Source organism: Phaseolus vulgaris, chromosome 10 (genome assembly GCF_051622355.1).
Source record: "Phaseolus vulgaris cultivar YP4 chromosome 10, ASM5162235v1, whole genome shotgun sequence".
NCBI lineage: Eukaryota > Viridiplantae > Streptophyta > Magnoliopsida > Fabales > Fabaceae > Phaseolus > Phaseolus vulgaris.
In genome coordinates, this window is record NC_143507.1 from 14771476 (window position 1) to 14843564 (window position 72089).

At 43.9% G+C, this 72089-nt stretch overlaps 2 protein-coding genes across 4 annotated transcripts; both read right to left on the reverse strand.

The window, feature by feature from the left end:
• Positions 1-31501: 31501 nt before the first annotated feature.
• On the reverse strand, positions 31502-32281 carry LOC137814863 (uncharacterized). The gene has a single exon (XM_068617792.1). It carries the CDS (start codon positions 32279-32281, stop codon positions 31502-31504), a length of 780 nt encoding a protein of 259 aa, XP_068473893.1.
• A 2007-nt stretch (positions 32282-34288) lies between these two features.
• On the reverse strand, positions 34289-39932 carry LOC137819615 (protein trichome birefringence-like 34). 3 transcript variants are annotated; one of them, XM_068623515.2, is made up of 5 exons: positions 39489-39932; positions 38628-38805; positions 38009-38205; positions 37140-37298; positions 34289-34796 (listed from the first exon to the last, which is right to left on the reverse strand). In XM_068623515.2, the coding sequence occupies exons 1-5, from the start codon at positions 39821-39823 to the stop codon at positions 34436-34438; spliced, it is 1230 nt and encodes a 409-aa protein (XP_068479616.1). In that variant the 5' UTR covers positions 39824-39932; the 3' UTR covers positions 34289-34435. The 3 variants fall into 3 exon arrangements, with proteins under 3 accessions (XP_068479616.1, XP_090152963.1, XP_090152964.1); XM_090296837.1 differs by having other exon boundaries at positions 38628-38791; positions 39489-39623; XM_090296838.1 differs by lacking the exon at positions 39489-39932 and adding an exon at positions 38980-39060 and having other exon boundaries at positions 38628-38791.
• Positions 39933-72089: the final 32157 nt, after the last annotated feature.

Below are 72089 nucleotides of genomic sequence, written 5' to 3' on the forward strand. Positions count from 1 at the left end.
AGGATATCCCAGCGATCATAACCAGGGCTGTGGAAGGCTCAACCAGGAGGCTCCAAGATGACCTCTTCAACCTTAAAACCGAAATCAGCACTATGAAGATCGAGGTGGAGAAGTTGTCCTTCAGCCTGACGCTCGCAGAAATCGAACACTCCCGAGTGGAGGATGCAATGAATACCGAGCTCAGGCTGGCGCGCAAGGAGGCTACTGACCTTCGCCGCAAAGTTCACGATCTTGCCCAAGAGAAAGTCGAGCTAGAAAGCAAAATTGTGCCCCTTCGTGCCAAGGCGGTCGACCTGGAGGCTCTCATGAAAGCTGACGCCGCTAAGGTGCAAAAACTGGAGCAAAGGTCGATCGACCGAGAGAAACTACTTGGGCAAGTAGAAAAAGCGAGGGACGACGCCATGGCTGATCTCGCCGAGGCCAACAAAGAGAAGGGAAAGATGGCTGCTGAGTTGGCCCAAGCACAATCGGAATCCAAGAAGGTTACTGAAGACCTTCTCCAGGCTCAAGAGACCAACGAACAACTTAAAAAACAGGTTGAAGAGCTGGAACAGCAGAACAAAGAGCTGAAAGGGCAAACCGAAGACCTCAAGAAACGGATTGAGGAACTTCAGGGGCAAATCGAAGCACTCAAGCTAAATTCTGCTCAGATTCTGGCTGCTGGATTCGAAGCTACGCGGGAACAATTCGCTTGCCTATTCCCCGATCTCGATCTCAGCCTGGTGTCGCTGAACAACGAAGTAGTAGATGGAAAGGTCGTTCCTGCTGAAGACTAATCAACTCCACTTCATCTGCTACTTTATGATTTCCCCTGTATTATTCTGTAAAAACTCATGTATGTATGCCTTTAACAAATACTTATCTCAATGACAAAGTTTGGGTACTCATTCTCCTGACTTCTTTAAGCGCTTTAACCTTCTTTGCATGTTTAACTTTGTCGGATTTAACTTAACGATTTTGCGAACACGACTTTTGACTTAACTGCTTCGAACCACTTCAAACTCAAGTAATAATCACTTTAACCAACTTGTACTCTTAAGGCAACTAACCTTATCACAAGAATACCCTTCAAGCAACGAACTGTAACTCAATTATTGGCTCAAACAACGTCCCACTCGACCTGCTTTATCAAACAAGTCTTTTCACCTTCTCGCCGCTGTTTGAACTTTCCCCGATCTTCAAGAACTCTTGCTACCATTAGCTTTTCCTAGCCTCATGCTTTGGCAATCGTTTCTTTGCATGGGGCAGAGACGCCTTTAGGGATCTCTCTTTACCCTCCTGGTCTTCAGAACAAAGACCGGCTGACTAGGCGTTCTCTTCGAACCTACCTTAGCCACCTTCCATACTTCTTCCACCCTCTGCGCCATACCTGAACTCGTTCGAGACGAGAAGGATTTTATCTTGCCTAAGCTCGCATGTAAGCGAGAAGGTCTTTAACTCACCTGAACTCGCTCATCGGCGAGAAGGTCTTTATCTGGTGCCTCAACTTGCCCAGGGTGTACATCTCCTCCCCCCTGGATGCACTGAGGACCTTTCTCTTTCTCGCCTGCACTCGCTCGACGGCGAGGAGGTCTTTAACTGGCCTTAGCTCGCACAACGGCGAGAAGGACTTTATCTGGTGCCTCAACTTGCCCGGGGTGTACATCTCCTCCCCCCTGGATGCACTGAGGACCTTTCTCTTTCTCGCCTGCACTCGCTCGACGGCGAGGAGGTCTTTAACTGGCCTTAGCTCGCACAACGGCGAGAAGGACTTTATCTGGTGCCTCAACTTGCCCGGGGTGTACATCTCCTCCCCCCTGGATGCACTGAGGACCTTTCTCTTTCTCGCCTGCACTCGCTCGACGGCGAGGAGGTCTTTAACTGGCCTTAGCTCGCACAACGGCGAGAAGGACTTTATCTTGCCTCAAAACGCGCGAGGGCGTCGAGGTCTTTCATCTAGTGCCTCCGATCGCCAAAAGACGATGAGGACTTTAAAACTTTAACTGGTGCCTCCAATCGCCGAAAAACGATGAGGACTTAAAACTTTTAACTGGTGCCTCCAATCGCCGAAAAACGATGAGGACTTGAAACTTTTAGCTAGTGCCTCCAATCGCCGAAAAACGATGAGGACTTAAAACTTTTAACTGGTGCCTCCAATCGCCGAAAAACGATGAGGACTTAAAACTTTTAACTGAAAGCATGCGATATGTCTTTTCTTGCCTTAAATCACTTACAAGTGACAAGGGCTTTCTTCAAAACTTTCGGAAAACAGCAAACATGCAAACTGAAAACGCCTTTTACTTCGGAAACTCTTCTTTTATTGGGTGGCCTCATTAAAAACCCTCCTTAGGGAAAAAAGAGTGCCCCCTTGAAACTGTTTTAACAGAGACATTGTAATATAACATTGTGTTTGTCTTTACTTACAAAGCTCTTAACTATAGTACAACTTCAGGTGTGTGGCGTTCCAGGTGCGAGGGATCGCCCCTCCTTCCAGCGTCTCTAAGCGGTAGGCTCCGTTCCCGAGCGCCTCGGTTATTCTGAACGGTCCAGTCCACTTGGGTGACAGTTTATTCTCCATCTCGTACTGGTGGGCCTTCCTCATCACCAAGTCGCCCTCTCTAAACTGCCTTGGCATCACCTTCGAGTTGTATCTTCGTTCAACCCTTCTCTTCACGGCCTCAGCCTTCAACCTCGCCTCTTCCCTGACCTCATCCAGCAGATCCAGGTTCAGCCTTCTCTCTTCATTCGAGTCTTCCTCCACGAAGTTCTGGAATCTCGGCGAGCTCTCCTGGATCTCTACTGGAATCATGGCATCACACCCATAGACCAAGCTGAACGGGGTCTCATGGGTTCCTGACTGCTCGGTGGTGTGGTACGCCCAGACTATACGGGGTACCTCCTCAGCCCAACTTCCCTTGGCTTTCTCAAGCCTTCTTTTCAAACCTCTCAACAACACCCTATTAGCTGACTCCACCTGGCCATTTGTCTGAGGGTGCTCGACGGATGCAAACACTTGTTGAATTCCCACCCCTTCACAAAGCTTCTTCAACAGGTGGCTTGCAAACTGCGTCCCATTATCTGACACCAGGCGTTTAGGCACTCCAAACCGGCACACAATGTTCTTCCATACAAAACCTTCGATCTTGTGTGCGGTGATCTGGGCCACTGGTTCTGCTTCAATCCACTTGGTGAAATACTCAATCGCTACCACCAAGTACTTCATCTGCCTGATCGCCAGCGGGAAAGGTCCCAGGATGTCGATTCCCCAAGTGTGAAACGGCCAAGGGCTATAGATCGACTTCAGCTCCTCGGGAGGTGCCTTGTGCCAATCGGCGTGCTGCTGGCATTGTTTGCAGCACTGGGCATACTTCTTGCAATCTTCTCTCATAGATGGCCAGTAGTAGCCTGCACGGAGAGTCCTCGCGGCCAGAGCTCGACCCCCGACGTGGCTTCCACATATACCTTCGTGGAGCTCTGCCATAATTCTCGTGCACTTCTCGCCGTGTATGCATTCCAGGAGTGGGTGAGTGAACCCAAACCTGTACAGATCGCCATCAATCAATGTGTACTTGCTGGAATTTTTCTTTACCTTCCTAGCTTCTGTCGGATCCAGCGGGAGGAGGTCATCTGCCAAGCACCGCTTGTACTGTGTTATCCAAGTGTCTGGCTCGTGGGTGGCGCAGACCTGCATCACATTCACCTTCTCTCCTTGACATGCTCTAATTCTCGGCGATCTCAGAGTTTCTTGCGTCAAGGACTTATGGCTTCTCGCTGCTCTTTCCGTCGACTTGCTTATCTGAAGGACCAGGTGATCTGCGACAAATGCCCTTGGCGTCTTCAGAGTTTCTTGAATCACCGTCCTCTGCCTACCCCCCTTGCCTGAGCTGGCGAGCTTAGCAAGCAAGTCAGCTCGGGCATTCTGCTCTCTGGGCACATGTACTACTTCAAAAGAGGCAAAGGAACTCTTCAACTCCTGCACATACGCCAAGTAAGCCGCCATTTGTGGATCTTTAGCCTGGAACTCGCCTGTTACTTGCCCCGTGACGAGCAGCGAGTCACTCTTAGCCATCAGCACCCTAGCTCCCATCTCCTTGGCCAGCAGAATCCCGGCGATCAGCGCCTCATACTCTGCTTGATTGTTGCTGGCTTTGAAGGCGAATCTCAACGATTGTTCGATCAGCACGCCGTTGGGTCCTTCCAATATGACTCCAGCACCGCTGCCCTGCTGGTTCGACGATCCATCCACCGAAAGTACCCAACGGAAATCGTCTCCTTCAACCCGCGCCGCCTCTGATGAGAGCTCGACCACGAAATCTGCAAAGATTTGCCCCTTGATCGGGCCTCGAGGCTCATATTTAATATCAAACTCTGACAACTCCACTGCCCACTTCACCATCCTTCCCGCAACGTCGGGTTTCTTCAAGACCTTCTGGATGGGCAGGTCGGTCATCACCAGTATAGTGAAGCTATGGAAGTAGTGGCGCAACCTCCTCGCCGAAAACACCACAGCCAGCGCAGCCTTCTCCAGGGCCTGATATCTCGTTTCTGGGCCCTGCAACACCTTGCTCACAAAATAAATAGGCTTCTGAGCCTGATCTTGATCCTGGGCGAGCACCACACTCACCGCCCTCTCAGTTACAGCAAAATACAACCTGAGAGGGATTCCCGCCAGTGGTTTGCACAGAACCGGCGGGCTCGCCAGGTACTCTTTCAGTTTGACGAAAGCTTCCTCGCACTCTTTCGTCCAAACGAACTTGTTATTGCGCCGCAGACATTGAAAATAGGGATGCCCCTTTTCTCCGCTAGCTGACACGAAGCGAGATAGGGCTGCCATCCGACCTGTTAGCTGCTGGACTTCTTTCACCGTAGCCGGGCTTCTCATCGCCAAGATGGCGGCACACTTGTCTGGGTTAGCTTCTATTCCCCTTTCAGTCAAGAGAAAACCCAAAAATTTCCCAGCCTCCACGCCGAAAATGCATTTCTCCGGGTTGAGCTTTAACTTGAACTTGGCGATCGTCGTGAACAATTCTTCCAAGTCTGCAACGTGCTTGCTCTTTTCCTGCGAGGTCACGACCATGTCATCGACGTAAGCTTGCACGTTCCTTCCCAGCATTGGTGCAAGTACTCGATCCATCAGCCTTTGGTACGTGGCCCCCGCGTTCTTCAGCCCAAACGGCATCACCTTATAGCAGTAGCACGATCTCTCCGTCATGAAGGCTGTTTTTTCTTCATCCATGGGATGCATCTTGATCTGATTATAGCCCGAGAAGGCATCCAAGAAACTCAGCAACTTGCACCCTGCAGCACTATCAACCAGGGCATCAATGCTCGGTAAAGGATACGAATCCTTTGGGCAAGCTTTGTTCAGATCGGTGAAATCGACGCACATGCGCCATTTCCCGTTACTCTTTTCCACCAGCACGACATTTGCCAACCATTTAGGGTACTGGACTTCCCTGATGTGGCCTGCAGCGAGGAGTTTCTGTGTTTCGTCCCTGATCGCCTGCCTCCTCTCCTCGTTGAATTTTCTTCTCCTTTGTCGCACCGGTCTCACCATGTTGTCCATCGCCAGATGATGGCACAAGAAGTCGGGATCAATCCCGGGCATGTCCGAAGCGGACCATGCAAACGCATCCAGATGCCCGCTCAATCACCTTGGCGATCTGGTCCTGGAGATCAACCTCCAGAGATCTTCCCAGCTTGAAGACTTTTCCTCCGATCTCCTTTTCGAGCCACTGCTCGACAGGTTTAGGCCTGGATTCTCTGGCGATCACCGCCCTGGTGATTCCCTGTTCCCTTGCTTCTTCGGGGCGATTCCGCGCCTCTTCCTCCTCCAGGCCAGCGTTCCTCTCCCCCAGCTCAGCATCCACCATTTCCACGTCTCTTCCGGCGGCCTCCTCCGTTACCGTCGATCTGGGCTTCACACCGGGAGGTGGGGTGGTTGTTACATAACTCACTGATCTTTTGTTTTTCAGGCTATTCTCATAGCACCTTTTCGCTTCTTTCTGATCAGACTTGATCGTGATCACCACCCCTTCCATGGACGACAACTTCACCTTCATGTGCCGAGTCGACGGAATGGCACCTATCCTATTAAGAGTGGGCCTTCCCAACAGGATGTTATATGCTGAAGGAGCGTTTACGATGAGGTACTTGATTTTCTCCGTCCTCGACCCCGCCTCATCTGTAAACGTGGTTCTCAGCTCAATGTACCCCCTGACCTCCACCTGGTCGCCAGCGAACCCATATAGGCACCCTCCATAGGACCTTAGCTGGTCAAGGGGCAATTCCAGCTGCGTGAAAGTCGGCCAGAACATCACGTCTGCCGAGCTTCCTTGGTCCACCAGAACTCTGTGGACCTTCCTTCCTGCTGTAACCAACGAAATAACTATGGGATCGTTGTCATGAGGCATAACGTCCCGAAGATCCTGCTTGGTAAACGTAATGTCCACTTCCGGCGAGTGATCTTCAAACATGTCCACTGTCATCACCGATCGCGCATACTTTTTCCTCTGCGATGCGGCGCTTCCACCACCTGAGAAACCCCCTGCAATGGTGTGGATCTCCCCGTGGATAGGCATCTCGTGTTGCTGGGCTTCTCCACCTGCTGGCTGGGAGCTCGACGCTCCCCCCGTCCTCCTATCCAGCAGATAGTCATTTAGGAACCCGCTCTTAACCAGATCGTCGAGCTGATATCCCAAAGACAAACACGAGTCCAAGGTGTGGCCAAAACATTGGTGGAACTCGCACCAGGCGTCCGGCTTTGACCCCAGCACCTTGTCGCCCACCTTCTCAGGCGCCTTCAACCTAGCAGATATGTTAGGGATATCAAACAGATCATAAGACACCCTGGGCGGTGCCTTATTCACAATGTACTGCTCGACAAAGATTTTCGACAACTGTTGAAAATTGGTTATGTGGCCGTTAGGCAGGCTCACAAACCACTCCATCGCCGTTCCCTGGAGCGTGCTCACGAACATCTTGCAGTAGACGGCGTCTGACCCTCCCGACAGCATCATCTGCGTGTGGAACGTGGTCAGATGAGCTTCTGGATCCTCCACGCCGGTAAAGACAGCCTTAACCGGAACCACGCTCGTGGGAATAGGCGTGTCGGTAATCGCCTGAACAAAAGGCATTGGGAAAACACGAGGTGGCGTCGACGGCGCCACCTCTTCAGTAGAAGAACGCCCTTGTTGCTCCTGAAGAGCTCGACGCAGCTCCTCAGCCACCTTGCTGAGCTCCTCGTTCCTGGCGCGAGAGGCGACCAGGTCCTCATGTATCCTCGCCTGCTCTACGCGCGAGGCTTCCACAGTTGCCTGTAACGAGCGCATCATCTCTGCCATCTGCGCCATGGTCATGGCGGTGTCGCCTTCAGCAGCGACAGGCGCCACGGGACTGGAACGATTGCTTCTCATTTTTCTCATTAACTTCAGCGAATCACAGGAATGCAGCGAACAACACTTCAGCCACGATCGAATCAGCGATCAATCGGAGAAAATAGCGCGAAACTTGCGCAAGAAAACTCAAGAACACCGTAAGCCTTCAACGAAAACCGCAACTTCACCAGAAACCAACGTTTACCCGCGAACAACCAAACAAACGAAAGAACTCGAACTTCCACCAAACAGATTACGCGTAAGCAGCAGAAAACCTTACTCCACCGATCGAAAAGCCAAACGAACGGTTCAAAACGCAAATTCACCGAACGAAACTCACAGAGACCGCGAACGACACGCAACCGTGCAGAAAACTTCGAAAACCTCCAAACTCACGCTGTGGATGGGAGCAAGTTTTACACGGCCCCACGGTGGGCGCCTGATGATCCTGCCTGTTGACCGGAACGCTGGAAACTGCCTCGTCAAAGGATCGACGTGCGCACCGCTTCTCACCTCCGTTCCTCGTCGGGATCTACCTCAAGAACCTGCAAAGAAACAGTACGGCGCCGCTGCGGCCGATCGCACTCCAACGCTCAAGTCAGTGACGGTATCACCAAAAACTAAGAGAACTAGAACCGTGCAAATCCTCTCTCACAGTCAGCTCTAACTCGCAAGCGTAAAGTGTATGAACTGAACGTGCGTACCTCAGAAAGTTTGTTAAGAACTCTTATATACCTGGTAGCTTTCTCTCTCCTGGCAGTTACAGACTTGGACACGTGGCCCGCATCCAACTGTACACGTGCCATCATCTGGAGGCTCCCTGACTTGGCGCTGCTTCTACTCTCATTTTGGCTAAGTTACTTATGCATGGTACTGCCCAGTGCATAGCTAACTTAGGAGTGCGATCTCTACTGGAACTGGCGAGTTAGGGGCCTTCATACACCTTCCCTGTGGTCTCGCTGGCCGCCTTCATAATCTGCTTCTTCTTCATCTTCGGCGATGTGCTCGCTCTGGCGATCTCCAATTCTGGTAAGCTGGAAATCGGAACACGCCAATATAACAACTGGCGACTACACGAACCCCCCGACTTCCTTCCCTTCTGCCAACCTGGCGCCTTGTCAACACGCCTACACTGTAGCAGGATGCCACGTCATCACACCCGACCACCAGGGCGGTACACAAATACACCTAAATTTTTTTGAAATTCATTAGCCAAGATGGCCAAAAATAATTCATGGTACACATAATCAATTGTTACAAGAGATTTGATGAACTCAAAAACAACACTGAATAAGCAACTGACACAATTAACAATCTAAAACAGTTACCACATCAAACACTTGTTATGCAGTTGCTATTATATCATCTTCTTCCACTTCAAGAACATTAGATGCAACCTTAGAAGAACTTTCATCTTCCACTTTTTGATAATTATAATCTTTTCCGCATACATTTGAACAATGATAATGAAAAAATGAATTTACCCTTAGAAAATCCATGCTTCCAAAAGTAATACAATAACAATAGGATTGGTTAAAATAATGAAATTACCCTCAGAAAATTCATGCTTCCAACTAGAAGTACAAATAATTGCTTCCACATTTTCAGGAAAAAGAGAATTCCTATACTTGTTAAGAATTCGAGAACCAATGCTAAATACAAATTCTAATGCAACTGTGGCCATTAAAGCAAGATCCAAAAAAACGTTGAATATTATTTTTCCACCACTCTAACACATCCATATGATCCAAAAAATCAAAATCCAAAGTTAGCTCATTCAAATAAGTGTAAAGGTGTGCTCTTCCACTTTGATTGGCTACTTGAAGCTTGTGCATTCAAGTTAGTAACATGGGGCAAGTACAACAAAAACTGATAAATTAACTGAAGTACATTCAAGTAAACAAATCACATAAAAAAGACTTGGTTTAGAAGTAGATGAGGATGAAGATTGTCCTTGCTTAAGCTTTAGAGTATTTAATGATGTTGTCAAACATTTGCTAGAATATTCGGCAAAAAGTTTGAATAATTTTTGCTTGATATTTTCCAATTTCAACTCCCAAGTTAGTGAATCAATTTTTTCAAAGCAAAAAATCAATGTTTCCAACTTCATCCTTGGGTCTAAAATTGCACCAAATGCAAGTACAACACTATATTCATCCCATTATTTTTCAAATTTGACTATCATCAATTCAACCATATTCTTAATTAGTCCATCTTCATCTTTCACATTTTCCATCAACAAGCATTGAATTTTCCAAACTTGTAAAAAATACAAGTTGGAAGTTGGATAACTTGTAGTAGAAATCAAGGTAATGATATCATAAAAGGGTAACAAGAACTTACAAATTTTTTCTGCTTTCTCCCAATCTTCCTCTAAAGGTCAATATTTATAAGATTCATCAACCAAGTGCAAGCTTCCAAAAACACGTTGATGTTTAAGAGCACTTTTAAGCATCAAGTAAGTTGAGTTCCACCTTATAGGGACATCAAGACACAACCCATATGATGCATCAATATCACTAAACTTTTCAAGGCATTGTTTGAATTTCACCATTCTACTCTCTGAACTCCTTACATATTTGATGTTATTTATAATTTGGTTCAAAGCCTCACCAAGCACCTTTAATCCTTCTTGAACAATTAAATTTAATATATGTGCACAACAACGAACATGAAAGAATTTACCACCACATATCAAACAATTTTGTAAAAGAATTTGGCTTCTTAAAGTATTTTGGAGAACATCATTAGTGAAAGCATTATCCAAAGTGATAGAAAATATTTTTTTCTCTAATCCCCAATCTTGTAAAAATTCATAAATTTTCTTAAACAACTCAAAACCTGTATGAAGGGGAGGCATATGACAAAAGTTGAGTACCTTGCTATTTAACTTCCAATTTAGGTCAACAAAATTGGCAGTTAATGATATGAAACCCTTAGTATTAATAGATGTTCATAAATTAGAAGTTAAACATATCCTACTACAAATAGAACAAGCAATTCCTTAAGCATTCTCTTTTCTTTGATATACATTCTCCCGATATAAGTCTTAACAGTGTTTCTAGAAATCATAATTGCATCAGAACACAAGTAGTTTATCCAAGTCGATATATATAAATTTTCTTCTTTATCTTAGTTAGACATTTTTATAATATAGTTAATATAATTTCTTATATGAAATTGAATTTTAATGGATTAAATTAATTTCAACTAATTAATATGATAATTTTAGAATACTTCTAATTTAATTCAAATATATATATATATATATATATAGTTTATAAATATGATTAAAGATAATTTCAATTTTATTTTAAAAATTTAAATAAACTTAAATATCGTTAATAAAATGTAAAATTATATATTTTACTTATATTTTGAAGTTGGAAGAACCAAAAGCAAAAAGAAAAATATTATGCTACGTCTTTGGAGTTGCTTTTGTGCAATTCTGACAATGATTTTTTCTACAAGTTTTTTTCACTGTTCCTGCCAGTTGACTCGCTTAGCCGGTTGACTCTAAGACAGTCTTTGGCCCTTCTATCTCCGCCTGAGAATTGTACTTCGAAATCTCTCACATACAAAGACAAGGGGTGCCTTGACAGGCGTTTGCACTCTGACACTCAAGTCGGTATAAGGGCAAAGAAACACGAAGTGTATCAAGTAGTTTCAGTCTTAGAAACTGGGTACCTTGCTAGGGTTCTTGGCATCCTTTATATAGGTTGAAACTAGGGTTTACCTTTGTGTTGTTACCCTTGTCTATGGTTCCTTGGGGAACGTCCTTGCGCCGCTATTTACATAATCTTAGCGTATCTGACACATAGGACTTCCCTTAACTGGAGTGCAACAAATAACAAGGTGGCCGCCTGAGTACCAACTTGTGCACCTAATCTCTGGCGCCATTTGTTTCTACGGGTGCCCTCAGTATCCACGTGTCATGCATGCAGCTTCCCTTGGAAACCCTAACCCTAATGGTTCTTACCGCCTCCAAGGATTATTCTCACGTGCCGCGCTTATATGCGATATACACACCACATGCATGGATCCCTCGTGACTTAGGCTTCCCTCATATCTGATATTTTAACTGATGATTTAGGATAATTCAGGGACCCACCTCTCAGGGCCCATCGTAACATTTAGACCGTCGATGTCCAATCTCTCCTCCTGTCGGCGAGGGCCGATGTCGATCTCCAACATCGGGGTCTATGGTACCGATGTCCGAAGACTGACCAATCCTCTGATAGGTGCGTCTGGGGCCCACCTTACGAGGCCCCCTTCCACTATCAGGCACCAGTGTGCGATGTCTGAGGTCAGTCACTGGGATCGATGACCTAGGACTGGTCGGGACACAAACGCCCCAGTCTCGAGCTGTAACTTGTTTCAGTGAAGAGACTAAGTGGTCGTGTTGGGCGACCTACATGGCACTGGGTAACGGTCGTGAACAGTACACCGAAGTGACGTCTCACCATACTTTTTATATCAGCGTACACGTGGCAAGATCAACAGCTGGGACTTGTTAGCGCTCAAACTTCTTCGTGCACTGTTCAAACCCTTAAACTCTTACGCTCTCTTCACTGTTTCATCACATTTACTTAAGCAAATATTTCTCTCGAGCATTTCTGTGAAAACGCTATCTTTTATCTCTTCTGAAACCTCAAACCTTCGAACCTCAACATTCAAAGGTATGATTTTTCTTCGACGAATGTTCTTGCTTTATGATTTCGCTTTCCATAACATGCTATAACTGCTTGGGACTGTTTATGTTTTCTGCATTTTAGGTTTTTTGCACATTCATTTCCCTGTTGTACACTTCGATTCTCTATTTTTCCGGCTTTTTCTGGTTTTGTCGAGTCACACCATCTTCTTCCTCTAAAGTTTCATTTTTTCTTCTCTTTTTTAGCTCCCTTATTTAAGATGACCCAACAAGAACCTCCTCCAGCTCTTCCTTCAGATTCTAGCTCAGTTTCATCTTCATCCCCTGTTCCATCTACAACACCAAACCCTCTTCCTTCCGCCTCCGTCTATAAGTCCTTATACCACTGGGCACCCACTGCTCTTCTAAAAGAGACCTCCAGCTTTACCTCTCTTGAGAGTATAGCTTCTTATAGGAAGAAGCAAACTTGCCATAAATCACGTGTCTTTGGTAAAGACCACGACAAGTTCGTGAGGATGGTGGCTTGCCGGGAAGGAGAGCCGGTGTGTGTTGACAAGTCTTTAGACCCCGAAGGTCCCTTTTGTTTTATCTAGTCCACTGTTTTTCAAAAACTTGGACTTACCACCTTCGAGCGAGCACTCCTAACTGAGGTGAACGTTGCTCCCGCCCAACTGCACCCCAACAGCTGGGCGTTCGTGAGGGCCTTTGCGATCCTCTACCACTGTTTTGGCCATACGCCATCGGTGGACGTGTTTCTCTTCTTCTTCGAAGCAAAAAGTCCAGTTAAGAAGTTGTGGGTCAGCTTTAACGACGTTGCTAGGAGGGTGCTTCTGACGCTCTTCCAGCAATCGTACAAGGGGTTCAAGAAGCACTTCTTCAAGGTGCGAATCAATCAGAGGGACCCCACCCTTTTAGATGGGTTTCCTCTCTACTGGGCGGAGAAACCAAACCTCCAGAAGCCCAGGTGTCTCGAGGACCTTCTTCCTCAGAAGCGAGAAGTATGTAAGCTCCTCTCTGGACTCCATACCCCATTTAGCACATTGGAGTTGCTCAAACTTGAGTTTAGCCCCAATGCCCTTAAGAAATAAATCGGTACCTTTCTCATTCCTGTCTTAGCTTTGCCAGCATTTTACTTGCTTTATTGTCGACGTGTCCAAACTTGTTGTCTTCATGCAGACATGGGCTTTAACAAAGACAAGAAGAAGAAGTTGATCGAACTGCTTGCCAAGCGCAGAGCAGCCGCTGCTGGCGTGGGTACTTCAACGCCCAGATCTCCTCCAAACTCTGCCACTTCTGCCCCTAACACCACTAAGCCAGCCCCCGTTGATGGGCAGAAAGGGGTGGTGGCGGTGGTTGTTAATTCCGAGGATGAGGCTACCTGTACCGGCCTTGTCTTCAAGAGGCCAAGGGTGGGCGAAGCCGCGACACCCTCCCATTCTGCATCTGGCGGACTCATCCCTGCCTTCAGGGATAATCCACCGAGTGTTTCCTCCCCACACGATCTCGTGGTACACGAAGGTGGGGAGGAGACCGCCCCTGAAGACTACCCAATGCCCCCTACTCCCGAGCTCTCTGTGCTCCTTCAACAAGCCCTCAAGCGCTTCCAAGACAAGGAGATATAGGAGAGCTTGAGCGGCAACCTCCTCCAAGACCGCGTGGCCTACAGCCTTGGAGACTTTCTCGTCGCATCCAGCATCGCGCTAAGTAAAGCTCAAGAGACACAAGAACTCCAGGCTAGGATGGTGAAAATGGAGGAGGAACTGGCCCTCAAGACCAAGGTCTTTTCCAACCGCGAAACTGCCATGTACCAGGAGTTGGCAAGTCTTCGCCAATCCAAGAAGGACGCCAAGAATCTTCTTTTTGACAAGACCCAAGAGGTCGTCAATCTGGAGGGGAAGATCTTGCCCATTTGCAACAAGGTGATTAACCTGGAGGAGAAGGTCGAGGGGATGCAGGCCCAAATGGCCAAGTTGGAGGAGAGTGCTACCCAGCGCGAGGTCCAACTGGGGCAGGTAGAAGTGGAGCTGGCCGAGAAAGTTGAATTCTTCAAGAAGACAAAAGAGGAGCTCAACAATGATGTTACTGATGCTTACGGCGAGGGGTTCTAAGATGCCATGGCTCAGTTTGCCTGTGTGCATCCTGAGGTGGATCTTCCCCCCTTTAGTAAGTCCAAATGCGTTGTTGATGGGCAACTCGTGCTTAGAGAGTAACCGCCCTGTAATTCTGTCTTCTTTGATGAACAATTTGCTCCTTGTATATATATATATATATATATATATATCTTTATAATCATTTGTCTTTCCTTTAACTGTTTGTCTTAGCTGCTTTAACTTGCATTTTCCTGCCTTTACTTGCATCGACTTCAACTAACAGCGCCTTCAACATAGGTTCGCCCTTTAGGTAGCGCGCTTTCACTTCGTACGTTTTACCTCGCGTGTGCAGATCCCTTATCTGGCTCAACCTTTGTTCGAGGATAAACTCCTCTTGTTGTTTTTACTCTTCTTCTTACAAAGTAAGGCTTCCTACAGCTCTTGTCCCTACCCCTCTAAGATCGAAGGGAGTATTTGGCGAATCACACCGTTCTCAACCTTGGCTTACTAACAAAGGGAGAGGTGAGTCCTACCGATCTCGACCCTGCATTACAAAGGTAAGGGTGAACTTAACCAATGAGCCATGTTGTTCGACCCTAGAGTTTATACACAAGAGGGGGGGCTCCCTAAGGAACTATACTGCCCTCATCTTGGTGTTTCTAACTCGGGTGAACGGCTCTTACCGACCTCATCCTTGTTGTACAAAGTCAAGGGACAGGTCTGACTGCGACCTTGCTATAAGAAGTCAAGGGGCAGGCCTTTAACATTCGAACCATACTGTTCTCAGCCTTGGTAAACTTGCGTAAGAGGGAGGTTCATTATGGAACCATATTATTCCCGATCTTGGCGCATTACTTCAAGGGAGAGGTTCATTGTTCATTAGCTGGCGAACCATACTATTCTTCGCCTTGGGGAACTTACACAAGAGGGGCTCATTGGGGAACCAAACTACCTCCGCTCTTGGTATATCACTTCAAGGGAGAGGTTCATTAACTGCACTGCACACACATTTCTTAACTGAATAATTTTATTTGGGTGACCTCGTTAAAAAACCCTTATGAGGGAAAAAGAGCGTCCCCTTAAAACGTGAACAATGCCAAACATCTTTAACTAGAATAAAACTTAAGATTGGTCGGGTTCCAAGTCCGAGGGATCGTGCCACCTTCTAATGTTTCGAGCCTGTATGCTCCATTCCCAAGGGCCTTCATTACTCTAAAGGGACCGATCCACTTAGGAGATAGTTGATTTTCTAACTGGTACGGGTGGGCCTTCGCATCACCAGGTCGGTGACCTGGAACTGCCGAGGTCTCAGCTTGGAGCTGTATTTGTACTTCACCCTCCTCTTCAAGGCTTCAGCCTTGATTCTTGCTTCCTCCCTTACTTCATCTAGTAGGTCCAGGTTCACCTTTCTCTCTTCGTTGGACTCCTCGACCACGAAGTTCTGGAAACACGGTGAGTTCACCTAGATTTCTACTGGAATCATTGCGTCTGAACCGTACACCAAGCTAAAGGGGGTTTTCCTGGTTGTGGACTAGGGAGTAGTGTGGTAAGCCCACACAATTCTAGGAACTTCTTCGGCCTAAGTCCCCTTGGCTTTGTCTAGCCTTCTCTTCAGACCTCTGAGCAGAACTCGATTGGAAGACTCGACCTGCCCGTTTGTCTGGGGTGTTCATCTGACACAAACACCTATTTTACTCCCAGCTTTGTACATAACTTGCCCAATTGTTGGCTTGCAAACTGGGTACCATTGTCAGACACCAATCTCTTTGGAATTCCAAAGCGACATACTATATTTTTTCACACAAAGTGTTGGACCTTATGGGCTATGATTTGCGCCACTGGCTCAGCCTTGATCCACTTTGTGAAATACTCTATGGCAACCACGAGGTACTTCATCTACCGTATTGCTAAAGGGAAAGGCCCCAAAATGTCAATCCCCCAAGTATGAAATGGCCATGGGCTGTAGATTGACCTCAGCTCCTCTGGAGGCGCCTTGTGCCAGTCAGCATGTTGTTGGCACTGTTTGCATCGCTGGGCATACCTCGTGCAATCTTCCCTCATGGTTGGCCAGTAATATTCTTCGCGAATGGCCTTTAACGAGAGGGATCAGCCATCGATGTGGCTACCGCATATTCCCTCGTGCAGTTCTGTCATAATGTGCATGCACTGCTCACTACTTACACATACTAGGACAAGGTGGGTGAATCCGTTCCTGAACAACTTTTCGTCGATCAAGGTGTACTTGCTCGAAATTTTCTTGATTTCCTGGCTTCTGTGGGTTCTAACGGGAGTACTTCATCAGCCAAATAGCGTTGGTAGGGCGTCATCCAAGTTTCTCCTGCTTCAACTTGGTAAACCTGCGACGACATCTCCCCAGCAACCGGGTACACTCTTACTCTGGTGTTTTTATCATTTCTTGTGTTAATGACCGATGACTCCTCCTCACCCCTGCCGATGTGCTGATCCGTTGGACTTCTACCATATTCTCTGTGGTAGTTCGAGGTATCTTTAGGGTCTCCTGAATCACTGTCCTCTACCTGCCCCCCTTGCCCGAAATGACGAGCTTTGCAAGCAAGTCTGCTCAGGCATTCTGTTCTCTAGGCACATGAACTAATTCGAAGACCTCGAACGTCCCCTTTAAAACTTGGACATGCTCCAGGTATGCGGCCATCTGAGGATCTTTTGCTTGGTATTCCCCCGTGACCTGACCTGTGACTAACAAAGAGTCACTCTTTGCGACCAAACCTTTCGCCCCCATCTCCTTGGCCAGCAGCATTCCAGCAATCAGGGCCTCATACTCTGTACCGCCCTGGTGGTCGGGTATGATGACGTGGCACCCTGCTACAGTGTAGGCGTGTTGACAAGGCGCCAGGTTGGCAGTTAGGAAGGAAGTCGGGAGGCACGTGTAGTCGCCGATTGTTAAGTTGGCGTGTTCCGATCTCCAGCTTACCAGAATAGGCGATCGCCAGGTTGAAGATGAAGTCGCCAGATGCAGACCCAGGCGACCAAGCAGTCGGAGATCGCCAGAACAAGCACATCGCCGAAGATGAAGGAGAAGCAGATTATGAAGGCGGCCGGCGAGACCACAGGGAAGGTGTATGAAGGCCCTAACTCGCCAGTTTCAGTAGAGATCGCACTCCTAAGTTAGCTATGCACTGGGCAGTACCATGCATAAGTAACTTAGCCAAAATGAGAGCAGAAGCGGCGCCAAGTCAGGGAGCCTCCAGATGATGGCACGTGTACAGTTGGATGCGAGCCACGTGTCCAAGTCTGTAACTGCCAGGAGAGAGAAAACCACCAGGTATATAAGAGCTCTTAACAGACTTTCTGAGGTACGCACGTTCAGTTCATACACTTTACGCTTGCGAATGACAGAGCTGTTTGTGAGAGAGAATTTGCACGGTTCTAGTTCTTAGTATTTGGTGATACCGTCACTGACTTGAGCGTCGGAGTGCGATCGGCCGCAGCGGCGCCGTGTCGTTTCTTTGCAGGTTCTTGAAGTAGATCCAGGGAGGAACGAAGGTGATAAGCGGTGCGCACGTCGATCCTTTGACGAGGCATTCTCCAGCGCTCCGGTCAACAGGTAGGATCATCAGGCGCCCACCGTGGGGCCGTGTAAAACTTGCTCCCATCCACAGCGTGAGTTCGTGGAAGTTTTCGAGGTTTTCGGCGTGGTTGTGTGCTGGTGCAACCGTCGTTCGCAGTTTCTTTGAGTTTCGTTCGGTAAGTTTGCATTTTGCACCGTCCGTTTGATTTTCAATCGGTGGAGTGAGGTCTTTTGTTGCTTGCGCGCAATCTGTTTGGTGGAAGTTCGAGTTCTTTTGTGGTTTTCTGCGAAGGTTTGCGGTGTTCTTGAGTTCTTGCGCAGTTTCATGAGTTTTCTCCGATTGATCGCTGATTCGATCGTGGTTGAAGTGTTGTTTGCTGTATTCCTGTGGTTCGCTGAAGTTAATGAGAAAGATGAGAAGCAATCGCTCCAGTCCCGTGGCTCCTGTCGCTGCTGAAGGCGACGCCGCCATGACCATGGCGCAGATGGTAGAGATGATGCGCTCGTTGCAGGCAACTGTGGAAGCCTCGCGCGTAGAGCAGGCAAGGATACATGAGGACCTGGTCGCCTCTCGCGCCAGGAACGAGGAGCTCAGCAAGGTAACTGAGGAGCTGCGTCGAGCTCTTCAGGAGCAGCAGGGACGTCCTTCCGCTGAAGAGGTGGCACCGTCGACGCCACCTCGTGTGTTCCCAATGCCTTTTGTTCAGGCGATTACCGACACGCCAATTCCCACGAGCGTGGTTCCGGTTAAAGCTGTTTTTATCGGCGTGGAGGATCCAGAGGCTCATCTGACCACGTTCCACACGCAGATGATGCTGTCGGGAGGGTCAGACGCCGTCTACTGCAAGATGTTCGTGAGCACGCTCCAGGGAACGGCGATGGAGTGGTTTGTGAGCCTGCCTAATGGCCACATAACCAATTTTCAACAATTCTCGAAAATCTTTGTCGAGCAGTACATTGTGAATAAGGCACCGCCCAGGGTGTCCTATGATCTGTTTGATATAAGGCAGTACCATGGGGAGTCCCTCAGAGACTACCTCAATCGCTTCGGAGCGCAGATGGTCAGATCGCCAGCTAAGGATGAAGAAATGCTGGTTTATGCCTTCAAGAAGGGCGTGCAGCCAGGGCCATTCTGCGAGGCCTTGATCAGGGCTCATCCAGCGACGTTTGCTGAAGTCAGGCGACTTGCGGTGGCCCACATCGCCGACGAGAGTGAAGTCGCCGAGAAGAGAGGCAGCGTGGCTCCCGCCAGGCCACGCGCCCAGACCAGGATCCAACCGCAGAGGGTGCTGGAAACGGCGGCGGCGGCCAGAAAAGACCAAAGGACTCGCTATCCTTACGATAGGAAAAATAAGGGAAGAAGCCAAGCGCGCCAACAACCAGCACGCCAACCACCAGCACGCCGGGAATACAATCGCCCGCCTAAGCACAAATTTGTCATGGGACTAGCGGACCTGATCGCTATCCCTAACATATCTGCTAGGTTGAAGGCGCCCGAGAAGGTGGGCGACAAGGTGCTGGGGTCAAAACCGGACGCCTGGTGCGAGTTCCACCAGTGTTTTGGCCACAACCTGGACTCGTGTTTGTCTTTAGGATACCAGCTCGACGATCTGGTTAAGAGCGGGTTCCTAAATGACTATCTGCTGGATAGAAGGACGGGGGGAGCGTCGAGTTCCCAGCCAGCAGGTGGAGAAGCCCAGCAACACGAGATGCCTATCCATGGGGAGATCCACACCATTGCAGGGGGTTTCTCAGGTGGTGGATGCACCGCATCGCAGAGGAAAAAGTACGCGCGATCGGTGATGGCAGTGGACATGTTTGAAGATCACTCGCCGGAAGTGGACATCACGTTCACAAAGCAGGATCTTCGGGACGTTGTGCCTCATGACAACGATCCCATTGTTATTTCGTTGATCACGGCGGGAAGGAAGGTCCACAGAGTTCTGGTGGACCAAGGAAGCTCGGCAGACGTGATGTTCTGGCCGACTTTCACGCAGCTGGAATTGCCCCTTGACCAGCTAAGGCCCTATGGAGGATGCTTGTATGGGTTCGCTGGCGACCAGGTGGAGGTCAGGGGGTACATTGAGCTGAGAACCACGTTTACAGATGAGGCTGGGTCGAGGACGGAGAAAATCAAGTACCTCATCGTAAACGCCCCCTCAGCGTATAACATCCTGTTGGGAAGGCCCACTCTTAACAGGATAGGTGCCATTCCGTCGACTCGGCACATGAAGGTGAAGTTGCCGTCAATGGAAGGGGTGGTGATCACGATAAAGTCTGATCAGAAAGAAGCGAAAAGGTGCTATGAGAATAGCCTGAAAAATAAAAGATCAGTGAGCTATGTAACAACCACCCCGCCTCCTGGTGTGAAGCCCAAACCGCCGGTAACAGAGGAGGCCGCCGGAAGGGATGTAGAGATGGTGGATGCTGAGCTGGGGGAGAGGAATGCTGGCCTGGAGGAAGAAGAGGCACGGAATCGCCCTGAGGAAGCAAGGGAACAGGGAATCGCCAGGGCGGTGATCGCCAGAGAATCCAAGCCCAAACCTGTCGAGCAGTGGCTCGAAAAAGAGATCGGAGGGAAAATCTTCAAGCTGGGAAGATCTCTGGAAGTCGATCTCCAGGACCAGATCGCCAAGGTGATTGAGCGGCATCTGGACGCGTTTGCATGGTCCGCCTCGGACATGCCCGGGATTGATCCCGACTTTCTGTGCCATCATCTGGCGATGGACAACATGGTGAGACCAGTGCGACAAAGGAGAAGGAAATTCAATGAGGAGAGGAGGCAGGCGATCAGGGACGAAACACAGAAACTCCTCGCTGCAGGCCACATCAGGGAAGTCCAGTACCCTGAATGGTTGGCAAATGTCGTACTGGTGAAGAAGAGTAACGGGAAATGGCGCATGTGCGTCGATTTCACCGATCTGAATAAAGCTTGCCCAAAGGATTCGTATCCTTTACCAAGCATTGATGCCCTGGTTGATAGTGCTGCAGGGTGCAAGCTGCTGAGTTTCCTGGATGCCTTCTCGGGTTATAATCAGATCAAGATGCATCCCATGGATGAAGAGAAAACAGCCTTCATGACGGAAAGGTCGTGCTACTGCTATAAGGTGATGCCGTTTGGGCTGAAGAACGCGGGGGCCACGTACCAGAGGTTGATGGATCGAGTACTTGCACCAATGCTGGGAAGGAACGTGCAAGCCTACGTCGATGACATGGTCGTGACCTCGCAGGAGAAGAGCAAGCACGTTGCAGACTTGGAAGAATTGTTCACGACGATCGCCAAGTTCAAGTTAAAGCTCAACCCGGAGAAATGCATTTTCGGCGTGGAGGCTGGAAAATTTCTGGGTTTTCTCTTGACTGAAAGAGGAATAGAAGCTAACCCGGACAAGTGTGCCGCCATCTTGGCGATGAGAAGCCCGGCTACAGTAAAAGAAGTCCAGCAGCTGACAGGTCGGATGGCAGCCCTATCTCGCTTCGTGTCAGCTAGCGGAGAAAAGGGGCATCCCTATTTTCAGTGTCTGCGGCGCAATAACAAGTTCGCTTGGACGAAAGAGTGCGAGGAAGCTTTCGTCAAGCTGAAGGAGTATTTGGCGAGCCCGCCGGTTCTGTGCAAACCGCTGGCGGGAATCCCTCTCAGGTTGTACTTCGCTGTGACTGAGAGGGCGGTGAGTGCGGTGCTCGCCCAGGATCAAGATCAGGCTCAGAAGCCTATTTATTTTGTGAGTAAGGTGTTGCAGGGCCCAGAAACGAGATATCAGGCCCTGGAGAAGGCTGCGCTGGCTGTGGTGTTTTCGGCGAGGAGGTTGCGCCACTACTTCCACAGCTTCACAATACTGGTGATGACTGACCTGCCCATCCAGAAGGTCTTGAAGAAACCTGACGTTGCGGGAAGAATGGTGAAGTGGGCAGTGGAGTTGTCAGAGTTTGATATTAAATATGAGCCCCGAGGCCCGATCAAGGGGCAAATCTTTGCCGATTTTGTGGTCGAGCTCTCATCAGAGGCGACGCGGGTTGAAGGAGACGATTTCCGTTGGGTACTCTCGGTGGATGGATCGTCGAACCAGCAGGGTAGCGGTGCTGGAGTCATATTGGAAGGACCCAACGGCGTGCTGATCGAGCAATCTTTGAGGTTTGCCTTTAAAGCCAGCAACAATCAAGCAGAGTATGAGGCGTTGATCGCCGGGATTTTACTGGCCAAGGAGATGGGAGCTAGGGTGCTGATGGCTAAGAGTGACTCGCTGCTAGTCACAGGGCAAGTAACAGGCGAGTTTCAGGCTAAAGATCCACAAATGGCGGCTTACTTGGCGTATGTGCAGGAATTGAAGAGTTCCTTTGCCTCTTTTGAAGTAGTACATGTGCCCCGAGAACAGAATGCCCGAGCTGACTTGCTTGCTAAGCTCGCCAGTTCAGGCAAGGGGGTAGGCAGAGGACGGTGATTCAAGAAACTCTGAAGACGCCGAGGGCATTTGTAGCAGATCACCTGGTCCTTCAGATAAGCAAGACGACGGAGAAAGCAGCGAGAAGCCATAAGTCTTTGACGCAAGAAACTCTGAGATCGCCGAGAGTTAGAGCATGTCGAGGAGAGAAGGTGGACGTGATGCAGGTCTGCGCCACCCATGAGCCAGACACTTGGATAACGCAATACAAGCGGTGTTTGGCAAATGGCCTCCTCCCGCTGGATCCAACAGAAGCTAGGAAGGTAAAGAAAAATTCTAGCAAATACACGTTGATTGATGGCGATCTGTACAGGTTTGGGTTCACTCACCCGCTCCTGGAATGCATACACGGCGAGAAGTGCACGAGAGTTATGGCAGAGCTCCACGAAGGTATATGTGGAAGCCACGTCGGGGGTCGAGCTCTGGCCGCGAGGACTCTCCGTGCAGGCTACTACTGGCCATCTATGAGAGAAGATTGCAAGAAGTATGCCCAGTGCTGCAAACAATGCCAGCAGCACGCCGATTGGCACAAGGCACCTCCCGAGGAGTTGAAGTCGATCTATAGCCCTTGGCCGTTTCATACTTGGGGAATCGACATCCTGGGACCTTTGCCACTGGCGATCAGGCAGATGAAGTACTTGGTGGTGGCGATTGAGTATTTCACCAAGTGGATCGAAGCAGAACCAGTGGCCCAGATCACCGCACACAAGATCGAAGGTTTTGTATGGAAGAACATCGTGTGCCTGTTTGGAGTGCCTAAGCGCCTGGTGTCAGATAATGGGACGCAGTTTGCAAGCCACCTGTTGAAGAAGCTTTGTGAAGGGGTTGGAATTCAACAAGTGTTTGCATCCGTCGAGCACCCTCAGACGAATGGCCAGGTGGAATCAGCTAATCGGGTGTTGTTAAGAGGTTTGAAGAGAAGGCTTGAGAAAGCCAAGGGAAGTTGGGCTGAGGAGGTGCCCCGCATAGTCTGGGCGTACCACACCACCGAGCAGTCAGGAACCCATGAGACCCCGTTTAGCTTGGTCTATGGGTGCGACGCCATGATTCCAGTGGAGATCCAGGAGAGCTCGCCGAGATTCCAGAACTTTGTAGAGGAAGACTCGAATGAAGAGAGAAGGCTGAACCTGGATCTGCTGGATGAAGTCAGGGAAGAGGCGAGGCTCAAGGCTGAGGCGGTGAAGAGGAGGATCGAGCGAAGGTACAACTCTAAGGTGATGCCAAGGCAGTTTAGAGAAGGCGATCTGGTGATGAGGAAGGCCCACCAGTACGAGATGGAGAATAAACTATCACCCAAGTGGACTGGACCGTTCAGAATAACCGAGGCGCTCGGGAACGGGGCCTACCGCTTAGAGACGCTGGAAGGAGGAGCGATCCCTCGTACCTGGAACGCCACACACCTGAAGTTGTACTATAGTTAAGAGCTTTGTAAGTAAAGACAAACACAAATGTTATATTACGATGTCTCTGTTAAAACAGTTTCAAGGGGGCACTCTTTTTTCCCTAAGGAGGGTTTTTAATGAGGCCACCCAATAAAAGAAGAGTTTTCGAAGTATAAGGTGTTTTCAGATTGCATGTGTGCTATTTTCGAAAGTTTTGAAGAAAGACCTTGTCATTTGTACATGATTTAAGGCAAGAAAAGATATATCGCGTGCTTTCTAAAAAGTTTTAAGTCCTCATCGTTTTCCGGCGATTGGAGGCACCAGTTAAGTTTTAAGTCCTCATCGTTTTTCGGCGATTGGAGGCACCAGTTAAGTTTTAAAGTCCTCATCGTCTTTCGGCGATCGGAGGCACCAGATGAAAGACCTCAACGCCCTCGCGCGTTCTGAGGCAAGTAAAGACCTCCTCGCCGTCGAGCGAGTGCAGGCGAGAAAGAGAAAAAGCCCTCCGTGTTTCTGGGAGCGAGAAGATGTAACTCCTGGGGCAATGTAGAGGCAAGTAAAGACCTCCTCGCCGTCGAGCGAGTGCAGGCGAGAAAGAGAAAAAGCCCTCCGTGTTTCTGGGAGCGAGAAGATGTAACTCCTGGGGCAATGTAGAGGCAAGTAAAGACCTCCTCGCCGTCGAGCGAGTGCAGGCGAGAAAGAGAAAAAGCCCTCCGTGTTTCTGGGAGCGAGAAGATGTAACTCCTGGGGCAATGTAGAGGCAAGTAAAGACCTCCTCGCCGTCGAGCGAGTGCAGGCGCGAAAGAGAAAAAGTCCTCCGTGTTTCTGGGAGCGAGAAGATGTAACTCCTGGGGCAATGTAGAGGCAAGTTAAAGACCTCCTCGCCGTCGAGCGAGTGCAGGCGAGAAAAAAGGAAAGGTCCTCAGTGCATCCAGGGGGGAGGAGATGTACACCCTGGGCAAGTTGAGGCACCAGATAAAGTCCTTATCGCCGTTGAGCGAGCTAAGGCCAGTTAAAGACCTCCTCGCCGTCGAGCGAGTGCAGGCGAGAGAAAGAAAAGGTCCTCAGTGCATCCAGGGGGGAGGAGATGTGCACCCTGGGCAAGTTGAGGCACCAAACAAAGTCCTTCTCGCCGATGAGCGAGTTCAGGCGAGTTAAAAGACCTTCTCGCTTACGTGCGAGCATAGGCAAGATAAAATCCTTCTCGTCTCGAACGAGTTCAGGTATGGCGAAGAGGGTGGAAGAAGCTTGAAAGGTGGCTAAGGTAGGTTCGAAGAGAACGCCTAGCCAGCCGGTCTTTTGCTCTGAAGTTCAGGAGGGAAAAGGAAGATTCCAAAGGGCGCTTCTACCCCAGATAAAGGAACGATTGCCAAAGCATGAGGCTAGAAAAAGCTGATGTTACCAAGGGGTCTTGGCGATCGGGAAAAGTTCAAACGACGGCGAGAAGGTTGAAAGACTTGTTTGATAAAGCAGGTCGAGTGGGACGTTGTTTGAGCCAATCATTGAGTTACAGTTCGTTGTTCGAAGGGTATTCTTGCGAGAGGTTAGTTGCCTTAAGAATACAAGTTGTTTAAAGTGATTTTTGCTTAAGTTTGAATTGGCTCGAGGCGGTTACGTCAAAAGTCGCGTTTGCAAAATCACTAAGTTAAATCCGACAAAGTTAAACATGCAAAGAAGGCTAAAGCGCTTAAAAGGAGTCAGGGGAGAAAATATCCAAGTTTTGTGATTAAAATAAGTATTTGTTCAAAACACATATGCAAGAGTTTTTATAGAGTAATACGAGGGAAATTATGAAGTAGCAGATGAGGTGGAGTGGATTAGTCTTCAGCAGGAACGACCTTTCCATCTACTACTTCGTTGTTCAACGACACCATGCTGAGGTCGAGATCGGGGAATAGGCATGCGAATTGCTCCCGAGCGGCTTCGAATCCAGCAGTCAGAATCTGAGCAGAGTTTAGCTTAAGTTCTTCAAATTGCCCTTGAAGTTCTTCAACCTGTTTCTTGAGCTCTTTGTTCTGCTGCTCCTGCTCTTCAACCTGTTTTCGGAGTTGTTTGTTGGTCTCTTGAGCATGGAGAAGGTCGTCAGTAACCTTCTTGGATTCTGTTTGAGCTTGGGCCAACTCAGCAGCCATCTTCCCTTTCTCCTTGTTTGCCTCGGCGAGATCAGCCATGGCGTCGTCCCTCGCTTTTTCTACTTGTCCAAGTAGCTTCTCGCGGTCAATCGACCTCTGCTCCAGTTTTTGCACCCTGGCGGCGTCAGCTTGAATGTGAGCCTCCAGGTCGCTCGCCTTGGTGCGCAGAGGCACGATTTTGCTTTCTAGCTCAACTTTCTCTTGGGCAAGTTCATGGACTTTGCGGCGAAGGTCAGCAGCTTCCTTGCGCGCCAGCCTGAGCTCGGTATTGAGGGCATCCTCCACTCGGGTGTGATCAAGCTCTGCGAGCGTCAGGCTGAATGACATCTTCTCCACCTCGATCTTCATAGTGCTATTTTCAGTCTTGAGGTGGTAGAGATCGTCTTGAAGCCTCCTGGTGGAGCTCTCCACAGCCCTCGTTATGATCGATGGGATATCCTCTGCTATGTTTTTAAGTTTGGCAGTCAGAGGTTCCCACATCCTTGTGACTTCGAGGGAAAGGTTTGCTGCTTGGAGAGGCGCCAGGGGGGCTTGTTGAGGGTTCTCGCCGCCACCTTCCTTAGCAGGATTTTCAGTGTTTGCTTCTTGGCGTGGCGACGCAATCGGGGATTCGGTAATTAGAATTGGAGAGGTGTGAGCAACCTCATCCCCGATTGGAACGTTCTCTGCAGCTGAAGTGTTTGAAGGGGGGCCCCCTCCAGCTGAGATGTGTGGCGTAGAGGCACTTGGGGGGTCCTCCAGAAAATTTGGCTCTTGAGCCTCAGCTGCTGGTGGCGCAGTGGCCAGTGGAGTTGCTTGGACTGGTGATGAAGGGGCTTGTGGTGTTGGCGATGAGGGAGGAGGAGCGGGCGTTGATGGTGGTGATGAGGTTGGAAGAGGGGGTGGAGCAGGTGGAGAAGATGGTGCCACCCTTTTCCTCTTTGTAACGAGGCCATCCTCAGTGACCTCGTCGTCCTCTTCCTCCTCCTCTTGGACGACTTGGGGGGCTTTTCGCTTAGGCCTCTTAAGGACCAGTTTCTTGCGCTGGGTGGGTTCCTTGGGCGGTGATCGCCCATGAACGATGGCCTTCTCGACCGCCGAGTTGGGCACCGTCTGGGAACCAGTCGCCAACCCGTGGTTTCGGGCGAGCGCCTTTAAGTCGGCGAGCATGTTTTTACCCAACATATTGTCTGCACGAAACGAAAATGCATGAGTTAGCTCAGAGAAGAAAACAACAAGTGTATGAGGTAATAAAACAGCAAAACAGGTAGTACATGCAGAAAAGGTAAAACCAAAGTCTTGTGCGTATCGCACAAGACGCCCAGAAGCAATATCAGAAGCAGTATCAAAGCAACAGTTTGGATGTCCTAACCTATTTGGAATTCTAGCTGGTCCTCAAAGAATTCGAAGGAGATCAAGGTGGGGGTCAGGAATGTTATGTTGGCATCCGACACCCTCTTCCAGAATAGACAGAGGTCTCTGTCCAAAGCTCCCATGCTATCAGGACTTCTGGGCCTCCTGAAGCAGCTCTTGGACTCCTTTTTCCCCTTGTCCACCCAGTACAAGGGGAAGCCATCAAGAAGGGAGGTGTCTTTATCGTTTGCGCGTACTTGGATGAACTTCCCCTTCCAGTCCTTGTACGATTGCTGGAAGATGGTAAAAATGGATCTCCCAGCAATGGCATTCAGGCTGACCCATAGGCGGTCTCCTGGGTGCTTGGCCTCAAAAAGAAACAAAAACACGTCCACCGACGCGGGCAACCCCAGGTGGTAGCATGTTATTTGAAAGGCTCGAACAAACGCCCAGCTGTTGGGGTGAAGCTGGGCGGCAGCAATATTGAGCTCGGTTAAAAGTTCCCTCTCGAATCGGGTGAGGGGAAACCTGAGCTTGACCTTTTTGAAGAAAGTTGTGTAGACAAAGCAAAAGGGGCCGTCGGCGCTTACTTTGTCATCAGCGCACACTGGCAGAGCGGCGGGGCAAGGCAGCACCATCATCCTCTCGTCGTGCTCCTTGTGAAACGATTGATAGGCCTCGTCCCCCTTTGTCAACCGCAAAACTGCTCCCGCAGTGTTCACCGACGAGGTCTCCTTCAGAAGGGTTGGGGTGGCCCAAGGATATAATGTTTTGAAGTCTGGCAGAGGGACGGGGGCTCCTCCAGCGTTAGGTGGAGTCGCCTGGGCCAGAGCAGTTTGGGAAGATGCAGGCCTCTCAGCCTGCGAAGAGGAAGCGCCACGAACTTGCGTTGAGTCGTGTGCTTGTGAAGGAGGGTTTCGTGCTGATGGAGGGGGTTCGGGGTAATCTTGGTGCGAGTCATGATGGCAGCTGCAAAGGAAGAAGAAAGGAAAAATGATCAGGAGGGTTACGAAGGCTGACTCGGTCATGGAAGAGAGGTGAAACGACGAACGAATGTGAGTTCGTTGCGACGATCGACAAAGCCCTAAGTTACGCAGAAGAGAAATGGAAAAACGACCCACAGCGTATGCACCAGGCAGTTACAGGATGATGCAAATCGGTGAAAATGCAAGGAAACCCAGCAGATAAAGGAAAGTAATTACCTTTCAATGATCAGGAAGACGAGGGAGGAAGATGGTGATCTGGAACGTTGAAGAGCGTTGAGAGTTTTCGCAGAGGGAAGTTAGAGCGTTTTGCAAGCACGAAGAAAGTGATGGAACAGTGGAACGTAATGGGTTTAAGGGTTTTCGAAATGGTTTTGGGAAGCGCTAACGGCAGATGAAGATAGCCGTTGATGAAAGCCACGTGTCGAACGATGCGCGAAGGGTTTGGTGGAGCGTCAGAGCAGCAGAAAGTACTATCGCTTGGAATTCTGCGTCAGTGCCACGTAGACCGGTGTTAACGAAGGCTCTTTCAGTCTTTTCGCTAGACAAGTCTTCGCTTAAGACTGGGGGGCTTGTGTACCGCCCTGGTGGTCGGGTATGATGACGTGGCACCCTGCTACAGTGTAGGCGTGTTGACAAGGTGCCAGGTTGGCAGTTAGGAAGGAAGTCGGGAGGCACGTGTAGTCGCCGATTGTTAAGTTGGCGTGTTCCGATCTCCAGCTTACCAGAATAGGCGATCGCCAGGTTGAAGATGAAGTCGCCAGATGCAGACCCAAGCGACCAAGCAGTCGGAGATCGCCAGAACAAGCACATCGCCGAAGATGAAGGAGAAGCAGATTATGAAGGCGGCCGGCGAGACCACAGGGAAGGTGTATGAAGGCCCTAACTCGCCAGTTTCAGTAGAGATCGCACTCCTAAGTTAGCTATGCACTGGACAGTACCATGCATAAGTAACTTAGCCAAAATGAGAGCAGAAGCGGCGCCAAGTCAGGGAGCCTCCAGATGATGGCACGTGTACAGTTGGATGCGAGCCACGTGTCCAAGTCTGTAACTGCCAGGAGAGAGAAAACCACCAGGTATATAAGAGCTCTTAACAGACTTTCTGAGGTACGCACGTTCAGTTCATACACTTTACGCTTGCGAGTGACAGAGCTGTTTGTGAGAGAGAATTTGCACGATTCTAGTTCTTAGTATTTGGTGATACCGTCACTGACTTGAGCGTCGGAGTGCGATCGGCCGCAGCGGCGCCGTGTCGTTTCTTTGCAGGTTCTTGAAGTAGATCCAGGGAGGAACGAAGGTGATAAGCGGTGCGCACGTCGATCCTTTGACGAGGCATTCTCCAGCGCTCCGGTCAACAGGCAGGATCATACTCTGCTTGGTTGTTACTGGCATTGAAAGCGAACCGTAGGGCCTGCTCAATCAGCAACCCATCTGGTCCTTCCAAGATGACATCAACCCCACTACTTTGTTGGTTTGAGGAACCGTCTACAAAGAGCACCCATTTGAAACCTGCTCCCTCTTGGTGTGTGGCTGCTGAGGAGAGCTCTACTACAAAGTCAGCGTAAACTTGGCTTTTGATGGGGCCTCTAGGCTCATACTGTACATCAAACTCAGAAAGCTCTACTACCCATCGCACCATTCTACGTACCACATCTGGCTTTTGCAAGACCTTGCGAATTGGAAGGTTTGTCATTACTATTACGGTGAAGCTTTGAAAGTAATGGCGAAGTCTTCGCGCTGAGTACACTACTGCCAGAGCCGCTTTCTCTGGGGCCTGTCACCTCACCTCTGGCCCTTGCAACACCTTGCTGACGAAGTAGATCGGTTTCTGCACCTGGTCTTATTCTTGCAGCAGAATCGAACTAATCGTCTTCTCTGTAACTGCGAAGTATAGGCGAAAGGGAGTACCTAGCTTTGGTTTGCACAATACTAGTGGACTAGCCAGGTACTCCTTCAGCTTCACAAATGCCTTTTTGCACTCCCGGGTCCATTCGAACCTGTTGTTTCTCTTCAGGCACTGGAAGTAAGGATGCCCCTTGTCTCCTGCTGCCGATACGAATTTGGACAGAGCAGCCATGCGCCCTGTTAACTGCTGCACCTCTTTGACTGAGATTGGGTTCCTCATTGCTATTATCGCAGCGCACTTCTCGGGATTCGCCTCTATCCCACGTTCAGTGAGTAGAAACCCCAAGAACTTGCCTGCCTCGACCCCGAACACACACTTCTCTAGGTTCAGTTTCAGCCTGTACTTCGCTATTGTAGTGAATAGCTCTTCCAGGTCTGCCACGTGTTGTTCCTTTTGCTAGGAGGTGACCACCATGTCATCTACATATGCTTGGACATTTCGCCCTAACGTGGGCGCTAGTACTTTGTCCATCAACCTCTGGTAGGTGACACTTGCGTTCTTCAGTCCAAAGGGCATCATCACCTTGTAGCAATAACAAGACAACTCTGTCATAAACGTTGTCTTGCACTCGTCCCTGGGGTGTATCATGATCTGGTTGTAACCAGAGAAGGCATCCATGAAGCTGAGTAATCTACATTCAGACGCACTGTCTACCAAGGCGTCGATACTAGGCAGCGGGTAGGAGTCCTTCGGACAGGCCTTGTTGAGGTCTTTGAATTCAACACACATCCTCCACTTCTTGTTGGCCTTTTTCGCCAATACCACATTGGCCAGCAACTCGGGGTACTGAATCTCCCTAACGTGACCAGCTTTCAACAGCTTCTCGGTCTCCTCATTGAACTTTCGTCTTCTCTGGCGAATAGGTCGAACCTGGGGATCCATGGTGAGACAGTGACACAAGAAGTCGGGGTCTATGCCAGGCATGTCTGAGGTAGATCACGCGAAAGCATCGAGGTGCCTTGCTATGACCTCGACAATTTGATCCTGCGACTCTTGGCTTAAAGTCCTCCCAAGCTTGAACATCTTCCCACCGATCTCTCTATCCAACACGTCTCTGGCGGGTTCAGGTCGCCTCGCCCAGGCGATCTCTGCAAGGGTGACCCCTTCTTGCCTTGGAGGCTGGGTAGTAACAGCGAACACCCCTCTCTTCGTCTTGAGGCTATTTTCGTAACACTTCTTAGCCTCTTTCTGGTCATATTTGATGGTGATCACCATACAGTATACGAAGTTGTGCCATCCGTGAAGGTCGTCCTTAGCTCTATATGCCCACGCACCTCCACTTGGTCTCCAGTGAAACCCTACAAGCACCCAGTATAGGGCCTCAACTGGTCTGGAGACAACTGCAACTTCTTGAAGGTTTACCAGAACATCACGTCGGCCTAGCTTCCTTGGTCTATAAGGACGCAGTACACCCTTCTTCCTGCTGTGACTAACGAAATTACCACCGGGTCATTGTCGTGGGGTACGACATCTTGGCGGTCGGCCTTGGTGAAGATAAGGTCGACGTCGGGGTCTGATCTACCTCCTGTACTTCTACTGCCATCACTTCGCGCGTACTTCTTTCGCTGGGAGGCGGTGCATCCTCCTCCTGAAAACCCTATAGAGATCATGTTGATCTCCTCATGAATGGGCACCTCGTGCCCCTGATCTGCCCCTACAGTCACTGATCGTTTTACTGCTCTTGAAGTTAATCCTTCAAGAAGTCGCTTTTCACTAGCTCATCTAGTTGGTGTGTCGGGGCCAAGAAATTAAGTATGTAGTGGCCATGTGCTTGGTGGAACTCACACAAAGCGTTCTTGTTGGGGCCCATCTTCCTGTCGGTCTTTGCGGGTACCTTCAGCCTTGCCGCTATGTTCGGGATAGCGATTAGCTCCTTGAGCTCCACTCGAAAATTATGTTTCGGGGGCGGGTCCCTTCGTGTGTGTGTCCATGCTTGGGATTGCTCGTAGGGTTTTCCAGCTCCCTTTTTCTCTGTGGTCACCTCGTGCACCCTCATGGGTTGAGTTCGTCCTGTTGCTCGAGGTCGAATAGGACCGACAAGACCGTGTTTCTCCGTGACTCGATCATCTGCGGCGATGTGTGCCAACGCCCGACGTCTGATCTCGGTGAATGTCTTCGGGTAGAACCTTAACAGCGATTCGCTGAAAGGTCCTGGCAGCATTCCCTTGACAAAGGCATGCACTATCATGGCCTCATCCGTGGGTTTCAACCTTACCACCTGGACCCCAAACCTGTTCAAGTAGTCCTTCATGGACTCCCCCTGGTACTGTTTAATGTTAAAGACATCATAAGAAAGTCGGATGGGGGACTTGTTAACAAGGTATTGTTCCCTGAACAGCGTCGCAAACTGGTCGAAGGTGGTGATGTGTCCATCGGAGAGACTGACAAACCACTCTAACGTCGCGCCTGCCAACGTGCTCATGAGCAGCTTGCAGTACACAACGTCAGATCCTCCTGTGAGCATCATCTAAGTGTGGAACATTGTGAGATGGGCCTCTAGGTCGTGCACACCTGTGAGATGGGCCTCCAGGGGGGCACTACACCTGTGGCTACAACAGATCTTTGCCTCGTACTCCTCATATTGCTGGTAGAAACTCTCAACACGATTGTGAGTGGGACCTTGCTTTAACGGGCCCCACGGTGGGCGCCAAATGTTCCTGTCGTTTGACTCGCTTAGCTGGTTGACTCTACGACAGTCTTTGGCCCTTCTATCTCCGCTTGAGAATCGTACTTCGAAATCTCTCACCTGCAAAGACAAAGGGGCGCCTTGATGACCGTTTGCACTTCGACTCTCAAGTCAGTATAAGGGCAAAGAAACACCAAGTGTATAAAGTAGTTTCAGTGTTAGAAACTATGTGTCTTGCTAGGGTTTTTGGCATCCTTTATATAGGTTGAAACTAGGGTTTAGTTGTTACCCTTGTCTAAGGTTCCTTGGGGAACGTCCTTGCGCCGCTATTTACATAATCTTAGTGTATCTGGCACATAGGACTTCCCTTAACTGGAGTGCAACGAATAACAGAGTGGTCGCCTGGGTACCAACTTGTGCACTTAATATCTGGCGCCATCTATTTCTACGAGTGCCCTAAGTATCCACGTGGCATGCATGCAACTTCCCTTGGAAACCCTAACCCTAATGGTTCTTAGCGCCTCTAAGGATTATTCTCACGTGTCACGCATGTATGCACTATACACATCACATGCATGGATCCCTCGTGACTTAGGCTTCCCTCATATCTGATATTCTAACTGATGATTTAGGATAATTCTAGGACCCACCTCTAAGGGCCCATCATAACGTTTAGACGCCGATGTCCGATCTCTCTTTCTGTCAGCTAGGGCCGATGTCGATCTCCAACATCAGGGTCTATGGTACCGATGTCCGAAGACTGACCAATCCTCTGATAGGTGCGTCTGGGCCCACCTTATGTGGCCCCCTTCCACTATTAGGCACCGATGTGCGATGTCTGATGTCAGTCACTGGGATCGATGATCGAGGACTGGTCGGGACATGCATTTTCCCAATATAAGTCTTTAACAGTGTTTTTAGAAATCATAATTGCATCAGGACACAAGTTGTTTATCCAATTCCTAAGTTCGGGATATATATAAATTTTCTTCTTTATCTTAGTTAGACATTTTTATAATATAGTTAATATAATTTCTTATAAGAAATTGAATTTTAATGGATTAAATTAATTTCAACTAATTAATATGATAATTTTAGAATACTTCTAATTTAATTCAAATATAAATATAATTTATAAATATGATTAAAGATAATTTCAATTTTATTTTAAAAATTTAGAAAAGTTAAATGAACTTAAATATCGTTAATAAAATGTAAAATTATATATTTTACTCATATTTTGAAGTTGGAAGAACCAAAAGCAAAAAGAAAAATATTATGCTACGTCTTTGGAGTTGCTTTTGTGCAATTCTTACAATGATTTTTTCTACAAGTTTTTTTCACAGTTGTGAGAGCTATTCTTGTTTTACTATTTTTTTAACCAAATTTTCTACTTTAAAAATGTTCCATAACAACAAACTACAAAGTTTATTAATGAAGATTAAACATGAAAATCTCATAAAGTATGTGGCAACAAGAATAATTCATCAGACTAATTAAAAGACTACGCATTATCTTACCAAAGAAACTACTACATCAAAACAACGTTATTAGAACAAAAAGGTTAAATCATAATTTTAATCCTTTCTAACTTTTAATTTGTGGTTTTGATTTTTAATTTTTTTAAGATTGTAATCCTATTTTAAAAAAAAAAATATGTAAGTTTTAATGAACTGTTTTTGTATTTTCACAGATTAAATGATTTCTTTTGAGTAAAAAAAACAAATTATTTATTGATGATATTTTAAATGATATATATATATATAAGGTAAAATTAAACCTAAATAAAACATATAGAATTAAAGTATATTAAAATTACATATCAAGAAAATGGAGACTAAATTATGATGACATGAAAAGTTAAACTGTATTTTAGCTTAAACAAAATTAACATGAGATTTAGAATGATTAGGAGAGGCAACATTCTTTACACTTGAATTCTCCTCACCAGATTCATGAATATGAGAAAGCCAAAAGGAAACTTAGTTTTTTTTGTCAAAAAGTTAGTGATGGATGTAGAATATAGGCATATAGAAGCTCATTCCATACATCAGGCACACCAGGGAGGCACCAATGTATGCAATCAGCATAAGTTTTTGGATTTGATAATTGTTGTTGAGTTAGAGGGTCCCATTGCTTTCTATATATTGATGGGTGCCCTTCTTTCCTATACTCTGAGAGCTGTGTGATGTTAAGCAACTCAACTTTCAACCCTCTTCCATTCAAATCTTCAATCACATTTTCCACCACTCTCATCATACTTGGATTTGAACCATTCCCCCAATACCCTTCTTCTCTAATTTTATCACTTTCTTTGTAACAATTATCACCCCTTGCTCCTCCCCATTCATGTGCCCTGCAAGTTTTTTATAACAGAATGTTACTTTTGATCATTTCATATTAAAAAACATCAATTTACATAAATAATTTTGTTAATGTAATTTTTAAATTACTCTATTTTAATAAAAAATAATTACTTTTTTGAGTTGTAATCTAATTACAAACATATCAACACTCTGTTTTATACGTTGTAAATCCACTTAGATAATTTATTGGACCATAGTGTAATTATAGAACAATTGATATGTGATTGTGTATTTCTATGTATGATTTTGTTGGTATTATTAATATAGGTAAGGGATCTATAATGCAAAATGACTTGAATCATCTTTCAATGAAAATAATTTTTATTTGGAAACTATTGCCAAAATATTTTTGAAGTTAAAGTAATTATAACATTCTAATGACTCTTGGCTCTGTTTGAAACAATTGAAAATGGAAGAAAGGAACAAGAGAGGAAAAAACACCTAAATTTTGTTACTTCTATAATTTTTTTATCTAAAAATATAAGAAATGGTGCAAAAGTACGTGGGATTCATAGATTTTTCAACCCATAAAAAAATTAGCAAATACCACAGACAAAAAGAGAATAATTAAAATATTTTTTCAACCCTATATGTATGTCATTTTGCATATATATTTTTCTTTTCTTTTCACATCTTGTGCAATTAAAAGAGAAATAAAATTTTACTTTCCTTTCATTTTATATTCTATCATACAACTTATACATGTTATTACTTTTCTATTTTCTTTTCTTTTAATATGTTTAAAACAAACGACGCCACGTGAAAATAAGTTATTATTATTTATATAAATAAGGACAATAGAATTGGTTAGTAATAAGAATTTTAAGTATTTAGGGTAAGTAAACTAATCTTTAGTTATTTAATTTTTAATCTTTACTTATCTAGGTTATTATTACTGTAAATTTTTAAAAGTAGATAATTAGTTGATTTAAAAGGTTAAAATAAATTATGTATATGTTCATGTAGCCTCCATAGTTTAATGAAGAAAATTATATGAACAAACTTTGATTCTATGTTTTTCTAATGTGTAAAGTTTTTAATTAAACATTTATAGTCAAGTTATTCTAACATTTCCTTTTCAATATACAATTTAAGTAAATTAAATGTTATATCTCTATAAAACATTTATTATAAATATAAACTATAATTTTTATATTCAAATATTTATTTATTTTAAATTTTAATTATAATATAATATGTATATTTAAAATATTAATTTACAATTAATTTTAGTTGTATATTATAAAAATTATTTTATGCAATAGAAAAACTAAAATACTACTGACCTACCTTAATTATACTTTTTTATTTATAATCATGAAAGAGAAAGATATAATTAGGCCTATTAACACGAGTTAAGTGATGCATTAGTTGAATTGTCATCAAACAATCTCATTGACAAAATCAAAGAAGATGGATAAAGGAATAAAAGTGTACAATTGGTGATATTTAGATATTCAATTTGAACAATTGAAACTTATTGACTAAAACCTAGTATTATAATATTTTAAAAGGAAAAAATACAATTAAAGGAAAATTACAACTATTAATCTGTTAGCTTTGTAAGAATAGTTGTGGTTTTAATTTTTTTTTTTGTTTCCTTCACACTTTTGAAAATTTTTTACAAGAAATTTTTTAAAAATATTCTATATTCACTACAAAGAAAATCACTAAATAAAGACTAATTATAAATAAATAATAATAATTAATTATTATATTAATTACATTAAATATTAATTTAGAGACTAAAAATATATAGAATATTTTTATTATTAATAAATAGTTTTTAAATTGATATTTAATTAGTTATTAATTTTAGCTATCAACTTTAGAATCTAATTAGTTGGTAAAGAAAATTTTGATGGCTAATTAGATAACAATTTAAAAAATATTTATTAATAATAAAAATTATTTTAGATATCAATTATTTTTTTATAAAATTAATCATGAAAAATGTCAAGTTTAAGATTCAATTCAAGTAAATAAAAAAGAAATAAAACATATACAAAATTAAAAAATAATCAAATATTCCAATTTTTACTTATGTTTGGACTTTTTAATGACGATAATATGTAAATTTGTTTTATGTATCAAATATTTGTGTAGAGAGAAATTAAAAAAATGTTGTTTGAGTGTTTCTTATACAAATATGTAAACATAGAACATAAATTAAAAAAAAAAAATCTTTAACTAAAAAGACTAAAAGACTTGCAAGTAATTGCTCTAAAATAATATAATGTAAATAACAAACATTTATCACAAAGTATAATGTTAAGGTAGGTCATAAGCTTATCCACAATGATGGTAGATTTATGAGAGTTTGTGGCACTTACTTTTGGTGAGTTGGTGAGATAGAAACAAAGAACAAGTTGGTCTTGTTGCGATTAATATGAACTTCCAACCAATCTGACCATGTCCTCAAGGCCATTTCATATACTCTCACCATTTCTACCCTTTTCATTACCCCATTTGGGTCTTCAAATGAACCCCACCTGTTCATACGTTACACTGTCATTATTCATATCAAGACACTTACCCTCTTAAATAAGGTATTATTTTAATAAAAACTTGATGTTAAACGTCACAATATAACCTATTACCATGTAATTGTTAACTTCTTTTCTCTTTTAATTTAGAAAACATACACACAAATGTTTCCACTCACACCGATGCGACTTCAAATGACTCAAAAGAAGAAAACCAAAAAGATATTTCTCAACTATTTTTATTTATTTATTTATTTATTTATTTTAAAACAATGGCTTCAGAGAAAAAAAAACACACAGTTTTAAATATTTTGAATGATAAATTAATTGTTTGGTATTGTGGATAATGTATACCTGTTCTAAAAAGTTGTTTTTCCAAACAACGGTAATAGAATTTTAATTCCTCGTTTTAATCTTTGTTTTCATTTTGTTTTTTGATTTGGTCTAGAAAGTTTCCCAAGTGATTTTTTTAATACAATTGAATCAAACTAAAAAAAAACACAATGAGGAAAAGAAATTATTTTAGCCTTAAAAATAATTCAAACTCTTGTGGTTAAGACATGTTGTAGATGGAACCAAATTGGTGGTAGCAGAGTACATAGGACGCATTTATGGTGAAAACATTGGAACACACACCCACATGGAGAGTACATAAATGGTGGTTGGAAATTGGAGATGATCAAAAGACAGTGATGGGTTGGTGAGTTTTCACTTACAAAACATTCATTGCTCGCCTTCTCCACCATAAGAAAGTGTTGAACACCAAAATGTCTGCATCAGTCCAGTACTTAGCATGTTTTTCTATGGCATGCACTCTTACAGTTCTTTCAGCTACCCTGTGGTTCACAGGGTCATCAGAGTTTGATTCTACCAATAATGGAGCCCAATAGAACTCGATCGTTGCATTGTACTCCTTCACAAATCATAACAACCTCAAATAGTTAATCTCATCTCATATATATATATATATATATATATATATATATATATATATATATATGTACTTGAAATTTTTAAGATTATTAATGTCTTTGATTTTCTACATGGATAGTACTTTAGAGACAATCTAATTTTAGTGATAAACACATATTAGAATATGAAAAACTCCCAAATTTGTTGAATAAGGAAGAAGAAACTTTACTAAAAATGATTAGTCAAAATTGATGAATATTCTCTACCAATAATATGATTGAGAAAAACATATTTTACAAAAAAAAAAATGGTGGACATGTTACTCAAATTTGAAGCAAGAACAAAAGTGAGTAATTATAGTTTTGAAATGGAGGAACATTTTTCTTAGGAATAAGGTTGTTCTTTGATGTTCTAAAGACTTACTTCTGCCTTGAAGATGTTGAGGGACCCATTTGCAATGGTTCGCATGGATTTGAGAGTTGGGGGCACAGAAGATTCCACAAGGCAAACCATTGAAACCCATTGGCCTCTGTTCAGTGAATCCCCCACAAACACCATCCTCTTGTTCCTTAGCCTTTCAAGCAATGCTGTGGCATTGAACCTTTATTAACAAAGAAGGAGCCACATTCACAAAGCTCAAAACACATACTCAAACTTCACATTCAAGCACACATGTAGCCATAAATGAATTAATATGTATTTGAAAGAGAAAACTGTCAACAATTATCCTCATTAGAACATTAAGTATATAAATATAAAAAATTAAAAATGTTACCCATAAATTATCACCATGATTTCTAATACATGTTTTTTGCATTGATCCTTTATCCTTGCATTATGGCACTGGTTAACAAGACTGTTAGGGTATATTTCAAAGTTATTAGGTTCTGAAAAGGAAAAAAAAAGTAAAATGTATATGTTTTCCTCTAAAATATGAAAATTTCAATTTTAACCATTCTATTTATTTTGTCTCTCTGATTTTAGTATATACCATTTTTAATCTTTCAAACTTATTTATATATACCATTTTTTTTCTTTTATGACGTAGTTTTTAAATTACTCAGAGAAGCAGTCAGACTAAAAATGGAATTTTTTTAAAACCTACTGATAATAAGCTTTAAAAAGTTTAGGGGAAGTAAAAGCATACTTTATCAAAAAGAAATGACAAACTTTAAAATAAATGAAAAAAAATAGTAGGATATATAATCTCTTAAAATTTTCTTTATTTTTATAAATATTATGTAGCTATCTTAATTTAAAAATTAAAAAATGTGATGGAGAGACCTGGGTAAGTCACATTGGTGAGGTTTCCATCTCCAATTCTGGTAGCTAAGGTCCTTCCTTCCAAACTTCTGACAAGCCAATTGATCAGACATGAACGTGCAGTGTTGCTCCTTGTAGAGTGGATATGATTCATTATCAAAAACCCAGTTGCCAGAAAACAAGTTACATTTTGATAATGAATGTAACTTGTTTGTTTCATGAGACCATTGATCTCCTTCTTGTGTTAGATAAATGGTAGTGACAACTAGAGCAGTGGCTAAGATGACTAAAAGGGATTGAAAAATGTTTCTGATTCCCCAACTGCTTCCTACCACTATCTGATGTGCCTTTGCCATTTACATTCACTTAGATCTTTGTTCTCATCACATCTCTTCCTCCCTTTTGAAGCTTCTTGAAACCGGTTGGTGAGCTAGAATATAGTTTTATCATCTCTAGCTATGCTGTGAGTAGTAGGTGGAGCATGATTCATTTAGAAGCTTTTGCATGTTGCTGAAATTCATGTTTTCAAAGGAAAAAGATTCAAATTTTTACCCACTTTTGACTAAGTGTTTGAGTAATAAAGATTTTTTAAATAAAAAGATACTATTGAAAATTACACTTTATATTTATATAAAGATCAAATTCTGGGATTCTATATAGGAAAGTATTTTTATGTAATGTAAAATTTTTGTTTATCAGCAAAGAATAAATAAAATAAAATGAGACACTTTAGGAGTGTCACAACCTTTATACAAAAAATTCAAAACAAGTTTCCTAGCACCCTACCAACTAATGATCTAACAAACACTACACTACAAACCAAAATAATAAACCAGATCAAGATATAGAAACCCAACAAATACAATTACATCAACCCACCAAAGAGATCACACCCTCAATATATAACATACATCCAACAACTAAACAAGATCTTTGTCAGCAGGATGAAGTGTTATAACCAAAATAACTCACCAAAAAGATCACACCCTTAAAACTATGTAATAACTATGTAATGTACCTATCGTTAATAAGATTATACCTCATAATTAAATATACATGTTTACCATTCATTTCATTAATTTTATTATCAATAGTTGAGAACTTTTATTTTTCTTAAATAGAATAAAATAAAAGAAAACACTTTTTAAACTTACCTTTGTAAACAAAAGATTTTTTTTTCTAATATGGGAAACACATGTTAAGAAACATATATTAAATATTCATGAAATGTTTCTAATTACTTTTGAAGAGTAGAAGGATTGTGACTAATCAAAATTTGAATCGTTAGTTAGAGAATGTTTTTCGCTGCATTTGCACTTTACCAACACTACTTGATATGGATATTGATTGTTTCAATGTTTAGTTAATATAATATGGAGACCAATTATTAAACGATAAACCATTAGGTTGAGTTGTTGACATTTTCACAACTAAGAACATTGCTTGAAGAAATATCGAGCCCTATTGTCCTTTTCATTAATTTCCTTTTTCTAAAAAAACAAAAAGGGCCGGGGATTAAAATATCCAAAAAATATTATGTTGCAATGTGCAACAATTTTTTTTTTTCAATTGTATTTTCCCACTCAATAGTAGTGCTGATGTACATCAACACTTTACTTTGCTTTGGAAAATTAAGTCATTACAATTAGTCCTACATTTCAGATGACAATGGCTGCAAAATAGAATTTCATCAAAGGAAAACCTTGTCAAAAGAGGGATCCAAATGGGTGTTACGTGAGAGAGCTAGTAGAAAAAAAAACAAATATTTAATTTTTAGCCGTGAGGTAGTTTGTAAGATGTGGAGTGTTGGTGGTTAGTCATAATGAGTTTACATCATCCGGGTGCATTCCACTATTTATTATTTTATAAAACAAGGAAAAAGTGCTGTCAAAAGTGTGCTTTTAGACAACAGTTTGGTTACACTTTTCTAATCGTGGGATATGAAACCATGGACGTTCTTCAAATATAATATTTTTTTTATGATCACGTATTTTTTTCAAAATCATTGGTTTAGATTGTTATAATAGGTCATATTTTTTTGGTAAGATGGTAATACGATTACCTCGTCCGGTATTGGTATGTCCTGCATGATCCCAAAATACTGGTTGGTTGGTTCACCCCACTTAAGTAATGTGGATTTAGTCTATTGGTCCGCCCGCATAAGAATGATCCGTATAAGAAAATTATTTTTTATTAAAAATAAAAAAATATTAATGTACTTGTAATATATATAGAAAACAAAAGTTGGAAAAGACAATTTTGTATTTTTTATTAGGGTGTTTCATCCTGTATTCCATCAAATTTCTTTTTACATCTCATGAATTTTGGAATTAATTTCAATAACATAAAAATCAATTCAGGAAATGTAAATTTAGAAGAGAAAAAAAATATTTTTAAATAACCTTTCCATAACAACTATTTTACATTACTGAATCTAGAACAACTATTTTAGCTTTCAAAATTCAATTTCTGGAATTAATGGGGTGTATGATAAAACACCCTTTTTATTATTATGTGGGCTAGCGGCTGGCTCGCCTGGTCTCGCACTTGACCTTCATGGGTAGCGGGTTATGCGGGACAGGCCTAAGCGAGTCGCATGTCAAAATAGTGAGCTCACCTCGTATTTTTCATAATAGGTTATGGACTAGCCCGCATGACCCACCTTGCATTGACACCCCTATTTTCCTGCTAATGTTTAAACAACACTTTTTTTCATAATTTTAGGCAACATATTTTAGTAATCACTATATTAAACAATAATTACTTGAGATATTACTTAAGTGATTTTTATTATATGTCCACCCACCATATTTTAGGTTTGTAGCCTCAAACCAAACCAAAACCTAAAGAAATATGCAATAATGTTCTATATTCAAGTGTCATCCAACTATTGACGTTACCAAGAAATGAAACCATTTCACCTTTTAATTACCCAATTTCAATGAAAAACTCACAAAAGCAACACTCCAGCATGATCACCAACCCTTTGATCTCCAAACAACAACACAACACTCCCATCACCTAAACTTAAAACAAATACAACAAAAACACCATCATCACCATCATCACCACCACCATGGTGGTGGACTAATTTAAATCAAGTTCAACTTAGTTAAATCCTACTTTTTTTACTCGACAACTGAATCGAATCAACTGTAGTACAATTAATGATTGTCGTATGCACAGGGAATTAATGATAACAAAGTATAATTATCTTTTAAGATGAAGTGATACATAAACTAGAGATGATTTACAAGTAATATTTATAAATAACACTATAAATTATAATACTACTACTAGATAATTAGACCGAGAGTTGAACTTTAGACAAATGATTGAAGAAAGGAGGTAACAATATAACACAATTGTTGCAATTGAAATAAATTTGTGAATTTCTTTTTTACTGTTATTTATAAATGCAATGTTTATTCAAAATCATTGTTCCTATTTTGGATATTTTGGACAAACCAAAATGATTCCTCGTGCAAGGTTATCTTGAGCAATAAGTCATTATTATGACTTACCTCTGCATTAAGATGGAACAGTTGACCATAGTCTTAGCTTCGGGCTTTGTGACTATTGAATCCTTTGGCTGGTTGAATATGGTTCAAAAACATGAAATCGCCTTCTGGCCTCATTCATGTCCTATGGACAATGAATGAGCGTTCCTCACCATTGAGCATAAAACACACTACTATGTTGAACCAAGTGGTGTTCAAGCTTTGAAGAATCCAAATCCTTTGAAGGATGTTGAAGCCTCTATTGTGCTTGATGTTGCTGTGCTGGTTTAAGCTTTGTTTTGGGGTAGTTTATATGTTGTAATCCACCCTGTGATTAAATCTAAAGCATTAGCATTCTCAATCTTTGTGAAAACAAAATGATTTCAAACTAAGTAAAAACAACCGATTGTTTTGTCGAAACAATCGATTGTTTATACTTAGGTGTTTTGAGAAAAATATTGAAAACTGTTTTGAATGGTTGAACTGTTAAGTACCAAAACAACCGATTGATTCGAGGAAACAACCGATTGTTTGTTTTGGGACCATAACAGAAAAACTATTTTCTTTGACTGAGCTTTAAATGATTTAATTGCTTACGCTCCAGTCATTAAATGCTTTGACCAATCTTTTAATGCAATTTAAGAGTTTGTTAAGATTTGATAACAAACTACATCTTTGAATATATTTAGAAAAATAGATTTAAGAATTAATAATCTTTGACAAAGTTTTTCTAAGAGAGTTTTTCAAAGTGCTGAGATTGCTAAGTGTTTGTGATTGATCAAAGTGTTGGAATAGGATTTTGCTTGTATTGATTTCAGATTATCTTCTGTAACAAGTGTAATCCTTGTACTCTGTTGAACAATTTCGTTTCTGTGTTTGCTGAGATTGGTTGTGTGTTCTTGAGGTGTTCAAGATCAGCAATCTTAGTGTTGGCTAAGGAGTGTGTGTTTCTTGAGGTGTTCAAGGTCATTCTCTTGGTTATTGTGTAAGTGATCAAGTGGTGATTGCTTAGTGGATATCCTCAGGGTTTCTAAGAAGACTGGATGTAGCTCTGGTTTGGAGTGAACTAGTATAAACAACTGTGTACAATCTCTCTATCTCTAACTCTTTAAATTCAGTTTATTTGTTGTTTGCTGGTATAAAAAACCGATTGTTTCTACGAAACAACCGATTGTTTTTCTGGTACTATAGCTTTTGCTTGCTGTTTTGGCTAACTGAATTACTGAATCAATTGGTTCCTGAGATAAATTCATTCTAGTTTTGAAAAGTTTGCGAAAACCCTCTTTAAACAATTCACCCCCCTCTAGTTTAAAACCATCTTTTCTAACATACTAGACCCAAGGAATTTGAATATAAAAGAAAAAACATGCATATATAAATAACAATAACTCCAAAAATATCACATTGTCTTTCAATCCCAACAAGATAGATTTAGGAACACATGATAAGATCTTACAATTAAAGTTCAGGATGAGAATATAAAACACAATAAACATGGATGCCTAAGTGTTGTTACTAGCTTGGCTTCAAGATTTCCTTCTTCAGATATTAGCCTTCACTTCTTTTGAGGTTTTGGCTTTGTAGCTTTATTGATTCTGAAGTTCAGATTCTTTGAGCCTCAATCAAGAAAAGCTTTATTTCTAAACCTCTTTATGGATCTCACTTGATCCTTTTCTACTTGATTTCTCAAGTATTCTCACTGTCTCTCAGTGGTTATTGCTGCCTCTTGATGCTTAGAATGTTGTCCCAATATCCCTTTCTTTTAATAGATTTTGTGAATGAGATTTAAAGGGATTCATCATCCTCTTAGCGTAGGTCAATCTGCTCAACGGATTGACATTCTTCATCCTTAAGCAATTTTTTGGTCTTCAATCCTCAATTATTGGCTACTTGAGATTCCAGAGTTAGAGATTGTGTTAGAATGGATGGTTTTAAACTAAAGGGGGGGTGAATTGTTTAAAGAGGGTTTTCGCAAACTTTTAAAACAAGAATGAAATTATCTCAAGAAACAATTGATAAGAAATTCAGTTTGCCAAAACAGCAATAGAAAACAGCAGTACCAGAAAAACAATCGGTTGTTTATACCAGCAAACAACAAACAAAACTGAATTTAAAGAGTTAGGGATAGAGAGATTGCACACAGATGTTTATACTGGTTCACTCCAAATCCAGAGCTACATCCAGTCTTCTCAGAAAACCTCTGAGGAAATCCACTAAGCAATCACACCTTGATCACTTACACCACAACCAAGAAAGTGACCTTGAACACCTCAAGACACACACTCTTCTTGGCCAACACACCAACACTAAGATTGTTGATCTTGATCCCCTCAAGAACACACAGCCAATCTCAGTAAACACAGAAACGAAACTTGTTCAGCAGATAACAAGGATTACACTTGTTACAGAAGATAATCTGAAATCAATACAAGCAGAATCTTATTCCACACACTTTGATCAATCACAAACTCTCAGCAATCTCAGCTCTTTGAAAAACTCAAAAAATCTATTTAAAATCTTGTTACTCAAATATGTTTTTCTGAATTTATTCAAAGATGTTGTTTGTTATCAAATCTTAACAAACTCTTTTATTGCATTTAATGATTGGTCAAAGCATTTAATGACTGGAGCGTAAGCAGTTAAATCATTTAAAGCTCAGTCAAAGATAAAACAGTTTTTCTGTTATGGTCCCAAAACAAACAATCGGTTATTTCCTCGAATCAATCGATTGTTTTGGTTCTAACAGTTCAACCATTTGAAAAACAGTTTTCAATATTTTCTCAAAACATCTAAGTATAAACAATCGGTTGTTTCGACAAAACAATCGGTTGTTTTAACTTAGTTTGAAAAACATTTTACTTTCACAAAGATTGAGAATGCCTATGCTTTAGATTTAATCAAGGGGTGGATTACAACACTCAAACTACCCCAAAACTAAACTAAAATAGCACAACAACAGCAAGCACAACCAAGGCTTCAACATCCTTCAAAGGGTTTGGATTCTTCAAAGCTTGAACACCACTTGGTTCAACAGATTTGTCAAAGATTCACTTCAAATCCTTTTCATTAGGGACACTATAGCTAACAAATGTGACAATGTTAAGTAAACAATTAATATTATATAATAAAATTATTTTAAAACTTTTTGTTACTGTATTTGGTGCTAACTTTAATTAGGTTCTTTAGATGGATTGCGATAAAAGTGTTGTTCCATATTCATCCATTGCTTTTAGAGAGTTTAGGGAGTGAACGACAAATATGAATTTAATTCTTCTAAGTGTCATGGTGGATGAGGCACTACGAGGTTCAAGAGTTAATGGTGGCTAGACCACTCTAGACTATAACAACATAGTTAGGACATTACATAATCTAAAAAATCGTAAAAAAAAGTTTTAAAGATAGGTGAAAGGAGGTGCACAATTTATTTAATGGTTTTAGTTGTTTGGTATGGAACTAAGTCAGTAAACATTTTGAGACAAAGGATAAAGTATGGGATAGCTTGATCCACGTGTCAACACTGGGTTTCGTCCGGGTAAATAAATTTGCACTAAACAAAATTTGAGAAAAATATGAAAAAAAGAAGAAAACCCTTTTAAATAAAAATAAATAAAAATAATAAAAATCTTAAAATAATATTTTTTTTATTCCTAATAATAAAACATGGTACAAAAAGAAATTAAAAAAAAAGCACAAAAGCCAAAATAATAAAACCGTACCTCTTTTTCTTTCCACACCCATTCGTTCTCTCCACGCACCACCTCATGACCCAGCAGCATTTTACTGGCTACGGCCCCTACACTTCTCTCCACGCACTCTCCAACCCATCTCATTCTCTACTTTTCACACCCAACTATTACTAATTTTGCATCCCTCACTTTACCTTTTTATCATTTTCACTTTTGTGTTACCTTCCGCCAATCACCGCTCTCTCCTACACAAAACTCAGCACCATATCTCTCTTCACTTTAAATATTAAAGTGTCCTGATATTTTGACTAATCCTGCGATATCATACCACTATCCAAAAATATTAATATTTTAATACGGAATTTAGATATGTTGAAATTTTTTTCTATTTTTTTTGTGTAGTTTTTATTTTTCTTTTTTTAGCTTTTTTTTTATTTGTAATTTTTTCTTTATGCAGTGTTAGGTTTATTTTTTCTCTATTGTTTTGTATTTGATTCCATTTTAGTTTTTATTATTAAAATTAATAATAATAAAAAATATTAATAATAATTTAAATAATAATATCAATATCAATAATAATACTTATAATAATAATAATAATATTAATATTAGTAGTAATTAAAATAATAATAATAATAATAATAATAATAATAATAATAATAATAATAATAATAATAATAATAATAATAATAATAATAATAATAATGTTAATAATATTACTAGTAATTATAATAATATCTTTTCAACTTAGTTAGTGTTATCTATTTATCTTCGTATTATTACAATTTCAATTTAATCTAGTTAAGTATGTTCTTGAATAAAATAAATATTTATTGTAAGTGTACTTTTGAACTGAAAATTTTCTTCACATAATTGTTATAATTTTATTCAAAATAATTTTTTGTATGCTTAAATACATATTGTAACTAAATTTAGTGTAAAGGATTTTATTTATTAAAGTACTAACCAATTGGACTCGAGTATGGTTGAGGTTAATGTGTTGGTCATTCAAAAAAATGGTTTAGAAAGTGGTGACCTGGTCTAAGTTTTTGCACAGTGGTCAGATGAATAAGGTGAACCGAGTTTGTTTATCTCACGTGAAATTTATTTATCAAATGAAAAATAAAATCTATTACTTTAAACATTTTGAACAGTGTAACATTGGTAACACAAATCCACTAACTAATAAAATTGTCCAACCTAAATCATAAATTATAAATATTGTACATAACTATAAGTTCGATTGGTCCACTACGATAACTGTACACTAATAACAGTTACATTAGATAAATTCACCTTGACAGCCTCCATTGGGGTCACTTCACACATACCTCATGCACGACACCTACCGAACAACAACAGGAAGCTCAAAATGTCAAAAATTTGTTCAGTGTGCAAAAAGTTGATAGCAAGTCACCACTTATTCCTACACAAATCACCACTTACTATGAGTGACTACATTGATACTGATATTAGAGAACTTTTCCTATGTGTCTTCAACTTATTTCACTTTACAAACACCTCATGCACCACCCCACCCAAGAACAACACAAAGCTTAAATTTTTTTAAAATTACTTCATTATGCATAAACTTGGCAGTAGGTCACCATTTATTCCTACTTAGGTCACCACATAGCATGTCTATCACTAAGTACATTGACATTGAGATTACATAACTTGGCCTTGGTGTACTCTATTGAGGTCACTTTACACACACTTCGTGCACCACCCACCCAAGAACAACAGTAAGCTCAGATTTTCAAAAATTTGATTAGTGTGCAAAAACTTGGTAGCAAGTCACCACTTACTGTGACTAACTACATTCACATCGAGATTAGAGAACTTGACCTTGGTGTTCTCCATTAAGGTCACTTTACACACATCTCATGCACTACCCCACTCAAGAACAAATCAAAGCTCAAAATTGTACATTGACGCTGAGATTAATGAAGTTGACCTTGGTGTCCTCCACTAAGGTCACTTTACACACATGTCATGCACTACCCAAGAACAAAACAAAGTTTAAAATTTCTAAAATTATTTTACTGTACAAAAACTTGGTAATAGGTCTGATAGCTGTCGTTTTGCTGTCAAATTAATATGATTCTAGCGTAGACTTGTCTAACACTAGAGAGATGATAGTATAATTGTGGATAAATGTCCCCAAGTCGTCTCCCAACGAATCCAATAGTAAAATCAATTGACCAGGGTTTAAAATCTATCTGCAAGCAATAAAAGTTAGCAATAACAAAAAAGATAAAAAGGGGGTTTGAGATAGTTGTGCAAAAAAAAATATAAAAGAGATTAAAATAGCAAATAAAAAGCGGTTGATCCCAAGTTCTTCCACCATTGAATTCTTCACAGGTTCTCTAAAGATTAATCTTTTCTCAATCCTCCAACAGAGCTAAACCAGATTGAACATGCGCCGATCTGATTCAAATGAAACTCACCAGTAAAGCATGCGTCTACTAGTTTAATCAATACCCACTTTGTTCCATGCGTATACTCCATGGGAATGCTTACCTCCTCTCCCTTGAATCATGCGCCCAAGAAATTAATTAGAACAATGCGAACTAACTAAGAAACCAAAGTTTAAGATAAGGAAGACTCTCAATCATGCGTTCAAGTACAACCTCTCACAAAAACCAGTTTTCCAGGAGATTAGACAATAAAAACAACTGCTATAGAGAATTAAAAATCAAAACTTTTATTGAACAAAACCTCAGAACTCAATGGGGAATTACAAAAGAATCAACCAAAAAGGTTTAGCCTTCCATGCGGAGGCAAAACAAAAGAATTACTAAGAAGAAAATAAACTAAGAAAACCCTATGAAGCTCTCCCTTTTTCTCCTTGATGCTTGTGTCCTTTTATAGGCTTTTCTGCTCCAAGGATCTTGAGAGAATATTGTAGTTTATATTTTGTTAACCGTTTCCAAGTTTCTATCTTTCCATAATTCTTTTTATTTTGCAAAAGATTTGCTTCCAATTCTGTTTCTAGAATCTTGTAGCTTTTATTTTCTCTTTCTTCTCCTCATAATATTTTTTCTGTTTTGGTTCAAGAAGCAACTTGGACTTTTGCATATTTGACCCATTCACAAAGGTAGATGCTTCCTCCGGATAATTTACTCTAAAAACACAAAATTAACAATAATAATAGTTAAGGCCCAAATAAACCCAATTATAAGAATATTAATTAAAACAATGGATTTATTTATTATTATAGTCCAATAATCTATGATTAAGGCTATTGTGTGTGAATAAATATATGCTCATCAAATACCCGCACACTTATCCTTTTGCACTCCCGGGCAAAACATTCTAAGGTTTAAAAAGAATAGAAAAACAATGCAAAATAACAAAGAGAAAATTCTAAGAATTCATAATGAAAGACATGATATAATTTCAAGAAATTAAGGAATCAAGAAAAATGTGAATGGAAATTCCTATATTTTAATATACAAGTAGGTAATTGAAATCAAAGGTTGAATCAAAATTGACAAAACCTCACTGGACACTCTCCTATTCTCAAGTGTTTAGGGTTTGTATTTACACTCACCACCCATGCAGACAAACACTACCATATGCTTAGCAAAACTCTAATATTCACAACAATCGAAAAAAAATATGCAATCAAAGATCAAGAGGACTTCATAAGGGATGTAATGAGGCTAAGGTAAAGGTAGGTAAAAGGGGAAAAAAGGCTTAAAACCATAGAAAAACAAAGGAGCAATGGTGGGTAGGTCTAAAAACAAGTGTAAGTATTTATGACAATTCAACTCCTCTTTTTATTTCAAGATATAATTTTTTTTTCATATAGTAGACAGTCAATCCAATGTATTAGAGGATTCACTCTTATTTTATTTATTTTGCTTTGCTTTTCTTTCTCTTGTTGTATTCCTTTTTTTTCTATCCATTTTTTTTCTTTTTTTTTCTTTAAAACTGAAGAGGTAAACTATGAAAATGAGATACCCCACACTTATTCAAAAACCTATTCCCAAATAATTTCAAAGCTCCTTTATCTTCTAAGGTAGGGACAAACATGGTTTTTCTGTTTTGAGGCTTGTAATGAGGGTTAAAAATAAGAAAAAGGCTATAGGCTCAAAGGGCTAACAAATGGATTATCATAAAGGTAGGCTAATATGGCTAGAGGATTAATTTAAACAAAGAATGCCTCTATCATATCAATTCATGCACGTAAATCACAATTGTAAAACAAAGAATCAAGCTAAGTTCTAGAGTATAAGCAAACATGAGTGAAAACACACTAAAAAGAGTATTAAATGATATATCAATTAAGGCTCAAAACTCACTAGGGACATTCTATCAAAAGATTCAACCCAAAATTTCTCATAACCAACTCATTTATCAATTTTTAAGAAAATCCAAACAAAAAAAATTTATCAAGAAACCAAGATTTTCAAGAATTATAAAACATGTCAGCCATTAAACAATCCTAAAAAGCTTATTTATTAACAAAAGCAAAAAGAAATTCAAACAATTTAAAGAAAAAACAAAAAACACAAAAATAAATCAACAAAAGATAAATCCTAAACTATGATTCTCCTCCCCCACACTTAAATCATACATTGTCCTCAATGTAAAATCAATAAATAAATGTGTATAATAAAAGTGAGAGAAGAAGTACTCCCTCATTCAGCTCGAGGGAAGTGGCAGTCGTAACTGTTTCAACCATCCCCTCTACAGTATAAGCCAAGACTCTTCATGCACAGTGGTGTAGAAACACTATTAGCTGGAGCATCTAACCAAAGCATGAAGTACCTTGGTAAACTATGTAACAAAAATATTATGATGAAGAAGCCTTGAAATAGTGGATGGAACTGGGGTAGGTCTGGAGGGCGTGTGAAATGGTACAGTTTCTTCCATGAATGGATGATGGTACTTTCTAGAGTATAGATGGAAGACAAAAATTTATTCATCATAGACGATCTGATATAGTTAGCTGTTTGGGGATCGTCTAAGGGTGGTGGTCTAAGGCTAGACAGTCTAGCTAGGGTAGACAGTCTAGTTGGGGTGGGAGATGGAATGAAATGTAAGTTAGGAGGTGGTGGTGGCTGGTAAAGGCTGCTTTCAAACGTTCCAATTATGGTAGAAGGTGTAGCAAGTGGAGATGATGGAATGAGTGATATGGGCTTCACCTTAAATAGTGGAGGTTGTATTCTTTGAAGCTTTAAGGATGGAAGAATAATATCATCTTCTTCTCCACTAGCAGTGTCTACTTGAAGGATGGGTAACATTTGCTCTTCCTCTTCTTGTATTACCTCCAAAACTATGTCAGAGCCATCTGCTAGTGCACAATCTTTTTTAGTAGATTCGGCAAGTATAACAGCATCAACAACTTCTCTATCAAGACTTGCATCACAAGAGTTAGTGCATTTTATCTCAACATTTGTACATTTAATTGGATTGGAGAAGTTAAAATCTCCTAGAAACTCAAGCACATTTTCATCCTCAGTGTTTATGTGATGCACTAAATGATCTTCACATGTCACAACTTTTAATCCCTCATGATTTAGCAATGATTTCTCCTCCATCAGTAGAGGTTGGACAATAACATTCAATGGTGTAGCAATCTTAGGTTCAACCAACTCAGCTTCATGCAAATCATTCGGATTAGCTTTAAAAACAGTTGATATGCCCCACTTCTTTTCGAGAGTGTCTATGGCAGAGGTAGGTGCTTCAGTGCCTGGATCAAGAGTTATATCTGGATCACGAGGTGATTTCATCTCTTGAACATAATCTGCAATCTCTCCAATCATTTGATCAGTTTTCTCTCTTCTTGCTACAACATCAGTCTCTTGAATTTTTTCATCTGCCCATTTTTGAAATTTTATGTTAATCTCCGCCATTTGCCTCATCAACTCTTCTAAAGTTGGTTCTTCCTTTGGAATTGCAATTTTGTTAGCCGCCCATTCTTGATCATATTTCATGTTGACCTCCTTTATTTGCCTTGGTTCTTCGTTTTGAATTGCAAATTTTTCAGCCGTCCATTCTTGAAATTTTGTGTTACTCTCCGTCATTTTCCTCATCAACTCCTCTAAAGTTGGTTCTTCAAGATTACGAGGAGTATTATCAGTTTGCACAAATGGTTGAAAAGATGTTTGACTTTCATCAAAATAGTATTGTTGATAATATGGTTGCTGTTGAGGTAGTTCATATGACGGCTGACAATATGGATTAAAATGTTGAGGTTGTTGAAAATATAGTTCACATTGTTGTTGAGGCTGCTCATAAAACTGTGAACGTTGCTGCAAATATGGCTCATAATAAATATCATAATTGTAAATTTCTTCAGCTAATTTCCGTTCCATTTTAGAATTGAAAACAGGGGATGTATATTATGGACACCAACACCTATTAGACGCCTTATAGCAAACTCTTTTTTTTAAATTGAAAAGCAAACCAAGTAAAGGAAAGAGAGGTGAGTCACAAGTGGACAAACTTAGAAACCAAGTCTTTCCTAGCCAGAGTCTTCCCTAAATTGCTTTCAATATTAAAAAATCAAAGAGTAGCAACTGAAGTGTCTATCCTAAATGCAAGATCCTACAAAAAAAACTAATGCAAATGCTACACTTAATGCTTAAAAAAATAGTTAAAGAAAAAAAAAATTATGTAAAAATAAATAAAGAAATAAATAAAATATAGAAAATAAAAACAGTAAACAAAAACAAAAATAGAAATAAATAAAGATGACAAAACAAAACAAAAGAAATAACTAAAAACAGAAAATATATAAAATAAAGGCAAAATAAGATAAAGATAAAAGATATAAAGGAATAAAATAAAAACAAAAAAAATAAAGATAAAAGATATATGAGATAAAATAAAATCAAAACAAAATAAAGATAAAAGATATAAAGATAGAAAATAAAACAAATCAAAACAAAATAAAGATAAAAATATAAGGAAAGAAAATAAAAACAAATCAAAATAAAATAAAATAACAGATATCCTAAATATTAAATTTTTTTATTTTTTATTTTCGTTTTTTTTATTGCTATATTAAATAAATAAAAACTAATAGAAAGAAAACACACGTTAAATATGCAGAAAAAAAAATTATGCATATAAGAAAGAAAAACCTGATAACCAAAATCAAATTGGATTCCCCGGCAACGGCGCCAAATTTGATAGCTGTCGTTTTGCTGTCAAATTAATATGATTCTAGCGTAGACTTGTCTAACACTAGAGAGATGATAGTATAATTGTGGATAAATGTTCCCAAGTCGTCTCCCAACGAATCCAATAGTAAAATCAATTGACCAGGGTTTAAAATCTATCTGCAAGCAATAAAAGTTAGCAATAACAAAAAAGATAAAAAGGGGGTTTGAGATAGTTGTGCAAAAAAAAATATAAAAGAGATTAAAATAGCAAATAAAAAGCGGTTGATCCCAAGTTCTTCCACCATTGAATTCTTCACAGGTTCTCTAAAGATTAATCTTTTCTCAATCCTCCAACAGAGCTAAACCAGATTGAACATGCGCCGATCTGATTCAAATGAAACTCACCAGTAAAGCATGCGTCTACTAGTTTAATCAATACCCACTTTGTTCCATGCGTATACTCCATGGGAATGCTTACCTCCTCTCCCTTGAATCATGCGCCCAAGAAATTAATTAGAACAATGCGAACTAACTAAGAAACCAAAGTTTAAGATAAGGAAGACTCTCAATCATGCGTTCAAGTACAACCTCTCACAAAAACCAGTTTTCCAGGAGATTAGACAATAAAAACAACTGCTATAGAGAATTAAAAATCAAAACTTTTATTGAACAAAACCTCAGAACTCAATGGGGAATTACAAAAGAATCAACCAAAAAGGTTTAGCCTTCCATGCGGAGGCAAAACAAAAGAATTACTAAGAAGAAAATAAACTAAGAAAACCCTATGAAGCTCTCCCTTTTTCTCCTTGATGCTTGTGTCCTTTTATAGGCTTTTCTGCTCCAAGGATCTTGAGAGAATATTGTAGTTTATATTTTGTTAACCGTTTCCAAGTTTCTATCTTTCCATAATTCTTTTTATTTTGCAAAAGATTTGCTTCCAATTCTGTTTCTAGAATCTTGTAGCTTTTATTTTCTCTTTCTTCTCCTCATAATATTTTTTCTGTTTTGGTTCAAGAAGCAACTTGGACTTTTGCATATTTGGCCCATTCACAAAGGTAGATGCTTCCTCCGGATAATTTACTCTAAAAACACAAAATTAACAATAATAATAGTTAAGGCCCAAATAAACCCAATTATAAGAATATTAATTAAAACAATGGATTTATTTATTATTATAGTCCAATAATCTATGATTAAGGCTATTGTGTGTGAATAAATATATGCTCATCAAGGTCACCACTTATTCCTACACAAGTCACCATTTAATGTGGCTGTGACTAATTACATTAATAGTGACATTAGAGAACTTGACCATCATGTTCTCCATTGTGGTGACTTTACACACGTTTCATGCATTGTACCGCCCTACCCAAGAACAATAAAAAGCTTAAAATTTCTAAAATTACTTTGTTGTGCAGAAAGTTTGTAGTCAATCACCATTTATTTGTACATAGGTCACTATTTACTCTATCCTGGGATGGACTTCTCCCAACTCGGCTTAGGCAAGACGATGATGAACGGGCAGCTTGTAGATGAGTAGTATCTCCTTGTAACCAGCCGTCGTTTGTGGCCTTCTGAACAATTTAAATTTTATAATATCTCACATGTATTAGCACATTAATTTACTTATTTAACTCCTTTAGTTTCGGCACACCTCGACCAATATATTAATAATGCATGCCTTGGTGAAAAATGACTAGCATAGACTTAGCATCTAGCAGTAATATAAATAGCTATCTTAACAACATAATGCACCAACTAAGTATGGGAAATCACAATGCTCGGTAGAGCTAACCTACGGATGACTCATGCCCCCTGGCCACGAAGAACGTCTTACTCGCTCGAGCATTAATTTATCACATGAGCAAGGATCAGGTCTCTCACTCTTGTTGAACAAGACATGTATGCCTAGAAGGACCACCTCTGAGCGCGCTCTTCCCCAACATTGAGGCTGATTTGAGTATCTGACTTGGGTGCTAATCTCTACCTCATGTCTACTCTTCACACCTTCGTGGTGCATTGCTACTCCCACAGGGTCAATCTTAACTCTTTCCTGCAGAGCCAAGTTCATCCTACCTCATAGTACGTGTTCAGGACACCTGAACTTAGAGTCTTTACCGAGGCAGGTCAACTTCCTGACTTAAGACAAACAATCTTAGTTATGTCTAGACGTGATTTAGGGCACCTGAACTCAGAATCTTACTAAGAGAGAGTCACCCCTTCTGATTCACAATGAACTTCAGACCACCCGAACTTGGAATCTTACCAAGAAAAAGCCGTCCTTCCTGGCCTTAGACAATCACAACTTCGTAGTGCTTGAACTTGAAATCTTACCAAGCTAACTTTTTACTAAGAGTATTTGTTTCGTCCGGTTGACCTGGGACGTCTTCGTGCGCGACCTCAACCGTCAGCTAGGGACTCCTTCCCACTGGTTACCTGCAGATTCCTGCAAAGAAGGACAAAGGGCGCCCTAGCGGCCGTTTGCACTCCGACGCTCAAGTCTGCCAGCAAGAAACACCAAAAAACTAAGCACCTCCGTATCGGAGCGCCGCGTATGGCACTTAGAAGGTGGTGAAAAGGAAACTGTGTCTAGTGTCTATTTCTCCTTCTAGCAAAGATCTTTCCCTAGTCCCTTGTGCGTAACCTCAAGGCTCGAGCAAGCAACTAGAGAGTTTATGGGAAATTTGCCAAAAGTTCGAACCCCGTTCCCAACATCCTCGGTGCTAACTACCCTAGCATTTAAAGCGTCTTAAAGCGCTTTTAATTGTAAAACGTAACGCACTTAATTAACGCGTCTAATTAGAAAACGTAGCGCATTTAAGACGTTGAAACGCTTGGGAGCCTTTATAGTACCTTAAACGCTCGAAACAGAAACTGTATTAAATGACTTTAATTACCTGGTACCTGACTAAATGGTGTTTCTATTCTGACCTGGCTGTCGTACACGTGGAGGGCCTCACAACGCCATGACCCCATCTGGGGACGCTTCTTCGTGTGAGTCCTCCTGCTTGGGAGTGCTACTGCATAAGGGGTGACCTTTTGGTAGGGAGACTCTCCCCTTACCATCTTTTGTTATCTGTAACTTACTACCCAATGTTTGTTCCTCTGGCCTCTTCCACCTGTTTTCCATTGTGCCATGTGACTTACGCCTCATGCATCTACGCGTTTTGTGGGTTTGTATAATTGCTTTGGCTTTGAATTCTGTTGCTTGGTTTATCTGAATGTAGGATCGGTGATGGATGCCTCCAAAAGGATGATGCTGGCGAAAGCGATGAAGGCCGCTCGTGCTGCCAAAGCGGGCGCCTCCTCCGCCCCTGCTGCTGACCCGAACCCCCCATCAACCCTGCCTCCGCCACCACCGACCACTATCGAAGCCCCACTAGGCTCATCTTCACCGTCCCCACATAGCCCCGAGGCGCTTCAGACTCCCGGCTCTCCTCCGCCCATCGCCGCCGTCCCCCTGGTCGTGGCTTCATCACCGGCTCCAACCCCCCTTGACAAAGGAAAACGGGTCTTGGAGATTATATCCGACGATGAGGACTCGGATGGCGTGGCACCCTTCAAGAGGAGGAAATCTGCGAGGGTTCCCCTCCTACCAGAGGCGTCGCCCCAGGGAGGGGATTCCTTCAGGGATAACTCTCCAAGTGCTACTTCCCTTCCCCCCACAACGGTCCAAGAGGAAACATGCGAAGGTGCCGAATTTGCTCCACCCTCGCCACCGGCAGAGGTCTCTGCTTCTCCCACCTTCGTCGCTGCCGCCCCCGATCTTATCGCCATCCCTCCTCCAATTATGCATCTGATGAGGGGCTTCAGCGGTGGATCAATGCCAGAAGGTTCCGACAGGAAGGAGGGCATGCCCTTCTACTTGGGGGCCTTCTTGGCGGTGGCCCTTGAATGGCGCACCCAAGCCAGAAATGCTGTTCTGCAAACTCAAACCCTCCAGGCCTTGAAAACAAGGGTAGCTGCCCTGGAGGAGGAAAAGAAGATTCTGGGATGCCAAAACGAAGCTTACCAAACCACCCTGGAGCAGGCGCAAGAGGCCAAAGAAGAGGCTGAAAAACAACTGGCAGAGGCGGTGGAGCTGCAGGTTGACTCCTTCACTCGGGAAGTCACTCTTCAAGTCCAAGTAACAGGCCTCCGGGGCATGGTCGAAACTTACGACGAAGTCCAAAAGGTCTTGAAGAGCCGGTGTAGCGAGCAGGCTGACAGACTGGAGCGGGTGGAGGGGGAGATGGCTACCCAGGCCAAAGCTATGGGCCTTCTCCAAGTTGACTACGACAAACTGCAGGTCGAAGTCAGCCGACTCCGTGTGGAGAAGGAGGCTTTGGAGAAGCAGGTAGCTTCTGGGGACGCCACCATTGAGGAGTTAGAGAAGGACAAAAAGACCCTCATCCATGACATGGCGGGCACCTTCGAGGAGGGATTCCAGGAGGCTCAGGCCCAGGTCGTCTGCATAAACCCGGGGATCGACATTTCCAACTGCGATTCCACTCACCACATCGTTGATGGAAAAGTCGTGCCCTTGGAGCTGGATGATTGAACCGCCGCCCTCGACCATCACTTTATTCCTTTACACTTTACACTTGTTTTTGACCCTCTTTGATAAACTTGTAATTCTTTGAACTGTTTGCACTTTCGTTACAACTTTGGGTTTTTGCATGACTACTTTCGTGCCATTGAGATATAGAATTCCGCCTGTGTGATTTTACTCTCGTTTTTTGCCTTCGCGTGCTTCGGTTGTTTTGCCTGTACTCTACCCGTTTCTTTCACTGCGTTGGGCGGCCCTGTATGCCCGGGAAAGGTCACGCGTCGATGCCCACGCCCATGGAGATGCTTTCCTAATGGAGCCGTATTGTCCACGGGGTGTCTCTAACACCAAAGCGATTCGTCCCTTGATTCTTAGTGCCCGGCGCCCACGCCTAAGGAGAGGCTTGCTACAGCAGCGCCGTATCGTCCCAGGGTGTCTAAAAACACCGAGTGCTCTGGGGGGGGTCGTTCCCTCCATGGTCTTTCCTTCCCATGGGTATCGGGGAATAACCCTGCCAGCGATCCGCTGGCGTTTGGCGATCTTGTCTCCCTCCACAGTCTTTCCTACCTGTGGGTATCGGGGAGGCGACGCCGCTAGTAACTAGTTTCGACTTCTTCGATTTTGTCTCCCTCCACAGTCTTTCCTACCTGTGGGTATCGGGGAGGCGGCACTGCTGATACTTGGGTTGGCGACGCCCGCAACGTCTCATGCTGGCGTCGCCTTTTGCGCCTTTCCTGGCGACGCCTCGGGCGTCTCATGCTGGCGTCGCCTTGGATGTTATCTTTACCTTGGCATTGACTTTGACCTTGGCCCTGGTCGACGCCTGAGGATAGCGAAGAGCTCAAGGTTTCGCCTGTGCCATCCACGTGGCGCTTCTTGCATGGCTGATGGGACGTTCAGTCACTTGACTTGGTCCTGACACCTTCTGTGCCCCTGACCCACTCTCGACGGCGCGTCGTACCCTTGGGCATTCTGTCGATACGACATTTTCTGAGTTTAACCAGTGGTGCCAGGGCCATCCTTCCATCGTCTGCCACGTGGCTCGATCGTGCGGTGCATCCATTCGCGTCGTTTAGCGCTATAACTGCAATACTTCCACTTGCGTCGTTTGGCGCTCTAACCGCAATATTTAATTCTTCAAAACTTTGAAACTGTCCTCATCATTTCTGCGCTTTTCGTAACCTACTTGCACCCTTTCTTTTCTCGCGAAGAGTTCTTCCAGCGTTCGTTCCCACCAGCGTTTTACCCTTGCGTTACCAGTGGGCCACACGCCTTCAAACCTCCCTGATTCTGTTCAAGCATGTCTTCTCGTGCTACTCCCCCCAGGGTCAACCCCAAGGACCTGTATACTTGGGCTTCGAGCGAGCTTCTTGACGAATGCTCATGCTTACTCTTCACCAGGGCCATAAGGGAACACAAAGGGGATTCATGCTCCTATAATCACCGTGCCTTCGCGAGGAGGCACGACGACGACATTGCTGTGCTCCCTTGCACTCTATGGGAGCCAGTATGTGGAGACGAACGGGCCAACGACGGGGTCCCCTTCTTTTACTTCTATCAGGTGGTTTTCAAGACCATCGGCGTGCGCCTGCCCTTCTCCAGGTTTGAGAAGGAACTGCTGACGGAGATCAATGCCGCTCCGGCCCAGTTATATCCCAACAACTGGGCTTTTGTCAAGGCCTTTGACATCCTTTTCGGGTTTCTGGGTTGTGCACCCTCGGTTGACATCTTTCTTCACTTCTTTGAGGTGAAGAGGCAAAGGAACAACCTCTGGGTAACCCTTAGTAACATTCCTGGCAGAGTTCTCCTGACCCCCTTCCAAAACTCATTCACTGGGTGGAAAGGCCGGTTCTTCAAGATTTGCTGCTCTGATCTCGTTCCCTCCGCCCTGGATGGTTTTCCGCTATACTGGGTGAGGGAGACGAGGGCCCTCAAATCCAAACCCTTCAAGAAGCTAGCCCCGAATGACCAGGTGGTTTGCCAGATTCTCGCTGAGGCGGGAGGGTTTGACTCCGCCACCTTGATCAGTTTGGAGTTCAACGCTGGAACTCTCGAGAAGTATATATGTATGAGTCACTGCCCTAGAAACTTCCTCCTTTATTGCTTTCTATCTGTGTGTGTTTTGCTTCATGGTGTCTCTGACACATTCATCTCCCTTGGTGCAGGTTCGAAAATAAACCAAGAGCGGAGGTCACGACTTACCCGAGCTCTGCGGACTGAGAGCGGGGCTTCGTCTTCTTCCCGTGTTGACTCCGATGGCCACTGAAGAGTGGTTCGTTTGTGTTTTTGTATGAGTTGTAATGTTTGCCCTGTTTGCGTTACTCCCCTTTGTATCGAACACTGCTTGTAAAATCAACTTTACTATACCACACTTGGTTTCTGTAACGCCGTTTTACTTTTGCATACCTCTCATTTATTGTGCGTTTTTCCTCCCTCATGTTCCTTAGCGGCGCCTGCACTTGGGCGACGCCTTTCTCCTTGGCGACGCCTTTCTTCTTGGCGACGCCTTCTTTCTTGGCGACGCCTTTCTTCTTGGCGATGCCTTCTTTACTAGCGACGCCTCTCGCTACTTCAAACGGGGAAAAGATAAAGACTGAAAAACCAAGGCAAGGTTTTTTCTCAAACTTGTTTTTCTTTTATTTGGGTGACCTCATTAAAAACCCTCGGAAAGGGAAAAAGAGCGTCCCCTTTAACAAGACTATTACATAGCTGCTTTACATAAGTCAACTAAAATAAAACTTCTGGTTGGCTGCATTCCAACTGTGCGGGATGGGACCCCCTTCCAAGGTCTCTAGGTTGTACGAGCCGTTGCCCTTAGCCTCAGTAACTCTGAAGGGTCCGGTCCACTTGGGAGACAGCTTATTCTCCAGCTCGTATGGGTGGGCTTTCCTCATAACTAGGTCGCCAATATGGAACTGTCGTGGCTTTACCTTAGAGCTATATTGCCGCTCTACTCTCCTCTTTACCGCTTGGGCTTTTATTCTGGCTTCCTCCCTGGCTTCGTCTAGTAGATCCAGGTTTACTCGCCTTTCTTCGTTGGATTCCTCCACCACAAAGTTTTGAAAGCGTGGCGAGCTTTCGTGTATTTCTACTGGGATCATCGCATCCGACCCGTACACCAAACTGAAAGGCGTCTCCATGGTAGAAGATTGGGGCGTGGTGTGGTATGCCCATACGATCCTTGGTACTTCCTCCGCCCACGCCCCTTTGGCCTTCTCTAACCTTCTCTTTAACCCCCTCAGCAGAACTCTGTTTGCTGACTCTACTTGCCCGTTGGTTTGGGGGTGCTCGACTGATGCGAACACTTGCTTGATACCTACCTCAGCGCACAGATTTCTCAACTGCTGACTGGCAAATTGGGTCCCATTATCGGATATCAAGCACCTAGGCACGCCAAAGCGGCGCACAATGTTCTTCCACACGAAGTGCTGTACCTTGTGCGCAGTGATCTGTGCCACGGGTTCTGCCTCTATCCACTTGGTGAAGTACTCGATGGCAACGATCAAATACTTCATCTGCCTTATCGCCAGTGGGAACGGACCCAGGATGTCAATTCCCCATGTATGAAAAGGCCACGGGCTATATATGGATCGCAGTTCTTCTGGCGGCACCTTGTGCCAGTCAGCGTGCTTTTGACATTGCTTGCAGCGTTGGGCGTGTCGCGCGCAATCCTCTTTTACCGTTGGCCAGAAAAAACCTGCGCGTATCACTTTGGAGGCTAATGCCCTTCCCCCTACATGGCTCCCGCAAATTCCTTCGTGGAGCTCCGTCATTATTCTGGTACACTCGACGCCACTCACACACGTTAAGATAGGGTGAGTGAAACCGTGCCTGAACAACACTCCGTCCACCAGAGTGTATCTTGCGGCATTTCTCTTGACCTTCTTACCCTCTTCAGGCTCCACTGGGAGAGCCCCATCCACTAGGTACCGTCTATATGGCGTTATCCAGGTGTCTCCCTCGGCTAGGGCACATATATGCATCTGCCTTCCTTCTTCGGGCGTATCCGCGTACGTGCTGATGCGGGGCATCTTCAGCGTATCTTGGGTCAAAGAGCGATGACTCCTTGGCCTTCCTCTTGTTGTACAAATCTGGAGGACATCCACCCTGTTATCTTCCACGAATTTACGCGGAGCTTTGAGCGTCTCTTGGATCACTGTCCTCTGCCTACCCCCCTTGCCTGAGCTGGCCAGCTTGGCAAGCAGGTCGGCTCTGGCATTCTGCTCCCTTGGGACATGTATCAGCTCAAGAGCGTTGAATGCTCCCTTCAATAACTGGACGTACTTCAGATACGCCGCCATCTGCGGGTCCTTCGCTTGGAACTCACCCGACACCTGCCCCGTAATCAGCTGGAAATCGCTTTTCAGCAGGAGGTTCTGTGCGCCCATCTCCTTGGCCAGGAGCATTCCTGCGATCAGAGCTTCGTATTCCGCCTGATTATTACTTGCCTTAAAGGCGAAGTGCAGAGCTTGCTCAATCAGCACGCCATTGGGTCCCTCCAAGACTATTCCCGCACCACTCCCTTGTTGGTTGGAAGAGCCATCAACCGAGAGCAACCACTGTGAGCCCACCTCCACCTCTTCTTCACCTCCGGGCGAGAGTTATACTACAAAATCTGCATACACTTGCCCTTTGATGGATCCTCTAGGCTCATACTGGATGTCGAATTCTGACAGCTCCACCGCCCAGCGCACCATTCTTCCAGCCACGTCAGGCTTCTGCAGCACCTTCTGTATAGGGAGGTTTGTCATCACTACCACCGTAAAGCTGTGGAAGTAATGACGGAGCCTCCTGGCTGAAAACACCACTGCTAACGCTGCCTTTTCCAGCGCCTGGTATCTCGTCTCAGCGCCTTGTAATGCCTTGCTTACGAAATAGATGGGCTTTTGACTCTGGTCCTGCTCCTGGACCAGCACAGAGCTGATAGCCCGCTCCGTTACCGTGAAGTATAGCCGGAGGGGCACGCCTGTTACCGGTTTGCAGAGGACCGGTGGCGTCGCCAGGTATTCTTTCAACTTAATGAAAGCCGCTTCGCATTCGCCAGTCCATGCAAAGCGACTATTTCTCTTGAGGCACTGAAAGTATGGGTGCCCCTTTTCTCCCCCGGCGGAAACAAACCTTGAGAGCTCTACCATCCGCCCCGTCAACTGCTGCACTCCCTTGACCGACGTCGGGCTTCGCATGGCGATGATCGCTGTGCATTTATCGGGGTTCGCCTCTATCCCCCTCTCTGTGAGCATAAAACCCAAGAACTTACCGGCCTCTACCCCGAAGACGCACTTCTCAGGGTTTAGTTTGAGGCGATACTTGGATATAGTGACGAACAACTCCTCCAGGTCCGCCATGTGCTGTGCCCTATCCTGCGACGCCACTACCATGTCATCTACGTAGGTGTATACATTCCTCCCTAGCATGGGCGCGAGGACCTTGTCCATTAGCCTTTGGTAGGTGGCGCCCGCGTTTTTCAGCCCAAAAGGCATCACTTTATAACAGTAACTGCAAGTCTCTGTCATGAATGCAATTTTGCTCTCATCTCTCGGGTGCATCTTGATCTGGTTGTACCCCGAGAATGCATCCAAGAAACTCAGTACCTTGCTGTCGGATGCACTATCCACCAATGCGTCGATGCTGGGTAGTGGGTACGAGTCCTTCGGGCACGCCTTATTCAAGTCCGTGAAGTCCACGCACATCCTCCACTTCCCATTCGCCTTCTTTACCAAGACGACGTTGGCTAGCCACTCAGGGTATTGAATCTCCCTGATGTGGCCAGCACTCAACAGCTTCTGCATTTCTTCCTTTACCACCAGCTGCCTCTCATCGTTAAACTTCCTCCTCCTTTGGCGCACGGGACGGACCGTGGCGTCTATGCTGAGGTGATGACACAGGAAATCAGGGTCGATGCCGGGCATATCCGAGGCGGACCATGCGAAGGCATCCAAGTGGCGTGAAATCACCTCTGCCACCCCCTCCTGTTCTTCTTGGCTCAGCAAACTTCCTAACTTAAACGTTTTGCCGCCAATCTCCCTCTCCACGGCGTTAGCCGCCTGTTGATCCCTGTTATTAGCCTCGACGAGCACCGCCTCTTCAACGGGCGCCACGTCGTCAGGGCCTTCTTCCATTGGTGTACCTGCTTCGGGCATCGCTCCCACGGGTGTGGCCTCATCGAGCGTTGTCCCGGCGGGCGCCGCCTCAATCATCGTCGTGTCTGCACTCGGCGGACGCTCATACACCATGAACACGCCTCTCTTCGTTTTCAGGCTGTTCTCATAACATTTCCTTGCCTCCTCCTGGTCTGACTTGATGACTATCACCTTGCCACTGAGGTCCGGCAGCTTCATCTTCATATGGCGCGTGGAGGCTACTGCGTTCAGCCGGTCCAACGCCGGTCTGCCCAACAAAATGTTGTAGGCGGAGTTGGCGTTCACGACCAAGTACCGGATGCTTTCAGTATGCGAGGCTTTTCCATCCGTGAAGGTAGTCCTCAACTCCAGGTAGCCTCGAACTTCCACCTGGTTATCCGCAAACCCATACAGGCACCCTGTGTAGGGCCTCAAAAGGTCGGGGGACAACCGTAACTTATTGAAGGTCGACCAGAACATGACGTCTGCTGAACTTCCCTGGTCGACAAGAACTTTGTGCACCTTTCTTCCAGCTGTGACAACCGAAATGACCACAGGGTCATTGTCATGCGGCACCACGTCTCGGAGGTCCCCTCTCGTGAATACGAGGTCCGACTCCCACGGCTCACCCGAGATCCTTTCTTCGATCGAGTTGACCCCCCTCGCGTATTTCTTTCGCTGGGAGGCAGTGGGTCCTCAGCCGGAAAAACCTCCAGCTATGGTATGGACCTCGCCGAGAACCGGCGTCTCGTGTGCTTGTTCTTCCGTTGGCGGCGGCAGGGTGGCGGTCGTGGCGGGTTCCGCGACATAATCCTTCAAAAACCCGGTTCTCACCAGCTCATCTAGTTGGTAGCCCAGCGACAGGCAATTATCAATGTGGTGACCGAAAGCCTCGTGGAACTCACACCAAGAGTCTTTCCGAGGCCCCAACACCTTATCAGACTTCGCCGGTCGCCTCAATCTCTCAGCTATATTAGGCACGGCAATCAGGTCCTTCAGTTCCACCACAAAATTGTATCTCGCCGGCCTCGCCCTCTCCCTGGCCGGGCGATCACCTCCCGCTGGACCCCGGGGCTGGGGCTTTCTGGCCTCGTAGGGGCGTCTCCCCTCTGGTTTCTTCCTTCCCATCGTGGTCTCATTGACCCTGGCGGGTTGAGTTCGCGTCGGTCCTCTCGGGCGCGAGGGCACGACGCTGGTGCGCTTCACACACACCTCTCCCTCAGAAGCGATATGTTCCACCGCCCGACGCCGTAGTTCAGCGAAAGTCCTAGGGCGGTTGCGAATGATGGATTCACCAAAAGGGTCGGGGCATACGCCTTTCACGAACGCGTACACAATCATGGGTTCCTCTGTTGTACCAACCTTTACTACCTGAGCCCCGAAGCGATTGATGTATTCCTTCAGGGTCTCCCCTTGATATTGTTTCACATCAAACAGATCGTAGGAAACCGGCAGTGGGGCCTTGTTTGCTAGGTATTGTTCCCTGAACAATCGTAACAGTTGTCGGAAAGAGGTGATATGGCCGTCCGGGAGGCTGATAAACCAATCCATAGCCATCCCAGTCAAGGTGCTCATAAAGAGCTTGCACTTGGCAGCGTCGGAGCCGCCTACCGGGACCATCTGTGTGTGAAACGCAGAGAGGTGCGTCTCGGGGTCCTCCATCCCGGTGAAGATCACCTTGGGCCCCGCAAACGTGTTTGGCATCACTGCATCCAGAATCTCCTGCGAGAAGGGAGTGGAAAACTCCCTTGGCGGGAAGAGGTTCTCCATCTCGTCATGTTCACGTTGCCCCCGATTATTTCGCAAACCCTGGCGCAACTCCTCATTTATACGATGGAGCTCTTCATTCCTCACATGCGAGGCTTCGAGATCTGCCTGCATGCGTTCCTGTTCCAGCTTCGACTCCGCCATATCATCTTGCAGCCCCCGCATTATCTCCAGGACCTATTGCATGGACAGTGCTGCTGGGACCGCGCGTGCAGTACCTCGTCTTGTGGTGGCCATTTTCACGGTCTCTTCAAACCTCCTCCAACGTTACTATAACTTGATAGATCTTCTCAAACTTGTGATGGGACTGATGTTTTATATCGGGCCCCACGGTGGGCGCCAAATGTTCCGTCCGGTTGACCTGGGACGTCTTCGTGCGCGACCTCAACCGTCAGCTAGGGACTCCTTCCCACTGGTTACCTGCAGATTCCTGCAAAGAAGGACAAAGGGCGCCCTAGCGGCCGTTTGCACTCCGACGCTCAAGTCAGCCAGCAAGAAACACCAAAAAACTAAGCACCTCCGTATCAGAGCACCGCGTATGGCACTCAGAAGGTGGTGAAAAGGAAAATGTGTCTAGTGTCTATTTCTCCTTCTAGCAAAGATCTTTCCCTAGTCCCTTGTGCGTAACCTCAAGGCTCGAGCAAGCAACTAGAGAGTTTCTGGGAAATTTGCCAAAAGTTCGAACCCCGTGCCCAACATCCTCGGCGCTATTTAAACTACCCCTAGCATTTAAAGCGTCTTAAAGCGCTTTTAATTGTAAAACGTAACGCACTTAATTAACGCGTCTAATTAGAAAACGTAGCGCATTTAAGACGTTGAAACGCTTGGGAGCCTTTATAGTACCTTAAACGCTCGAAACAGAAACTGTATTAAATGACTTTAATTACCTGGTACCTGACTAAATGGTGTTTCTATTCTGACCTGGCTGTCGTACACGTGGAGGGCCTCACAACTCCATGACCCCATCTAGGGACGCTTCTTCGTGTGAGTCCTCCTGCTTGGGAGTGCTACTGCGCAAGGGGTGACCTTTTGGGTGCCAACTCATGCCCCCAATCCTCTAGTCACTCACTCTGAGAGCGTATTTGCCTTCCTTTCGTACCCTGCACCCGGCTACCCTGGGCGTGACCCTCCTTTTGAGTCGTATCTGTCCCAAAGGCGTCTCTGGGGAGGCAGGGGTACTTCACGAGTCAGGCTGCCCTATACTGGTGCTATCACTATGGCCTTGAAGCCACCTTTCTCTTCTCTTTATCACTACCCCGGATTATCGGGACCTGAGGCCTTCCCACGGCGTTGCTCCCTCCATGGTCTTTCCTACCCATGGGTATCGGGGAACCACACTGTGATTGCCTTGCCTTAGTGATATTTGATCTTGGCGACACCCTGGTTGGGCGACGCCTTCACCTAGGCGACGCCTTGCCTTGGCGACGCTTCCTCTTGGCGACGCTGGCACTTGGCGTCTCTTCACCTAGGCGACGCCTTATGTTGGTTTTGAGTCCAGACGTTGACTTTGACCTTGACTTTGTCAACGCTCGGATACGGGACGGTACAGTATTTGACTCATGTGTTGGCTTGCTCACCAGGTCAACTCTTCAATGCAGAGGAAGGTCAACTTACCCGCCCTCAGTTGTCAAGCAGTCTTGAGCCAATTCTGGGTGCCTGAACTCAGAGTCTTACTAAGAAGAGGTTATCCCATCTGAATTATGTAGGCTTCGAGACACCTAACCTTGGAATCTTTCTAAAGGCACAATTTCTTTTGCTTTTAGAGTTTCTTAGTTGGGTGTTGGCTTACACCGAGTCAACTCTTTGATGCTGAGGTAGGTTGGCTTACCTACCCTCAGTATAACAGCCGTAAGCCAATTCTCGGTGCCTGGGCTCAGAATCTTCCTGAGCTCAGGCTTCCCCATCTGAATTGTGCGAACCTCAAGACACCTAAGCTAGGAATCTTACCAAGGAAATAGGTTGCCTCATTTAATATTCTCGTGACTAGGTGATGAAGAACAAATAAGAGAGGCTTTTACCAATGGAGGAAGAGGTCATTCACCCACACATTTGAAGTTCTTCCTTCTAGTCTTCTCAAATATTAAAGAAGAATTAAAATAAAGAGAGGACCAAGCCTAAAGCCAAAAGAAGACTCAAGAATAGGCTTCAATTAATATCTCTCTTTATAGTTTCTTTTGTATAAATTTGTAAATAAATATAGAATAGTTTTTAGGAAGGTGCTTAGAGGGAAACATTAGATACCTCTTTTGTAAAGCATCCTTAGGCAATAGTTTAGAATTTTCTAGAAGATGACTCTTCATGCCTCACTATAGGCGTTAGAAGTGAGTAGCTTGAAAGAGACTTTTGGTTAGCTTGTGGTGCATGCTTTGTAAGCTTCATGACCGGTCCTCTCCCTATAAAAGGAGAGCTTGGGTCCTTCTAAATTCAGAATTGATATTTGAAGTAATAAAACTCTCCCAAATTGGTGATTGAGTGAGTGAGACTTGACTTCTCCTCTTCCTAGTCTCATCTTGAGAGCCTTGGTTCCCTCAAGTGGCGGCAATTCACACTTATCTTGGAGCATTCACACTTCAAGTGGCGTGTTCATCAACCAAGAACTACAACCACATAAGACATGTTTAAGGAGTTCATAAACATGTCTTAGGACTTTTCTTGCATTTCTATTCGGTGTTTTAGCTTCTTTTGCTATTTTGTTCGGTTCATCTTCTTCTTTGCTGAATATAATCGGTTCATCTTCCTTTTCTATGGCTTTGTTCGGTTCATTTCACTTTTAAGGCAATTTAATCAGTTCATTTGAATTCTTGCATCTTTTAATCGGTTCAATTGACAAGAAATGGAGCTTCCATATGAGTTTTGGTGTTTGGTGCAAGTTTTGGTGAGTTCTTGAAACATAGAATATTGATCCATTTCTATAAAAGTGCCTATTCAATCTCCAACTCAAGTTGATTCCATAAAATGTCAAAGAATCATCTATATCTTGCTATTGGAATCATATCACTAGGTATACACACATGGTGCTTACTCAGATAACTCGCCGACCAAGTTGCCTTAACGTGTGCCAACAAATAATTCTGGTAACTCATTTTTCAAGAACAGTTCTTCACTGGGCGACCTCGGTAAAAATCCTCGCAAGGAAAAAAGAGTGTCCCCTTAATTATTCGAATTGTTCATAAAATATTGACAAAAATATATCAACTAAAACAAAACTTGAGGTTAGCCCCAATCCACGTCTAAGGTATAGCTCCACCCTTCAGAGTCTCAAGCCTGTAGGCTCCATTTTCAAGCACCTCCACCACGAGAAATGGATTAGTCCATTTGGGAGACAACTTATTCTCCAGCTGATAAGGATGAGCCTTTCGCATTACTAGGTTGACAACCTGAAACTATTGAGATCTCAGCTTGGACTTTTACTTCAGCTCCACCCTTCTCTTTATAGCTTCAACTTTGACGTGTGCTTTCTTTCGCACCTCGTCGAGTAGGTCTAGGTTTACCTTCCTCCCTTATCCATCAATCTTTGGTACGTGGCCCCCGCATTCTTCAGCCCAAAGGGCATCACCTTGTAACAGTAGCACGACCTCTCAGTCATGAAGGCAGTTTTCTCTTCATCCATAGGATGCATCTTTATCTGATTATACCCCGAGAAGGCGTCAAGAAAACTCAGCAACTTGCACCTTACTGCACTGTCGACTAGGGCATCTATGCTTGGCAAAGGATACGAATCCTTTGGGCAAACCTTGTTCAGGTCAGCGAAGTCGACGCACATGCGCCACTTCCCATTGCTCTTCTTCACCAGTACGACATTAGCCAACCACTCAGGGTACTGGACCTCCCTGATATGGCCTGCGGCGAGGAGCTTCTGTGTTTCATCCCTGATCGCGTGCCTCCTCTCCTCGTTAAACTTCCTTCTTCTCTGCCGCACTGGTCTAACTTGTGTGTCCATTGCCAAATGGTGTCACAAGAAATCGGGGTCAATTCCCGGCATGTCTGAAGTAGACCATGCAAAAGCATCCAGATGTCGTTCTATCACCTTGGCGATCTGGTCTTGGAGCTCAGGCTCCAAAGATCTTCCCAGCTTGAAGACCTTTCCCCCGATCTCCCTTTCGAGCCACTCCTCGACGGGTTTGGGTCTGGCTTCCCTGGCGATCACCGCCCTGGCGATTCCCAATTCCCTCGCTTCCTCTGGGCGGTTCCTCGCTTCTTCCTCCCGTCCGGCGCTCTCTCCCTTAGCCTCAGCTTCCGTCATGGTGACATCGCCTCTGGCGGCCACTTCCATTGCCGCATCAACAACTCGCAATTCTGTTGGCCTGGGCTTCACACCGGGAGGCGGCGTCGTGGTGATGTAACTCACTGACCTCTTATTCTTGAGGCTATTCTCATAGCACTTCTTTGCCTCCTTTTGGTCAGATCTGATGGTGATCACCACCCCCTCCATTGATGGTAACTTAACCTTCATGTGCCTAGTTGAGGGCACAACTCATATTCTGTTGAGGTTTGGTCTCCCTAACAAAATGTTATATGCTGAGGGGGCATTCACAACGAGGTACTTGATTTTCTCCGTCCTCGAGGCCACCTCATTCGTGAACGTTGTTCTTAGCTCGATGTACCCCCTGACCTCCACCTGATCGCCAGCGAACCCATACAAGTACCCTCCATAGGGTCTTAGCTGGTCAAGGCGTAGTTGCAACTGTGTGAATGTCGGCCAGAACATTACATCTCTCGAGCTTCCTTGGTCCACCAGTACCTGGTGGACCTTCCTTCCCGCCGTGACAAGCGAGATGACTATGGGATCGTTGTCGTGAGGCACAACGTCCCTAAGATCCTCCTTTGTGAACTTGATGTCCACATCTGGCGAGTGATCCTCGAACATATCCACCGTCATCACAGACCTTGCGTATTTCTTCCTCTGTGACGCAGTGCATCCACCACCCGAGAATCCTCCAGCGATTGTGTGGAGCTCGCCATGAGTGGGCATCTCATGCTGCTGAGCCTCACCACCCGCCGGCTGGGAGCTCGACGCACCTCCCGTCCTCTTGTCCAGCAGGTAATCGTTCAAAAACCCGCTCTTGACCAGATCGTCGAGCTGGTATCCCAGGGCCAAACACGAATCCACTGTGTGACCAAAACTCTGGTGGAACTCACACCAGGCGTTTGGTTTTGGTCCTAACACCTTGTCGCCCACTTTCTCAGGCGCCTTAAGCCTGGCTGCTATGTTGGGAATGGCGATCAGATCCGCCAACCCCATGACAAACTTGTACTTTGGTGGGCGATTATACTCCCTGGGGCGTCCTGGGCCCCTTCCCTTGTTCTTCCTCGGATCATAAGGATGGCGAGTCCTCTGATCCTTCTTGGCCGCCATCGTCTCCAGCACCCTCTGCGGCTGGATTCTAGTCTGGGCGCGTGGCCTAGCAGGGGCCACGCTCCCTTTCTTCTCGGCGACGTCACTCTCGTCGGCGATGTGGGCCACCGCAAGTCGCCTAACTTCAGCAAACGTGGCGGGGTGAACCCTAATCAGTGCCTCACAGAAAGGTCCTGGCAGCACGCCCTTTTTGAAGGCGTATACCAATATCTCCTCGTCTTTAGCAGGCGAGCGGACCATCTGTGCTCCAAAACGATTCAAATAGTCCCTGAGGGACTCTCCCTGGTATTGCCTGATGTCGAACAGGTCATAAGACACCCTAGGTGGCGCCTTGTTCACAATGTACTGCTCGATGAAAAGCTTCGAAAATTGCTGGAAATCGGTTATGTGACCTGTAGGCAAGCTCACAAACCATTCCAGCGCTGTTCCCTGGAGCGTGCTCATAAACATCTTGCAATATACAACATCCGAGCCTCCTGACAGCATCATCTGCGTGTGGAACGTGGTGAGATGTGCATCAGGGTCCTCCACGCTGGTGAAAGAAG

What these genes read in the sequence shown, in the direction of transcription:
- LOC137814863 (XM_068617792.1), bottom strand. Translation starts at nt 32,281, where the DNA reads ATGATGCTCACAGGAGGATCTGACGTTGTGTACTGCAAGCTGCTCATG.
- LOC137819615 (XM_068623515.2), bottom strand. Translation starts at nt 39,823, where the DNA reads ATGGCAAAGGCACATCAGATAGTGGTAGGAAGCAGTTGGGGAATCAGA. An exon ending in CACCAATGTGACTTACCCAG is followed by an intron (nt 38,806 to 39,488) that starts GTCTCTCCATCA and finishes TTGTTAATAAAG; the next exon opens with GTTCAATGCCACAGCATTGC. An exon ending in ATCTCACCAACTCACCAAAA is followed by an intron (nt 34,797 to 37,139) that starts GTAAGTGCCACA and finishes AAAAACTTGCAG; the next exon opens with GGCACATGAATGGGGAGGAG.